At 35.5% G+C, this 72089-nt stretch overlaps 1 protein-coding gene across 7 annotated transcripts; it reads right to left on the bottom strand.

The window, feature by feature from the left end:
- Positions 1–2076: 2076 nt before the first annotated feature.
- On the bottom strand, positions 2077–42733 carry LOC136024745 (uncharacterized). 7 transcript variants are annotated; one of them, XM_065700190.1, is made up of 6 exons: positions 42456–42715; positions 32091–32392; positions 27074–27203; positions 12920–13039; positions 6644–6823; positions 2077–4235 (listed from the first exon to the last, which is right to left on the bottom strand). In XM_065700190.1, the coding sequence occupies exons 1-6, from the start codon at positions 42463–42465 to the stop codon at positions 4219–4221; spliced, it is 759 nt and encodes a 252-aa protein (XP_065556262.1). In that variant the 5' UTR covers positions 42466–42715; the 3' UTR covers positions 2077–4218. The 7 variants fall into 7 exon arrangements, with proteins under 7 accessions (XP_065556262.1, XP_065556255.1, XP_065556256.1 ...); XM_065700183.1 differs by having other exon boundaries at positions 2077–3027; positions 6640–6823; positions 42456–42704; XM_065700184.1 differs by lacking the exon at positions 42456–42715 and adding an exon at positions 42106–42163 and having other exon boundaries at positions 2077–3027; positions 6640–6823.
- Positions 42734–72089: the final 29356 nt, after the last annotated feature.

Here is a 72089-nt window from a genome sequence, read left to right on the forward strand (position 1 = left end):
TTTTAAAGCAAATACTAAGCAAATTTTAACTTAATAAACTAGTCAATCCAATGATTCGTCATCAGTCAAACGATTCTAAAGTTAAAAATGTCATCACACACTGTTTGTATTGGAACACTTATGACCACACACACAAAGTGAGTCACAGTCACAAAAGTAGGGTAGCTCTATGAAAAAGGTACCTTATTTTTTTTTCCATTTTTGCTTTACATTAAACCTAGGATAAAAAGAACCACCTTTGTCAAATAGCATGACTGGTGCTTTCGATCCATTTTTTTAAAGTCTAATACCACTCCCCGTGGTCTATATAGGCAGGGCCTTGAACCCTCTGTCACCTGGTGCACTATATCTAAAAAAATTTCTGTCATCGGGTTTCGTGAAGTCTGGATGTCAAAGCAGGCTTCAACTTTCTTCAAAGTGTATTAAGTCCATTTAAGTATGGTTTTTCTTGTAATTAAGTTTTATCCAGAGACGTACATAGGTTTCATGATCCCGGGGGTAATGTAAGTCACCTCAAACTCTCAAAAACAAAAGTTGACCTATCTTTCATGGAAGATATGATATACATATCGTCCAAATGGCACCCCAATAGAAGGTGCACCTAGAGACAAGTCTACCTCTTTGCAAACGTACACCCTAGCTACACCACTGAGTGCATTTTATTGCATCTATTAAGTCCACTAAAGTCTATTTTTCTTGGCATTAAAGAGCATCCAGAAACGTAGGTAGGACCATAGAGACACTGTTATTACAGATCAATTTCACTTCTATCAGAGCCTAACTGAAGTCTATCGTCTCATTAGAATGTATTCAGAGATACAGGCAGGTTTCTAGCTCCCAGAAGTAACTTCAGCCCCCCTCCCTCCCTCTCCGAAACATATCTTTTACAAAGTAAATAGTATACATATTATCTAATTGGCATCCCAGCAGACGATGCGCTGAAGGACAAGTTTGATTCTTGGCCAACGCACCCTTCACTCTTTAGCTACACCACTGATTGTATCTTATTGCTTCTAGCCTATGTTTTCTTTTTGTTTTTTAAGGCTCATTTTGGTTTAAGACAGTTATTTTTAAAGTCGAAAAAGTAGTCCCTAGTGAGTTGTGCTGTTAAACCATAAATCAGATCCCTTAGTATTGTTTATTGCGAACAAACTTGTTTAATCGACAAAAATAATAGCATTTTGACATTTTACCATGTTTTTAAATTACTTTATTAGCTGAAGAAACCAAACGTTCAATTTTGACATCAGGTATGATTTTAAGATTATAACTATGCTGGGTGGGCCAAGGGGGGGGGGGGGTGTTGATGCTGCAGTGGGTCGTTGGTAATATTAGAGTTGTTTAAAAAAAAAAATCCGTTTTTTTGTCATATCCAATCTGTGATACCACATCTGGTTTTGATGTCATTTCGTTTTAATATCATATAACGCAAGATAAAACCAGTTCGAAAACTATAATATATATATTTTAAGATAAAGATAGTTCGAAAACTAGGTGCCCCACGATTAGGATGATCCACAGAAAATACCCCGTTTTGAAATTTCTTCTTCTTTGCTTTTATAAAACCACCATGATTCTTTTTGAGGTGGTCATGTGTGAATAAAACTGGAGACGTGCAAAACACTGGTTGGAAATCGATGAGCCACCCAGGCACGTCCCAAAGGTGAAAACCAACAAAAAAAGAAGCGACGCATAGTCAATGGTGAAGTTAACATTAGGCTACATGTCACATGATCCACTGAGACAGCCTCTTTCAATTTTACATTAATAACCAATTGAAGCAGTAGTAGTTGCAGCACAAGTAGCAGTGGCAGTGTTGCCAAAGTCGGAATCGCATTAGTAGTCGTTTCAACAGGGTTATAGGATTAAATGTGTAGTTTAAATAGGGTCACATTTCTATGTATAGCTTACGTAGAGCTAATATACCCTAAGTGCACCCTATGTATAGTTTACGTAAGAAAAAAGGGCTTCTCAGAAAGCGCTTTCATTTATATTTAACCAAACTCATGTAGCAAGTGAATGAGCAGTAAAATGAGAATAGGAAATAGGAAAAAAACAGGCAAAAGAGAAAATCACTAATTGACAAAAATTTAATAAATAAAACAGAAAAGCATCAAAAATATGAAAAAAATAAATAAATACACCATACAATAATTGAAATTGCTCGATTAGAAACAGTTTCTACGTCTTCGTAAGAAAGGCAACTTTTTTGCGTATCACTACGAAAAATACGCGCGTCACGTGTTAACTTGAGCTGAAACAATAATGCAATGAAAAATGCTATTTAAATTTTTGTTAGAGAGGACCCACAATTAGACTTTCGTTTTAACTCTCTACGTTATGAACAGATCCACCAAGAAAGCTATCAATCTTGCATTAATGAATAATCTAAGCAGAATAAGAGGTATCTTCTTCTTTGTCACAATTCTAACTTGGCACTATTCAAAGAACTGTTTTTCCTGTGCTAATCTGGAGTATTTCCCTTGTTTCTGGGAACTCTAAAAGTCTCCACAATGAATGTTATAGAAGGCTATTTTACCCACCTGTCTCGATAATGATGTTTGACTTTCATTAATAAACATTGCTTTTGATTATGCAAACTAATGATAACGTTGCATTGTCACATGATCCACTGAGACAACATCCTTTTGTTTAGACATTATACAAACTTGGCACTATTCCAATAATGTTTTTTTCTTCCGTCTATCAAGAGGGGTTTCCCCTTCTTTTAAAAGATCTAAAAGCCGCCATACTCTTTTCCTAGTTACAGAGTGAATGCTCAAAAATGCTAATTTGCACACCTGCTGTTTGCCTGATGATGTTGGAATTTCATATATAAAAGTTGCTTCTCTTGGTTTTACAGATTCACCAGTTGAGGTTCTACTCCTCCTTCGCTTAATCCCAGCTAGAGATATAAAGGATTGTAGATAGCAATCTTGTTCGTCTTTACTTCCGAGCCCATTGAAGTGGTTAAAAATTTCCAGTCGTTCGTCTTCATTTATTATTTCAAAGCATTTTCTTTTACACCTAAGAAAATAAAGTAATCAATCCTTTTGCTTCAATGATTTGATGTGACCCGATGATGTTATATTTCTTTACTCGTTTGGAATCACAGAAAATATATAGCTTAAAAAATACATATACAACTAAAACAAATGGAAATTTTCGGATATTAAAAAAAAAACCATAAGACTATACCAGGGTCATAGCCTAACCTAGATAGAAACAAATCAATGACGAAGACCGAAATATTTATACAAAATAAACAGTGACAAAATACACGCGTATGTATTTATTAATTTATAGCATTTAAAATTTTTCAGTACGAATAGTATATACAAACAAGGCTGATATACTTTTCCTTTGAAGCGATCCATACGGTTTTATTCATCAGTATACTCGTTTAGAAATAGATCGCCGATCGCCGTAGTGCGTGGTACCCTTCCGTCCACCATTTCAGGCAATAAAGGTTCCATATAAAACTGATACAGGGTCGGGAAAGATCTCTGTTTCCAAAAATTTTTTGTTGGCGATTGATCTGTTCCACATGGATGTCTTTTCTGGAGAAAAAAAGAGTCAAGCTTACAGTGGTCTAACTGTATCTGGACCTCATAAAAATAGTTATGATTCCTCTTAAAATTACCAACGTTTTTATTATCAAAGAAAAAACTTTATTTTCCTTCATCCAATAAGATTTCTTTACCAATGAAGTCACTTTGAAAATCACTCTTCTTTCTTCAGGAAGAGCAACAATGCCGTCATGACTGGTAGCAAGAGATCCTTGAGTCTTATGAACAAAGAGTCCCGTACGAGTAACCTTGTAATTTTTTTCGGCTCAAATATAGCTGCAGAAATAGGCTCATATACATTCCCGTGCTCCAATGCTTTGGTTTGACGACCAAGGTCAAACGATAGTTGTACTAGCGGAGCTACTTCTCTTACGCGTCTTCTACAATGTTCTCTTCATACTGCAGCTATAAGGATTCTTGTCTGCTGTTGTCCAAGAAATTTCCTTGTAATCGGCTCCCTTTCTCTAAGAAATATCATTTTGCAGGAACAAACAATGAAATAAAAGAAAAAATAGCAGAACATTTATAATCACCACAAAATACTTCTTTACTGCCAAGTCAAATAAATAAATTTTATATGTAATATTCATATTACTCAACGAGGGCGCGGAAAACTTCTCATGTATTTTTCACTGTGTTTTTGTACAGTCTAGGAAATCCGAAAATCTGAAACAAATAGAAATAAACAGCATTAGCTACGGAACGGCAAAACGTTTTCATCAATCCTTATTTTTTTTTATTTGCTGCTTCAACACCTACCTCCCTAGCTATGTTCCTGGACCTTACGAACTACCCATATTCAGATTTTGCCGATATGATGCCAAGCAGAATGCAAGTGGATGGCCTGCCATTCGTGGATTCAGGATTCTGGGGAAGAGGCTTGGTCACGACACAAAAATCTCACTTCTTTCAAAAATCACACTTCACACTTAACAAAAACAAAACAATGCAAATGATTTTCTATCTGGTGAAACGATCTTCACTCTCAGGAAATCATCGCCCTCAGTCGATAATGCCATTTTCTGTTGGAATCTCGCTCCCAAGACTTAGTGATTTAATGGCCTTATTCAAGTATTTTGATAAAGCCAATCTTCCTTGGAAAATTCATTTCCCCTTCATAACATCACGGTATATATATATATATATATATATATATATATATATATATATATATATATATATATATATATATATATATATATATATATATATATATATATATATATACATATATATATATATATATACATATATATATATATATATATATATATATATATATATATATATATATATATATATATATATATATATATATATATATATATATATATATATATATATATATATATATATATATATACGAAGACAAACGAAATTTATCTGAAGATTGCTGACGAGCCTCTGTAAAACTTATTTAAAGAACAGTGAAATTTGAAATTTGAAATCTTATTTGTCGATGAGTCAATTAAAGCGCATGGCACCACAGTGAACTAACAAAGCGGCCAAATTGCTCAAATGATTATTCTTTTGAGCTAATATTTTTAGCCTTTTCCATGACTAGAACAATTTTCGGGACTGACCTTGAATGAACTTTAAATGAAAATTACGGTTCGCTGAATCGAAGAAAAAAATTCATGCTTTCTGATGATGCAGATTTCATTAGAACTGAATGTCTGTATCTCCCACAAAATTTCCGAAAAACCTCTTATCCAACCTCAACACAACCATTTCTAAGTAGTTTGGCCATATAAACTAAAAGAGTTTATAACACATGAGATAGGGTGAGATACTATAAAAGATGAGATGCGCTGCCTTTAAGGTAGCGCATCCTCTTAATTTTCTTATTTAATTTTCCCGTGTTTTTCTGACGGTTCTATTTTTCTTACTGTTAGAAAATTCTTAAGTTATATTTTTTTCCGTTAAGTTTTCGCTAGGTTAAGTTTAAGCTAAGTTTAGTTTTTACAATAAGTTACCTTGGTCAACTTTTTTTTTTACGTGAAATAAGACAGTCGACTGCCAAAATGACAAACAATTACCGCCAAATTTGGGTCTTTGGCCACAAAGTATTGCAATTGCAGAAAATTTGTAGGACTATTTATCTTTGGAGAATAATTGACAGATAGGGCCACAAAACTACTGTTTATCATCTACTGAAGTAATTAAGCAAAGGAGTAAACTATATAACTAGCAACAAGTCGGCTTCATTTCCGGATCCAGGAATTTTGGTATAACCGCGCATAGAGACGTATGCAAGATGTGGCCGACCATCTTGCATACGCCACAAGATGTGGCTGATTGTAATTAAAGTAGTATGCGTCGAAAATACCAGTATTGCCCCCAAAAATTGGCCAAACTTTTTATCCAAGTGGTTGGATACTTACATCTACAAGGTTCTGGGCCAAGGAGATAAAAAAAAATTGGTCCTAATGGATTTGTTTTTGTAACCCCGATGCCCAAACCACCAAAAAAGAAAGGAGTTAAACATTTCTTTCCAAAGGATAATGGCTTAGCTGAAGGCTTTTGGAAGATACATTTTGAAGGCAATCTGGAAGATACATTTTGAAAGACAAAAAATAGCCAGATTAGATTGAAGATCTAAGAAGTTATAGGACAAACTAAAGAGCATGGGTAGCTTATAACAGTGTAAACTGGCGGTGGTGTCGACAAAAAAGCCGTCAAAGCCACCTACCGCTTAGTGGCACTTGGCATTTTGAAGCTTTGTAATAGTTTTTCTGTCACGAGCTGAGATCAGACACTTATTACTACATAAATTTTACCAACTATACAAATTATATGAATTACAATTATTATTACACTTTAAAAATGCCAAGTGTTACCAACCGTTAGATGGTCCTGAGATTTTTTTCGTCACTAGCAACAGTTTTCACTCTTGTATTTTATCCATACTCTTTGGGACGAATCACAAAAATATTAAGATTCGGGGGAGATGGAGGGTCACGGGAATTAGGGGTCAATCCTGCGAAAATATCTGACCAAACTCTCCTCCAAAATACAATCCTGGATACATGTCTAGAACTAATTTTATGGATTCAGCTTATTGACTAACTTACAATCACCTCCAGGTTTTCTTTCGGGTATTTGTTTCCCTTTATAGCCTGTATAGGCAGTACCCATCACTCGAGCTTTCTTAATGATTTCACTTGAGTGTTTGTGTTTATTTGTAGTGCCAATTTTCTGCTTCTTTATCAGGACATCACTGCCATCAATATATTCACGCGTTGATACCATTCCTTATAAGAATTTAAATCAATTAAGATTAACTAGAAAACAAAGGTAATTTCTTTTGCTCAGGGTTTACAGTAAGGCAAGAAAAAAAAGTTGAAGCAGTTAGTTTTATTAGCAATTCGATTTTATTTCCAGTTCTGGAACCTATGTCATCATCATAATGACGCACTGAATCAATTTCTTACAGATATTCAAGTCAATTATAGCCAATTAACCTATTTACAATCATTTTACAATCAAAGCAGACACTGGCCCAAACACCCATTTTTTATAAAACAGGGTGATATAATCCCTTCATATTATTTTTGCCCTTTTAATACTTACATGCATATATTTTGTTTCGTTTAATTAAAACTTCCCTTAAACGCCCCCTAAAAGTTTCAGGTTAATTCCCTAGCGTCATTAGTTAAAGTAACCGTGGAAGTAAGTGTTCTGGCTAGTTCAAAATTCGTCACAACTTACCCTGAAAGGTCTAACTTAATAACGTAAGCTGTCTTGTGATATTGTTTTACAAACCTTTTGATAATCTACATGATCGCAGTTGGTTTTGATTTTGTTCAAAACCCACCGAAAATATTCCTTGAAAGCTTCACCTTAATACCCTTGGCTTGTGTAGTCATCAGTATTAGCATTAGCAGCAGTATGCACATAGCACCCTAGTTTTTTTTTCAACATCCCCTTCAACACACGATGAAAGTTTCAACCTAATACCATCAACCAATTCTGAAGCATCACTGATACGTCCTCTTCACAACCTCAGTGGGCTTCAAACAAAGAGACTTTCAAAACATTGGTCAAAACAATGAGAGGAAAGTTTCAATTTAGTTCAATACAACTTCAATATTGCCCAAAATTTTCGCCTTAATATTAGTTTTAGTAGCAGTACTAGTAGCACCAGCATTTACGCTAGTAGCAGTAGTAGAATTAATATTAGTAGTCTTAGCGCTAGCAACATTAGTAGTAGTAAGAGTAATAATAGTAGTAGCCGCAGTGGTAGTTGTAGAAGCAGAGGCAGTAGTATTATGATGCAAATATATTTTCTTTTGGCTAGTTCAACATCATCAACAACAAGTACTGTAAGTTTTAATTTCACACAAAAAACTTTTCCTAAATATTGCTGTTATGCCTTTACAACAACCTGTATACGGATGGCATGATGTGACAAAAATTTTCCGAAAATTTCATCTTCATACCTTTAGGTATAGTAGTGAGTAATAGAGTGAGAGCAGTAGTAATAGCAATCAACTTAATATAATTAGCCATTGCTATCATCGTCGATATGTCCTTTTGATAACCAGTATATTCAGATACTTAGACATTTTCCATCTTAATGCTCTTGGTCCTAGCGTTACAAGTAGTTGCAAGAGAAGTAGTAGTTAGAGCAATATTAATAGTATTAACAGAACTAGTAGTATTAGTAGCAGTGTGCATATATTGATTTTCGGTTAATTTGTCTTCCCCTTTCAGCATTGTATGAGAGGTCCAACTTACTATCCAAATCAATTCTTGGGATACGCTCTTTTGACAATATAAATACACATAGTGTCTGGATAGTGTCAGCATGTACATCTTGCCTTTTGGTCAGTTGAACATCGCTTTCAGGATATCCAGGAGGTTTCACCTTGACACGGTAAATCGTCACAAAAATATTGCTGATGTGTGCTTTTGACACCCTTTTCATCTGATTATTCTAAGCCTTACACGTTTTTGCAGTTGAAGTAGTAGTTGGAGTAGCTTACTAGCAGCAGTAGTATTAGTAAAAGTAGAAGGGGTAGTAAAATTTGTAGTGACATATATATATATTGCCTTATTTTTTCAATTGATCTTCCTCTTTAAGCATTCTCTGAAAGTTCAACTTAATAACCAAATCCACTCTCAACATAGGCCTTTCGAGCAATCTGCATGCACATAGTGTGCTTTGATTTATTTCAGCCCCCTCCACCCCAATATTCAGTCAAATTTCCACCTTCATGCGTTTCATTTCGTATCAGTAATTGTATATTTTTAGTAGTAGTAGCAGCAGTATTAATAGCAGTAGTAGCAGGTATATTTTGCTTTTGAAGTTTCCTCTTGATAGAAAAAGTTGTTCCAAAAACATTGCTGATACGCCCGTATCAGGAATTTATTTGCATAAAGTATGTTTTGATTTAGTTCAACTTTCCTCTCAACGTTTCGTCAGTTGTTTAATCTCAGTATTCTCAACCTTAATAGTAAACGCTACAGAAATAGTAGTTTTAGTGATAGCAATGATAGTAGGCTAGTAGTAGTTGTGGTAACAGTAGAATCAGCAGCGTGCAAATATAGCCTTTTCGGTCAATTGGTCATCTCCCTCATCATTACCTGAAAGTTACAGATTAATCCTCATCCTCAGTCATTCTCGAGTTACACCCTTTTGACAACCTAAATACACATTATATGTTTGGTTTAGTTCAACCAACCCTTCAACATCCCCTAAGACTCACCTTAATGCCCTTTGCATTTTAGAAAAGTAGAAGTCAAACACGCACATCTTTTCTCAATAAAATACAAAATATCTAAACAATGAACTAATTAACCAACTTAAGGCCATCGCTCTGAGGTCTTGTGGAGGGGGTCGACATCCCCCAACTCATAGTTGCTGAACCTTTCAACAATGCTCAAAAACAATATCTCAAAACTTCCTTTAAATATTTGTTTTGGGATATGATTGACGTATATGGGAGGAGGGAGGGGGCTGATTGCTCTCAAATAACTTTTTACTCTCAAAAAGGGCAATATAACTTCCGATTTCAAATCAAGTGAACCCATCTGAAGTTTGTACGACTACCCATTCTATAAAAACTTTATATGTCCCTAGGACATAACTTACAGCTCTTACACCAGAGCTCTAGGGGGCTTTTCAACCCTGGAGGCATTGTTATATGTTCTTTGGACTATTTTGAACGAAATAGATATTTCACAATTTCAATCAGATGCGTTTAGTGAGAACGGAGGCAGTCAGGGGGGTCAAAAATGTGGAAAAATGTGGTATTGATTTTAATACTGATTGTTTTTCCCATGGACAATTGTACGTTGCATGTTCGAGGGTCGGTAAACCTGACAATCTATTTATATGCAGCGAGAATTGGACAGCGAAGAATGTCAAAAGGCCCTGTCAGGATTGTGGCCTCTATTAGGTTTTCCATTGTTTTTTTTACGGCAAGTCGAGTGCCATTGCAAAGCTTTGGTGGGTTTATGTTACGTAACAATATTATTGGTACGCCTATTTTTAGTTGTAGCACGTGTGGTGGAAACCCTGAAAGATCTATGGAATTTAAAAATTCAGATGGATAATTAACCGCTTCATTTGGTTCCAAAACTGTGTCGACTGACTTGTAAAGGACTGCCTGGTCTTGAATCTTGGTCAAAACAATATTGTTGATTTCGTGGACGTCTATATTTTTGGGTGCGAGAATCGCTCTTTCACTTAGCCATTTATTATTTTTATAATTTTTTAGAATATTCGGAAATACTTTTTCAATCAATTCATTTTTGGACGTCACTAAATTACAGAAATCATCAGGTAGTTGTATACGTCCTGAAATTGAGTCTACTGGGAGCTTTCCGTTTCCCATTGCCAGCAATTGATCTGAAAATGTTTGACCAGAGTCATCGTTTTGCAATCGGACACGCATATTTGTAGTTAATTTTAATGTTTTTACGTGTGCCCATAAATTAGAATTTTTCAGGCAAGCATTCATTTCGTCTGCAGGAGTTGATCTAGGTATTATAGGTAATGTTTGCCTGAAATCTCCCGCAAGCAATATTAAGGTGCTGCCAAAGGGTTTCGACTTCCCTCGCAAATCTTTCAAGCATTGATCCAGAGCCTCGAGCGATTTTTTGTGTGCCATTGTGCACTCATCCCAAATAATAAGTTTGCATTTTAAAATATAATTTTCTTCATCCTGCCGAATCATTAGTCTATAGGAATAATAATGCATTGCACTGCATTTCAATTCATTTCTTTGTTAGTGGCTGGATTCATCAATTTAATATTAAAGTGATAGCCGTCGGCTCCATCCCAAAAAATGATAGGATATTGTAGGGCATCGTAGCATCGATGAGTTTCAGCAATTCTTAACAACTGAGCGTTTCGCTTATGTAGAATAATATCTCGAGGTAAAAACTGATCACCGACCATAACGATTGCCACTTCGTCGATAGTCGGAGCATTGTATCTACGCACATGTTGGCCAGGAGGCGTTTTGTCAGCGGAAATAACAATTTTATGAGTATCAGTAGGCATCAAATCGATGGCTGTTTTGAACAGACGCACTAACTTATTATTTTCGTGGAAAAGATGTTGCAATTGGGAAACGATTGTCCTTTCAACGTTGGGAGAAATTTCGCAACGTGCATTCAATTCAGAATTTCTATCACTGATGAAGTACAATTGTAAAAATTTATGATTCTCGCCTGAGAATGGTAGAAGGGACCCTGCTTTATGATAAATTTGCCCTTTTACTTTGAAAGTAGACATAAATTGATCTGGATTTTCGATTTGGGCTCCAAACGACGTCATTTGGAAACATGAGTTGTATTGTCTGATTTTTGACAAAAAACGCTTAGATTCTGACGTAGTTCCAGTAAGGAAAGTCTTCAATGGCTCTGGTGGTGCAGCCAATAGAGGAAGTTTAACTTTTCCTGAGGCGCAACACATTCCCATTGTTTCACCATTGAATTTCAAGGCCTTGCAATAGGGACAAATTTTAGACATTGTCCCGATTTGAACACATCTACTCAAGCTATAATCATCGACTGGGTTGTACCTGAATGCCAGGCGATAACTTTCAGATTGCTCTGATTCCTCGGCACGCTTTCTTTTCTTACTTTCTCTATCAGCAGCAAGCCTGTTTCCCTGCTGGTCTTTTGATTCCTCGGCACGCCTTCTTTTTTCACTTTCTCTTTTAGCAGCAAGTCTGCTTCTGCGTTGCTCTAGTAGTTCCTCGGCACGCCTTCTTTTTTCACTTTCTCTTTTAGCAGCAAGTCTGCTTCTGCGTTGCTCTGGTAGTTCCTCGGCATGCTTTCTGTTCTTTCTTTCTCTATCAGCCTCAAGCCTGTTTCCCTGCTGGTCTTTTGATTCCTCGGCACGCCTTCTTTTTTCACTTTCTCTTTTAGCAGCAAGTCTGCTTCTGCGTTGCTCTAGTAGTTCCTCGGCACGCCTTCTTTTTTCACTTTCTCTTTTAGCAGCAAGTCTGCTTTCGCGTTGCTCTGGTAGTTCCTCGGCACGCTTTCTTTTCTGACTTTCTCTATCAGCAGCAAGTTTTTTGGCATAGACTCTTTGAGCATCTTCATCAGTCATTATAAACTTAAGCATTAATAGAATTCTACGCGAACATACGTCTTATATAACTTGAATGACGTCACGCCTTCAAAGCAAAAATGATGGCAACTAATTTCATGACGTCAGCCGAAACATGACGGCGAACATATGTCTTATATAACTTGAATGACGTCACCTTCAAAGCAAAAATGATGGCAACTAATTTCATGACGTCAGCCGAAACATGACGTCACCTGATCCATCCACAGATCCACACACAGACAACTTATTTTTATATATATAGATACAGCGCTATTGGGCTGCCTATGATTATGTTCTATTATGTATTATATATTGTGTAGCGCAATGAACGAGTGCCAAAAATTCATTGGCTTTGTTTTGTATTATGCTCTATTATATATAATATGTTTCATGTATTAGTGTTATATTTTTTTTATCTTGTATTTGTATTATATGCATTTTGAATTACGTTGCATTTGCATTATATATTTTTAGTATTTTTGTATCATTGTATTCAGTTCTTATGTTCTAATGAATAGAGAATGTATAAAACAAAGCAGTGTGTGCACGAAGTAGTTTCTAAAACTATCTATAACTAGAAATGCTTATTTGTCTTATAAAATGAAGAAGACAAAACCCTTACCCCTACAACTACCCCTAGACTGAGGTTTTTGCTTTACTAGCAGGTTCTATTTTGTTTTTAAACTGAGTTTTCCTGAATCAAAACTGACTTAAATTTCCAATTTATACAAATTTGAGTATTTAAGTCTTTTAAAAGCAAAGTTCGATTATAATTTACCTGCAATTTGAAGGGGCTCATCCTCCTCAATTATTTCAGTTTTCACACACTGCAACGCATCAATATCAGAAAAACGTCCAGCTTCATCATCATCATCAGAATCCTCTAATTTATTCAAAGCTAAAAAAAAAAAAAAATGCAAATACAAAGAAACAATTAAAAGTCACCGAAAACGATTCAACACGAAACGATCTAAATTCATTCATAAAATACGTTTTGTATGATATGGAGATCGGCTTAGATTGATCGATCCATATTTGATTGCCCGTAAATTTAAGAATAAAACTGCAATAAAAATTTGGTTTGATCCTACTTTCTAGAGCCATAGCCAAAAAACGTTAAGATGGCGAGGCCGCGTTTACAGATGAAGCATGAAAGATAAAGATTGTTTGCTTTAGCCATCCATTTGGGCATAAGCAAAAACATTTGACAAAAAGGAAAAAAATATAAGAAAATATAATTTAAAAAGAAGTAAATAAAAAAAATGTAGTTTTAAAGCTCACTTTAAAAGGTTAGTATTTCCTTGCCAAAATATTTGTTTTTTTGTTTCCACTTTTTTCATTTTCTTGGTTATTTGTTTTATCGATTGTGTTTTCTTATATTTTTTTTCTTATTATCAAGCGTCATGTACAGCCAGTGTGTAAAAAATCTCTGTTAGAGTTCACTTCAAAAGGTTATTTTTTTCTTTTTTTATTTCGTTTTTTTTTAGCACTGACGACGGCTTAGGGCATGTCCTTGCCAAAATATCTACTTTGTCTTTCACTTTTTTCTGTCCACTGGCTCAAATTACTCACGTTTTCTTGGTGATTACAATTTTAGGGGGTATTTCCCCCTATTTTCCTAAATAAGGCAAATTTTCTCAGGCTCGTAACTTTTGATGGGTATGACTAAACTTGATGAAACTTATATATTTAAAATCAGCATTAAAATGCGATTCTTTTGATGTAGCTATTGATATCAAAATTCAATTTTTTAGAGTTTTGGTTACTATTGAGCCGGGTCGCTCCTTACTACAGTTCGTTACCACGAACTGTTTGATAATGGTTATTGGGAAGTGTACAGAGGTTTTCAGGGATGTTTTTAGTTTTTGGGTTGGGGTTGAGGGGAGGGGGCTATGTGGGAGGATCTTTCCTTGGAGAGATATGTCATGGGGGAACAGAAATTCAATGAAAAGGGCGCAGGATTTTTTAAAATTGCTATAAAAAATGAAAAGCAGGTCGTCACCGAATGGTATGGGAAGGGATCAACAAGAATGATTAGAAGGAAACTGCAACTTCATGGGAGAGTGTAAAGAAGGAAGCTTTGAATAGATTGGGGTGGAGAACGAGCATTAGGAGCTATGTTGGTCTCACGCAGTTTGGTGCTGCAGTGGTAATAGTCTATCGTAAAGTTGAGCCATACGTACTGCAACTTCATGGGAGTGGGTAAAGAATGAAGCTTTGAATATATTGGAGTGGAGAACGAGCATTAGGAGCTATGTTGGCCTAACACAGTTTGGTGCTACAGTGGTAATAGTCTATCGTAAAGTTGAGCCATACGTACTGCAACTTCATGGGAGAGGGTAAAGAATGAAGCTTTGAATGGATCGGAGTGGAGAACGAGCATGAGCAGCTATGTTGGCCTAACACAGTTTGGTGCTACAGTGGTAATAGTCTATCGTAAAGTTGAGCCATACGTACTGCAACTTCATGGGAGAGGGTAAAGAATGAAGCTTTGAATGGATCGGAGTGGAGAACGAGCATGAGCAGCTATGTTGGCCTCACACAGTTTGGTGCCGCAGTGGTAGTAGTCTATCTTAAAGCTGAGCCATACGTTTCACTATTTCTCGACCTACACATAAGAAATCATAGACAAAACATTTCTAATAATCAAATGTTAATTAGCAGCCTCAGATCCAAAGAGAACTGATTTTACTCATGGTCATGAATGGTAGTAGTCTATCTTAAAGCTGAGCCATACGTTTCACTATTTTCGATCTACACATAAGAAATCATAGACAAAACATTTCTAATAATTAAATGTTAATTAGCAGCCTCAGATCCAAAGAGAACTGATTTTACTCATGGTCATGAATGGATAAGAAGCTATCATTTTCAATTGAAGTCAAAACTAAAAAACACAAAAATTTACAACAGTGCATATGTAAAAAGAATTGCTTTTGATGCTGACTCCAAGTATCTAAAGCTCATGAGAGCATTTACATAATTTTAAAAAGGGGGAATCACACACAAAAGGGTTATCTAGATGAAGATTACATCATCCAATTCAACATAACCTAGAGCCCACTAGTTGATGTTTCAAGTCCCTAATAGCCTCCCGGGCAGCAAAAGGATCTCTGAATCAATTACTCTATTTAAATCAAAGGTCAAAAAGTTCCTACTTGGTCGAGGTACAGGATGAGAGCGGTTCCCCTGTGAAGGTTTAGTCCCTTTTTTTCTCGCTCTCTCTCTCTCTCTCTCTTCTTTTCCTTTTTTCTTTCTTTCTTCTCATTATTTTATTTTTTAAAGTCTAAAAATTTATATGTTATTGAGTATGTGAATTAGCTAATTAATTGAGTCACTACGCACACGTTATTTGACCTTCTGGTAGTGGTTATGTTTCTTTATTGATTTTTTTTTAAGTGATCAATAAAGCAATCAGTCATTCATTCATTCATTCCAAAAATGCATGATCTGTATTTCATCTAGATGTATGATGACAGACGCACGATTGTTTGCTTACCAACTATTGTGTCGTGGCCAGTGAACTGTTTTGAAAAATATCTAATTCAAATGGATAATCAAAGTTATAGCTCCCTTTTTAGGCGCAACAGAGATCCACATTACAGAAAAATGACGATTTATCGGTCTTATGCCACATACCAATACTTTTAGCCCGACAAATTACTCCCTAAGGCCCCTCAGTTCGAAGGAAAATATTTAGATTGCACATTCAACATAGGGTATTCGGCCTAAAGCTGTTTCTTTTTCTGCTTTTTTAAGGTGATTATTATTTTCAAAAATGCTCATACTAGAGTTCAGAATAAGCATATAGAGCGAGAAATGCGAAGGAGTTGAGAGGGATAGCATCCCCGTTATCTATATATATAAAAATAAGTTGTCTGTGTGTGGATCTGTGGATGGATCAGGTGACGTCATGTTTGTTCGCATATGACGTCTGAATTATTTCACACTAATACAAAAGAAGAAAAAAACTAAAAAAGGTAAAAACTACAAAAAAAACTAAAAAGAAAAAAAAAACTAAAAAAGCTAAAAAACTAAAAAAAACTAAAAAATGGTAAAAATCTAATAACTAAAAAAAAACTGAAAAAAATAAAAAAAGGCAAAAACTACAAAAAAAATAAAAACTAATAAAAAAACTAAAAAAGCTAAAAAACTAAAAAAACTAAAAAAAAATAAAAAAAGGTAAAAAACTAAAAAAAACTAAAAACTAAAAAAGAAAAAAACTAAAAAAAAGGAAAAAACTGAAAAATAAAAGAGAAAAAGAAAACTAAAAAAATATGAATAAATATATATAAAAATAAGTTGTTTGTGGGTTATGTCTGTCTGTCTGTCTGTCGAGTGACGTCGTGTTTGTCCGCATATGACGTCTGAATTATTTCACACTAATACAAAAGAAGAAAAAAAACTAAAAAAGGTAAAAACTACAAAAAAAATAAAAACTAATAAAAAAACTAAAAAAGCTAAAAAACTAAAAAAACTAAAAAAAACTAAAAAAAGGTAAAAAACTAAAAAAAACTAAAAACTAAAAAAGAAAAAAACTAAAAAAAAGGAAAAAACTGAAAAATAAAAGAGAAAAAGAAAACTAAAAAAATATGAATAAATATATATAAAAATAAGTTGTTTGTGGGTTATGTCTGTCTGTCTGTCTGTCGAGTGACGTCGTGTTTGTCCGCATATGACGTCTGAATTATTTCACACTAATACAAAAGAAGAAAAAAAACTAAAAAAGGTAAAAACTACAAAAAAAACTAAAAAGAAAAAAAACTAAAAAAGCTAAAAAACTAAAAAAAACTAAAAAAAGGTAAAAAACTAAAAACTAAAAAAAACTGAAAAAACTAAAAAAAGGCAAAAACTAAAAAAAAACTAAAAACTAATAAAAAAAAAACTAAGAAAGCTAAAAAACTAAAAAAACTAAAAAAACTAAAAAAAGGTAAAAAACAAAAAAAAACTAAAAACTAAAAAAGAAAAAACTAAAAAAAAGGAAAAAACTGAAAAATAAGAGAAAAAGAAAACTAAAAAAATATTAATAAATATAAAAAATATAAATATAAATATAATATAAATTAGCAATCAACAAAGCACCGAGACACAAATGACGACCGGGACACAGGGAGTATAAATGACGACCAGGACATAAGTAAAAAAAAAAACTAAAAAAACTAAAAAAATGGTAAAAACTACAAAAAAACTAAAAACTAATAAAAAAACTAAAAAATCTAAAAATCTAAATAAACTAAAAAAGAAAAAAAAGAAAAAAGGAAAAAAATAAAGGAGAAAAACAAAACTAAAAAACGAATGTATATACAGACCGGGACACCGGGATACAAATGACGACCGGGACACAGGGAATATAAATGACGACCGGGACACAGGGACACAGCTACAATGGGGACGCCGGGGGGCACAGGGGGATATAAATGACGACCGGGACACCGGGACACAAGGAATATAAATGACGCCCGGGACACTCAAAGAGAAATCACAGACTGGAACACCGGGACACAAATGACGACCGGGACACAGGGAATATAAATGACGACCGGGACACAGGGACATAACTACAAAGGGGACGCCGGGGTGCACAGGGGGATATATAAATGACGATGGCGACTCAGGGAATGGTCGATTAGCAATCACCATCAACAAAGCTCAAGGGCAATCATTAGAATCATGAGGTATAGATCTGAATACGGATTGTTTTCCCATGGACCATTATATGTTGCATGTTCAAGAGTCGGTAAACCTGACAATCTATTTATATGCACAGACAATGGGACAGCAAAGAATGTTGTATATTCGCAAGTTTTACGTAGTTAAAAACATATATATATATATATATATATATATATATATATATATATATATATATATATATATATATATATATATATATATATATATATATATATATATCTATATTCACAGGTGGGACATAGGGACACAACTACAATGGCGCGTAACTAATATGGCGCGTAACGACTTACGCGCGCGGGGGGGCTTGGGGGGGCGCGAAGCGCCCCCACCAACTAGGTGTTGGGGTGGCGCGAAGCGCCACCCCAACAGCTAGTATTTCCATAAATCTGAATGCATTAAAACACACAGAGGTCAAGGTAAAAAAAAATTAAAAGAAAAGAGTGACACCAAAACACCAAACAGCAAAAAATATACTAAATAGGGGGGAAGGCTGCTACTCCATTTACTTTTACACCAAAATTCCAAAATATTACACATATTGATCACAATCTCAATAAAATATAAAATACATTTTAGCGTAAAAAGTAGCTGACATGTGCTGGCCAATCCCATCGGAATCCACACTGTCGACGACTTAGTTGCTTATTTAAATCTAAGTACTTATATTGTTGCACTGGTTCTAGTAGGATACCCAGTTACAGAAGAAAGTCATGATAGATGACAAGTGGCCTAATTATTGGGTGGCCTTAAACAAGTGGCCTAAATATCACAAGAAAAATTTCTTGTGATATTTACCTAGATTTATCAGCAGTCAATTGAACCAATCTTATACCAAACCATCTTCTGGAAAACACTGTAGTGTTTTTTTGTGGATGGTGAAGTCCTCCCTTTGAAAGAGTGGCAGACAGTCTGGTTTTATAATATCAATTTTTCTCTTCTTCTTTTTGATTGAATTAAAGCTTATTCCAATAGGCAATGCATAGAACACCACCCAAAAAAATCCCCCCAGACCCTACCCCAAGCACCACTGAAAACATTCAACCCCTTGACTGGTCAAGTCAACTTTCTCAAAGCTCACATGAGGGGTCATTGAATAATACAATGGTGGAAGTCGGGGCGTATGTCACAATACAGGATGATACTGAAAATGAATTTCAAGAGGTCCTATCAAGAAACTCAAAAAAAGGAAAAAAATTTCCCCAATCAAAAATAATACCCCTCCTCATGATCCAACATCCCCCTCACAAAACCTTAGAATTTACTTAAAAATCACTCCAGATACCCCCTTTGAGATAAAAAAAGATAGCTCTCTTGAGGGTTGCAATCTTCAAAGTGTTAAAATCAATGTTTTCATTAAACATTAACCGTGATGGATCTCTGCTAATAGCCCTTCAAGATTCTAAATCAGCAGATATATTACAGAATTCAAAATCTCTTCTTAATATACCAATAAAATCTGTTCTCTGGACCCCAAACCAAAACCCAACTAAAATAGTAGTGTATAACGTCCCTCCAGAAATTCCTATTCAGGATCTAAAAGAAGGACTCTCTGACAGAACTGGTAACCCAATCCCAATAGCTGATGTAACCCAATTGGGTAAACCAGATGCCAATGGCCAAAAGTTAAGCAAGTCTTTCTTATTCGCACTAAGAGAAGAAAATAACAACCAGGATCAGATATTCCTCTTTGGACAAAGGAAACCCCACAAGCCCTACAAGCCAAAACCTATCTAATGCCAAAAATGTCTAAAACTAGGACACACTTAAAACACATGCAGTGAAACATTACATGAATGCAATTATTGTAAAAACTCCCACCCCACTGGAATGACAAATTGTAAAAACAATCAGCCAAAATGTATCAACTGCAATGGTCCCCACGATTCTACTCATAAAACTTTATGCCCTGTATATAAAAAACGAGCACTAACACTCCAAATAGCAACAGAAAAAAACATACCTTACTCTTTTGCAGCAATGGAAGCAAATGCAGCTCAAGCACACCTGACCAAAAACTTTATGAAACCACCCAACCCTCTCACCCACAACCAAAAGCATCAAGCACCCCCAATAAGACTCCTTCCTCAAAGCAACCAAGCTCAGATTCCTATAAGAGAGATTCACCCTGGACAAACCTTCTAGCCACTACAAGTAATGATAGAAGATCAGAATGGCCACCTCTCCCAAGTAGAAATGAATCAGAAGTATTAACGGGAATTAATCAAATTATCAACAAAAAGCCAGATGAAAATCCAAATGAATTAACACCTAACATGTGCCTATTTATACTAAATTCTAATGCAGTACAGTCAATGAACCTAAAACAACCACAAAAAGCAAAAATAATAAGCGAATTGGCAAAGTTGTACCTACCCAATCACATGCATATCCAAGCAAAAAAAGATCTTGCTCTGCTCCTAGCAAAGCTAAAGATTGATACACAGCAAAATGAAAATTAAAACAACAAAGCAGCATATTTCAATACTTCAGTGGAATGTAAGATCACTTTCAGAAAATAAGTTAAATGAACTTTTATCTTTTATGAATAATAATTCCATTGATATTGCTTGCCTTCAAGAAACCCATTTGACTAATAACCAACAAACAAAGTTTCCAGGATATACTATCCTGAGAAAGGATAGGTCTTCACAGAGAAAAGGAGGTGGCGTAGCTATAATTTTAAATAATAATATTAAATTTTGCGGTATTAATTTCCCAGATTTTTCAAATGATGTTGATGTTATTGGTATCAATGTCTGGATAAATAATACAAAAACATACATATTAAGTCTTTAAAACCCTAATGGCCAGACTACAGATGCCAAGGACTTTTTCACTTATATTACTAATTCTAATATGCTAAAAAACATAATCATCTGCGGGGATTTTAATGCCCACAGTCTTCCGTGGGGGGATAAGCCAGCAAATAAAGCGGGTAAGCTTATTGAAAGATTGATTTCAAATAATGCCGATTTAGCAATTGCTACCCCTCCTAATCTAAATACATATTTTAACCCCAAAAGTGGCAAATTCTCAACTATCGACTTACAAATTGTTTCAATAAATATACTAAATAAAATTTATATTAAGAAAATTGAAAATCTATGCACTGACCATTTTGCAATAGTATCCTCTTTAAATGAACCAGCCAATATTCCCACATATCCCTAAATATGTCAACACCAAAGCAAATTGGACCATGTTTAGAAATAAGCTTAATGAAGAAATCCTAAGTTTAACCCAGAAATTTCATACCTCAGTTGTAACTGCTGACACGTATGCTGAAGCTATGACATCAATATTAACAAATACAGCTAATCAAGCTATCCCCAGAACTTCACTTAGGAAAACCATCCCTAAACACACCCCTAAAGCATGGTGGACAAAAGATTGCCAAATTATGTGGAGAATAAAAAATGCAACTAGGAGAGCATACCTAAAAAAACCATCCCCTGCCACATATTTAAGTAAAGTAGCCTACAAGCAGAGGCTAACCTCAAGAGAACAATAACTAATGCTAAATATAATCATTGGAATAATTTTGCAAATAATCTTTCCAGAGAAACATCTGAGCCAAGAATACATAGACTTATAAGCAAAATCTGTGGGAAAAAAAACATCCCCCAACCCTCTTATGTATGAACTAATACATGAGAATTCCCACTATGATAATGACATTGATAAGACAAAATTATTTGCCTCCCTTTTCTCAAAAAAGCTAACATCAAAAAACAAAAATATCACCACTCAAATCATGACAAATCCTACTTACTAACCTCGACCAGGTTCAGAGTATATAGACCATACCTTCTCAATCCATGAATTATATAATGCAATACAGCATATCAAGGCCAATGCTACAAGTAGCTATGATAATATACACCCTATATGGATAAAGAATCTTACCCCTTTGTACAAACAGGAGCTCCTAAATTGCAATAACCATGCATGGGCAACATCCACATTCCCTAATAACTGGAAATGTTCATCTCTCATACCAATTTTAAAGAAAAACAAACCTAAACATGACCCTGAGTCATATAGACCCATAATGATTACCCCAGTGCTGGGAAAATTAATGGAGAAAATGATTTACCATCGGCTGCTATGGTCTGTTGAGAGGAATAATCTGATACCTCATACTCAAACTGGCTTCAGGAAGCACCACTCATCAACAGATGCTTTCATAGTGTTAACAAATGCAATAAATGAATCCCTATCAAAAAATAATGTCTTAACTGCTGCATTCCTAGATTTTGAAGGAGCATATGATAATGTTGACCACCAGATTCTCTTAGTTAAACTTACAAACCTTGGAATACCCCCCAAACTTGTATCCTTCATAAAATCCTTCATAGAAAACCGAAGTTTCATTATTTGTGTAGGTTAAGCCTCTTCACCCAAAACTTCAATAACCAAAGGCCTTCCACAGGGTGCAGTCCTGAGCTGCCTCCTATTTTCACTATTTCTGTGGGACATGAACCTCCCACATACCAATCTACAGTACGCTGACGATCTGGTATTATGGGCAACTGGCAATACCTTCGAGATTGCGCATTCAAAGCTGCAAAATGCACTTTTCCAATTTGAAAAGTTCTCCCAAAAGTCCATTTTACCTACTGCACCCACAAAGTCAAAAATTATCCAATTCCACCATAAGCGAAATCATTATAATGCAAGGCTAACATTAAATGGAATACTTATACCAGAGGACAATCAAATTAATTATCTAGGGCTCATACTTGACCAAAAACTAAACTTCCACCTCCACATCACAAACACAATAAAAAAGTGGTATAGAAAAATAAGAATAATTAAAAGGCTACTAGCCACACCTTGGGCTGTAATGAGAAAACACTACTCCAATTTTATAAATAATATATAAGACCCCATATTGATTATGGCCTCATAGTTTATGGTGCTTGTGCTAAGACCCACGTGCAAAAAATCGAAACGACGCAAAATGATATAATTCGTCTTATATTTGGTCTTAGGAAACCAACAAAAACTAAGTTTCTGCTTACTGAGAGTGGACTATCACCAATAAACGAAAGAAGAAGATCTCTACTAATTAATTACCTTACAAAAATTGAAGCCAATGATTCTCATACCTTGCATAACTGGTTAAGAAATCCATCTGTGTTTAGAGGCGTTGCAAATGAATATGCAAATATCCAGAAGAAGTTCCCAGTGCCAGTAAAATCTATTGCACCCACATTCCCCAAAACCCCCCCTTGGAGTTGGTCAACCCCCATAATAAAGACTGACTTCTCAAAGTGGACCAAAGAACTGACCCCCATTTCTTTTATTCAGAAAAAATTTGCCGAGCTAAATAATGTTGCTTATAAAAACTATTTCCAAATTTTTGTAGATGGGTCCAAAATGAATGAGAAAGTGGCAAGCGGAGCATTCTTCCCAACCCATAATATTGCTTTAGGAGAGAGATTACACGATAATTCATCTGTAATGTCTGCGAGCTAAATGCCATAATCATGGCATTAGATTTCCTCATGGTTAACGAATATATGAGTGTTAATATTAAAAATATTATAATATATTCTGACTCTTTGTCAAGCCTTGAGCTTCTTTCGTCAGCTTCTCAAAATAAGATGGATATTGACACATTTCTTTGTCTTAGGATTATTGATATATTTGCTTCAAAAGGTATTTTAACTCATATTCAGTATATTCCAAGCCACTCGGGTATAATAGGTAACCATAAGGCAGATGAAATAGCAAAAAATGCTTTAAATATTGACCAGCCAAGTGGGAGACCAATTCCCATTAGAGATATTTACCGCTGGAGACTTACAGAGGTACTGCTAAATAATAAGAATCCTACCCTATCACCTTTCCCAAGTAAGCACCTTTCCAAGATTTATCATAGAATTCGGTCAGGTTCAAATGGGCTAAATTTTCAGGCATTTTCATATCAGATCCATAATTCAAGTGGCGAAGTTCCCTCGTCCCCCCCTTTGCAGGTCATGTAATCTTAAGAATGAAACAATAGATCACTACCTATTTGAATGTAATTTGCTGACGTCTGCACAGTATACCCTGCGATGTAAAATGTTAGTGCTTCAAACACCACAAAATTCCACTAACAGCCAAGAGTCTTGCTGACCATACTCTCTCGCAGAGCACAGAGCTCAATATATATTCTCTTATAATTCAACTGCTGGTATCAAAAGATATACTTCAAGAAATCTGAGCAATTAAAAATCATATAAGACAAACCAGCTCCATAGCTCTGTCGATCCCACAGAGTGAGCCAAAAGGAAAAGGGCAAAATAGTATCGACTGAAAAGCCCGTCTGCTGAATAAGAAGAAGAAGAATATTGAGATTTGGAAAACTATTTGTACACAAGGGAAAAAAGAGGAACAGAAAGAAACAAACTACTTATAAAGCAGACAAAACAAATTGCTTCAGCATAGAAAAAATCGTTAAACAAAAGGAACTTCTTGCTTTGATGCTTTTCACTACCAATTCACTTAATGAGGGTATATCCTCATATGACTGCTTACCACTAAGCAAAATCAACCGAAAACCAACACAGCAATCCCTAATACCAAAACTCATGCAGTAATCCCTTTTTTCTCCTAAAAATATTTTGATGAGCCGCAATGAAGATTGGTGGCAAGAAATTATTTATGCCTCAATTGTGATTGTCAAAATGAATATATGGAAATAATGCAACGAAAATGTCTGCCCAGTAGCAAATTTTCGAGGACAGGAAAGCCTTCTTGGTTGCCCACAAACATGCTCTTTAAAGAGGGCATACCCTTACATGACTCTCCGGGGCTATGTAAAGTCAGCCAAAAACCAATAAAACAATCCTTCTTAATCCTCTACCACCAACATTTTGAAGAGGCGCATCAAGGCTTGGTGGCAAAGTTTTATGTGCGTCTCAATCGAAGTTGTCAATATGCATGGTCGGTACAGTGGCAGTCTTTCGCAAAAGGAAAGCCCTCAAACTAATAAATGACACTATGATTTATTTGTGAAAAATTTGCATTGGGGCCCCTTTAGGTACTGGTTCTGTGATCCCCCCCTCTTTGTTCATCCAGGTAGTTGGAGCAAACCATTAGAGTGAAAAAGAATAAATTCGTGTTAACTTGGGAAGTTGCAGTGATCGGCGAGTTAAACTTTAAGGGCTAGAGCTTCAAAACCATGTGGCTTTTAAATCCTTTGCCAATAATTTTTTGAGAAACTAAATTCAATTCAGGAACCCATAAATTAGAGTGAGTATGGGGTCTTATGGAGGAAAATTAGCTAGGTAAAATACCACAAGGAAATAGCCATAGCTTTTTTGACTAGGGATTCCGCTCAGGGTAAAAATACTTGATGAGTAATACGATGGAACGCAAATATTAATGTTGAGCTCGAGTCATATTAAAGTGACCAAAACGACGCACGACTCTGTGGCTAATTATACACCCTTTATAATTCGTTATTATCTAATCAGAATTAAGATTTCAAACAGAAGCAACTTAGAAACAACAGTCCTGGTTGAACTTCGATGAAGTAAAGATGCTAGGGCTGTTTGGGCTGTTTCAAAAGGTTTATTAAAAACATTTTTAATTTGATAACATTTTGATGTAAGTTCTATACATATATATATATATATATATATATATATATATATATATATATATATATATATATATATATATATATATATATATATATATATATATATATATATATATATATATATATATATCTTTTTTCTGGTGTTGTGCTGAAGACGGCCGTTGGAGATAGGGTCGAAATATCTACTGAATTGAACTCCACTGTCTTTCTTGGAAAAAAATTCCCTATTATTCTTGTTTGATATGAAAAGGCAGTGTGGCCTTCGTCATTATTCACAAGTTAAGATTTAAGGTACAATTTTGAAATCAGAAAAGATGGAAGCTAGAAACAACAGTTTTGGCAGAGTCGTCCAAAACCAAGGGCTTTAATCTAGGTATGACCATACATAAATGACCAGAACTAGCAAAAATCAGACAAAAACCAATACAATAGCCCCTTAATCATCTGCCACCAATATTTTGAAGAGGCACATTGAGTTTGATAGTAAAGATTTCTAAAAGTCTCAATGGAGATTGCAAAGTTGCAAAGTCTGCATCTTCCGGCGCTTGTAGTTACTCCATAGATCCTTGACACTTGCAGAAACGGAACTAAACTCACAAGAAGAACAGTCATTGGGTATAATCTGTGGCTACATCCTAATAGATTAAAACAAATCGTAAAATTGAATTATTATGTGCATAATTATAATTACGGTTGACCCTCTCTACTTGAAATCAACGTGACTACATTTTTTCTTCGATTTACGTATAGTTCGACATATGTATTGTTCCACTAATAGAGGTTATTCTACATAAAATTCGGCTTATAAAGGCAATGAATTATAGAGGTAAGCCAAATAAAAATTCGAGTTACAGAGGTAAAAAGTGCTAAACTTACTCCCAATTAATCCCAGTTAATCCAGTCCAAATCCAGTTAAATCCAGTCCAATTAATATCCCAGTTAAGCATAACTTTATTAGTGCATTATAGACTTGACATATGAAGACTTTATTTTCAGATATCAAGACTTGACTTCCAAATGACAATAGTAAGCTCAATTTGTTAGAAAATATACACCTGAACATTAACAAAATCTAATACAAAATTATGTTCAACTAATAATAAATTTGAAGTTTAAACGAATCAACCAGCATACCGAGGTTTCGACTAACAGAGGTCCGATGGAAAAACTACGAGACACAGAGGTAAATTTTGACTTGTAGAAGTAAAGTGAAAATTAAGTGACAACATGTTTAGAGAAATTTGATTTATAGAGGTAATTTTAAGGTCACTATAACTTACAGAGGTAAAATATAATCGTAAAATTATTTCGAGTTATGCTTGGATTTTTCTTCGACTCAAACGGTTTTTTTTTCAAGGGATTTGAAAATAATCCGAGATATCGACGATTTCAAGTTATTGAGAATCGACGGTACATAGATTGTTTTATTTTCCCCTTTTCCATCGAACTGCACTTCTTGAGAGCAAAGCTGCTCTCAAGAGCAGCTTTAGTCTCAAGAGCAGATGCTCTCAATTACTCACGCAAAGCTGACATTTCCAGAAGCAGATACGGCATTTAACATGAGGAACGGTCATTATGAATAATCTAGGGCTGCAATGGACAAAAAGTCAAATAAAAGAAAAATTGTTTAAATAAAATAATTACCTGCATTAGCATGATTGCTTATATCTTTTTGATTTTCTCCCCTTTTGACCGGACCGAAATCTTTTTGTGCTTCGTAAGAAACAGAGTCCCCTATTTTTCCAGGGGAGTGTGATAAAAGTAAAGAGTAGATCTGAAAAAAGAAATGGGTCCATTATCATCCAAAATATGATAGCTTATTGTTCTTAATGTTAGTTTTTACATATTGAAGAGACACAAAATGGTTTTCACAAATCACTGAAGTATTTTCCAATTTGTTATAGTTTTCCAAATGACTTACTATTCGGTGAAAGATTGGACTAAAAATATTTATAAACAGTTTCTATTTTTTCTGAAAAAAAGTGCAATTGAATGAAAACAAAATTACTTAATTTGTGCTGAGGGACAACTGGGTTTTCACAAATTATACAAAGCACTTCCTAGCTGAATCAATTGTTTTAAAACAACCTTCAATCTATTTTTAAACAAGTTGAAAAGCAAAATGAATTAAAGTCCAAAATGAGGCATAAAATGGTTTTCAGAAATTTTAATTTAAAAATACTAGTTTTTCAAAGGAAAGTACGAGGTAACATCAAAACTCTAAAAGTGACATAAGTTACCCTTTATATGAAGAGGGCTATTGCTTCCTCAAACCCCCAAACTTTACAGAAAAGTTAAACTAGTGCTTAACTGAAAAGATTTTGGAGTGCTAAATATAGCCAATTTAAGACCCAGTGGCACAAGTACAAAATATATAGACAGTTGATAATTGTAGGTGTTTTATTCACCTTTTGCCTATCAAAACACATAAACTAAATGTTATTTGTTTAAAGAAAATGCAAATAAATGAACCCTTCCGATCTCCACGTTCTGAAAAAAATTCCTTAAGATCACTCTTTCATTAGCGAATTAGTTCTTAAAACATTGGTGGAAAAATCAAATTACAATAAACAGCAGGGGGTTGAAGAGGCGCAAGCCTTCCTCATATACAATATAATTTCAGTTTGTTTGAATTTTAATGTTGCTCTTTATTTTCCTTTAAAACTTATATTTTTCTTTCTAATTTGTTTGTTTTTTATATCATATTGTGTATAATAACTGTGAGGTGAGCTCATCCCCAAACTTTTCCTGGACTTTATGCCAAAGTTTGACTTTGGAGCAACAATGTTTTGAAAATAAAACCACCCAAAAAAAGCTTTAACCCTTATGATTTTTCTAAAAAACAGCCTGAAATTTCAAATTATTGTCCAGGCAGTGATAATTATATTTTTCAGGAAAATTCATTAAAATTATTGCCCCTGAGAGATTACATTTCTCAGAAAGCACCATTTTTAGGGACTGCTAGCCCAGAAGCCCTATTGCGAAGGTTTCAAGTTCGTTAGTGCAAAAACACGAAATTCGGCATCCCTTCTAAGATATTTAATAATGGGTACATGCTCATTCGTTTATTTTCTTTTCTCCAGGGGTAATCATATCAAAACAACACTCATAGAATTTTGGGGGAGGGCTATTTTGGAAGGAAATTAAGGTCATAGTCCCGTTTCAAGTAAAAAAAGAGAGTGCTGATTTTTTAAAGTTTATGGTACAAATCAAAACTTTAAGTTGAACAGGGTCGAAATGATATCAGGTGGAAATTCTGAGACACTGAATTGGCTTAGAACTATAGAAAATATATAAATTAAGACCCAGTTTCAAAGTTTTTACTACCTCACGGTTTAGCGTTTGCTTCCAAACATATACCCAGTCCATACAAATTAAAGGTTGATACAAAATTATATAGAACGTATATACAGTATTACTAACTGTTTTGCAGTATTCCAGTACTGCACACTAGCTATAGGGTAGGGTTCAGGGTCAATTGATCTTTTCGGGAAGGGGGCACGGGAACTATCAAAAAGTGAATTTTTAAGGTCAAATTTCTACACTTTTCGAGAGGGGTCTTTCCAATCAGTGTGCTGAAAAAGTTAAAATAAAATTTACGCTCTAGCACCCTCTTATTGTAAATAATATATTTGGACTTGTCTTTTCATATGAATGCCTAGGGAAGGACTTCTCTGCTGTGCAGGAATATTTTTAATGTTAAGTAAAAATTACATTTACATGATACTATTATGCAGTTGGAGATTCTTCGCAAGATTACTATAGAGCGCATTAAAAACTAGACCTACGTTGCATGGGCAACGTTAGGTGTTGCGGCAATGTTTGTTCGGCTTCACTGAGTAAAGTGCTGCGAGAGCAACACTTGGTTTTGTTTCCTCGCTTCGATTAAACGCTGAAGTTGTTAATCTGTAAGGATCTTAAAATAAATACTATAGACACCTGTATCATAGTCATTCGTGACTTTGTAGAGTGAAGAAAACATAGCTGCGACTCAACTGAATTGTTTCCATCTATATTGTTTGCGTAAGTAGTTGATTTTTCCGAATAAGGATTAAAATCAACTGTAGTATTTGCTACTGGGATTTTCTGACGTCATTACTTAGAAAGGAGCAAAGGATAAACTCATCTTTAGCAACGAGAGAACTTTTAAAGTTCAAGAGGCACATCTGATACCATTCCTCTACCGCAATCCCAAGTGCGAAGAACCGAATGATAAACTCAGCTGAAATCAAGAACAGAAATGGGTAGAAACAATAGATGGTAGTACTTTCGGACCCATGGGGAAAATGCCACTTTTCTGTTTGTGTAAATTTTCTATTTATCACTCAAAGAAGATATATTGGCTATGGGGCCAGGTAACTGCCACATATATTTAATCCTTATAGATTTTAGTCCATCTTCAATTTGAAACTGGTGACTGCCTGCTTGCCTGCTACAACAAAGCTTTCCAATCGAAAGCAGAAACATGATTTGATGAAACTAAAGCTTGACTGCATAACTTCAGATAGTTCTCTCCGACATAGGGTATAAAACTCCGCTTCACTCAACACACTATTGGCTTTGGCTCAAGGACAAGCAAAAACCATCCTTTTTGGCCACAGCCAAGAGTTCTACAAAGCTTTCCAAAATGCAAAGTCATTTTCATCAATCCAGCCTAAGGTCCACACTTTCCTTAAAAACCACAGAGGTTAGACGCTTACTACATTCTAGGAATAAGCTGACATCGAGGGGCTAGGAAAAAAAAATAAAATAAAAAAAACACGACAAAACCAAACTGTTGCTCTCGCAAAACAATTAAAGGGCATTGTAAGCTCTTTATTATGTAAGTCTGTTTACGTTGATAAGATGTTGATACACTTCAAAAATTATATTCGTAATCTTCAGCAATAAGTTATCTCTTGTTGTGTAAGAGCTATCAGCAGCTGAGGTCCCATTATTTTTCAGTTCTTTAGAATCGCCTGTAACACAAAAAAAAATAAAAAATTATTGACAAATTATCCATCCCTTTATATATCATTTCCTTCGACGTTATCAGTGTTTAACAGATTCTCAAAATGTTCTACCCATCTCTCTCCAAAATTTCCTTGAACAAGCTCAATAAGCGAAAAGGCTGCTGGAGTCATGGTTATAGTAGGTTTGACTTGTTACTAGTAGGTTACATTTATAGTAGGTTTGACTTGTTACTAGTAGGTTACATTTATAGTAGGTTTGACTTGTTACTAGTAGGTTACATTTATAGTAGGTTTGACTTTTTACTAGTAGGTTACATTTATAGTAGGTTTGACTTGTTACTAGTAGGTTACATTTATAGTAGGTTTGACTTGTTACTAGTAGATTACATTTATAGTAGGTTTGACTTGTTACTAGTAGGTTACATTTATAGTAGGTTTGACTTGTTACTAGTAGGTTACATTTATAGTAGGTTTGACTTGTTACTAGTAGGTTACATTTATAGTAGGTTTGACTTGTTACTAGTAGGTTACATTTATAGTAGGTTTGACTTGTTACTAGTAGGTTACATTTATAGTAGGTTTGACTTGTTACTGCTCAAGTTCATGCCTGTTACTGCTGTGAGAATACGTTGATGCATGACATGAGCTATCTACAAAGCTTCCAGGATTTAAAGCTGGAAAATTTCAGAATCGGGTCTAAAATCCGGCAATATTTTAAGTCTTTTGATTATTGATTTTTTTTACCGCTATTTTTTCATTTCATTCTTAAGAAGAAAACTGATACCTAAACACAAATTTAAAACGTCAACTAGAAATTTTTGAAGAAATCTGTTTAGTTTAACAAAGCAACACTTTGAATTGGTAAATTAACTCATAAATTACCAATTGTTTATTTTATACATCTGAAAGGGCCATAGTTCGAAGGAAGAAATTTTTCTGCAGTTGAAAGTTTGTTACAAAACCTTACAAATTGTAATACAATTTTGGCATTCCATAACGGAACATTTTAAACCATGTTTTGTTTTCATTGAGCATAGGTGACAATCTGGCCTGTAGGAGGTTGGAGGGGGGGTGTAACTCCACTCTTATTTATAGCAATTTTCATTCATTTTGTGTTTGATTTGAAAATTCATTATTGTTTCTATTTGTTTTAGGTTACTGTTGTTGCAGTTGGGAGGGAGGGGGATCTAATTTGTATATCTAATACGAAATATTTAAATTCATTACAGCATTTCGTATTTTTAAGTGTGACATGCCTGTCTGTGAAGTATTATCTTTGAAATATTAATCTGAACATATATGTGAAGTATTAATCTGAATAAATCTTTGAAATATTAATCTGAACATATCTTGGAAATATTAATCTCTGAACATATCTGTGAATTATTAATTTGCATATTTTGGGTCCCTTCACATTGTAAAATCATTCCCTGATCATTCTGAGTACAATGCTGATGTCAAAATTTCAATCCAATTATTAGGGAGATTACAGGGACACCCAGAGGAGAAGGGGTACTGGCTCCCCTTAACTCATTTTTAACTTTTAAAAAGGGCACTAGTACTTTCAATTCCTGATCCAATCAGCCTTTCCTAAGTTTCTATAATAACCTCTGCAATACGAAGTGACTGGGGGAACTGAAATAATAGTGCATGGGAGACATATTACTCTTTACTTAGTTAATGCTACTAAATACTCTGAGAAAACTTACCTTGAATGGTATTGGACATGGATGTTCCTTAGTTGGTTCACCATCTTCAAAATGTAATGAGCATATGTACTGACGGACCTTTGGCTCCCAATTTTGATCATCAGAAATATTTTCAATCCACTGAGGGTAATACATATTCCTTTTCATAGGAAAATTGAAAAGCTTGAAGGGTCTTTGACATGTACAATCTCTTTTTATCACTCTATGAGCTTCACAAGGTTGACTTAACCAATCTTTTAGCATCCTGGCAGTATTGCTACACCTAGGATATGCACACTTTCCTCTTTCTGGATACACAGGTCCTAAAAAATATTAAATTTTAAATGTGCAGCAAAAAAAAAAGCATGCTACCCTACCTGATGCACCCAAAGAAATTTACTTGGTAAGCTCGCTGTATCATATTTCTATTTTAACCGTAGTAAATGTCAAATTCATAGCCATACCTACAATTTATGGTAGAAGCTGAAGACAAAGGAATCCTGTTTTTTGGGTCTTTGAAAAGAGCATTGGGTCAATGAGGGGTACAATGTGCTGTTGAACATAATGCAGAATGCATGATCTATTACAAACCGGAATTATGGTCTTAGTGATCAGTGAAACCATTGGGCATCTTAGGAACATTGAAATGCATGTAGCAGAGCCCCAACCTCCAATATAAAGTTTAAGGGGTGCAGCAAATAATGTATGCTAAACTAACTGATGCACCCATAAAAATTTATTTGACAAGCTCACTGTATCATATTTCAATTTTAATCTTAGTAAATGTCAAATTCATAGCCATACCTACAATTTATGGTGCAAGCTGAAGACAAAGGAATATTGCTTTTTCGGGTCTTTGAAAAGAGCATTGGGTCAATGAAGGGTGTAATGTGCTTTTGAACGTAAAACACAATGCATGATCTATTACAAACCTGAATTATGGTTGCAGTGATAGGTGAAAGCATAGACATCTTGGGAGCCTTAAAACATGTGTGGCAGAGTCCCAACCACCATGATATTTTCTTTATTGTCAAAGTACTTGGTAAATAAAACCTCCCCCATTACCTTATTTTAAAGTTCTTTCTTTTTCCTTCCTTCCTTGTATCCTTCCTTCAAGTTTTTTTTTTAAATTCTTTATGTTTGTTTAGCCTTTGACCCTAGTTTTGTTCTTTATTTTAAGTTTGTCATGTTTTTGATTTCTTCATTCAAGTGTACTGATTATCTTTCATTGCTTATGTCTCGGTTTTGTATTTTAGCAAAAAAAAGAATGTAGCAAATTTAGTATATTATTTGGATTATTCAAATTTAGCCTATATTTATTTAATAGTATTTTAAATGTTCAAGCCAAATCTCTAGAGTGCTACTAATCATCACTGGTTGACTCCAGCTAATATTAAAAAATCTAAACCTGCACATTTAAGCAGTACTAGACCAAACCAAAAAAGAAGATCTTGAAAAAAAAAACTGATCTGTGGTCAGTAGGAAGAAAAGGAGGAAAAATAAAGTGAATATTTCACTTGTCTTTGCAGAATAGGGCATCCTCGGCATCAAAATAGGAAAAGGATCTAAACTATAACAACACAAAAAAGGAAGGAACCTGAAATCCAAAGAGAACGAAAAAAAAAGTAATCAAGTCAATACTGTATACATAATAGTTACTCCATAAAAAAAGATGGAGTTAAAATATTCTTATGGATCCCCCCAAAAAACACAGCAAAAAAACTTTGTTTCTGGGGGCAACATAATCTGAACATCTCCAGGAGGAATTGGCACCAAATCATGGCTAACAGCCTATTTCTAACAGAGGCTTTCTTGATGCATAGTAGAACATGGACGAGTTTTTAAATTGGGGCCCATAGGTTTTAGCTGCTTCTTTCCCTGCTAGTGTGTTCCTATAGACATGTTTTACTTCTCCAAATTAATGATCACTAAGGGAAGGGCGGTTAAGATTCCAATGTCACTGCTTCAATTAAAAATACAACATCTAGGTTATGTCTTTTATAAAGAGCATTTTTATTTCTGAAAAAAGAAATATTTATGGGTTGTAATGTATGAGGTTAACCCCACATATGAGGTTAAACTGTAATTTGGGTAACTTAAAACAAGGTACTATGTGTAGCCAACATGCTCCACAAATGATTTCTTTTTTCCCCACTGTCTCCATCAAAAATCTTCCAAGCTTCCCATTTCAAATTAATACACAGTACATAATATTTGACAAATGGTGTTTGATTTTTACCAAGTTGGTATAGTGCTTAAGGGTTTCTAGAGTAGTAAATTACAAGCATGACAATGTCCAATAAACGTTGTTAATTTTTATATTGTTCACAAATAACAACCCATTCCCACCATTCTCTGTTACAACTGTTTCTGAACCTGCTTATTTCAAGGGTCATATTACCTTAAATTACCTTAAATCGCAGCTTGGAGCGATATAAGGATTATCCATCCTTGTGATGCTCCATGAGAAAAAAAAAAAAAAAAAAAAAAAAAAAAAAAAAAAAAAAAAAAGAATTCAAAAAAAAAAAAAAAAAAAAAAAAAAAAAAGAATTATTACAAAATGGAAGTTCAAAATCCATACATTGCAAGGACATTATTCCTTGCAATGTATTGCAAGGAATATAATAATTTCAAAAATAATTTTGAAATTATTTTTATCAAAGCCAAAGTAAGAAAAAACATTTATTACAAAAGACTGCTCCTCATAAAATCTTGGTCTGACAAAACTTAATCTTTAACTGATGTTCTCTGGATATTTCAAAAAAGGTATTCAATTTCCGCCAAAGATGGTATGCATTGGTTCTAGATGTAACTAGGGCTATTACAAGGTTAGTATAGGGCTATACTTTAAAGCCCTTTAAGCACTATAAACGATTATACTTCATTTCTGAGCTTGTCAATAACAAAGTGATGATTTCAAAGTGAAAGTAAAAAATCAAAAAAAGGTGAGTACCTATTTCACAATTGATGTTTGATGTACATCAAAGTTGGTTTTCAAGGGCATTTGAAGCAATTCCTTACAAAAATGAGGCCATACTTGCAATTTCAACATCTTACATAAAACAAAATATCCAACATAGATGGATATTTTGGTTTTACAGCTGCTGCCCAATATTTACATTATATTATACCACTAGACATCTGAGCTTAACAATAATAAACCTGAGACTTACATTTTCATATTAGGCTCTATAAGTAAAGCACAGTCAATAAGCCTAAATATTTCACAAATGGTGCTTGGTTTTAAAAAGTAGTGACAATGTTCTGCTGTCCATGTGTTTGAATGATTGGTATATCATTCTCATTAATCGATTTGCTTGGAAAATAACTTTTGATTGATGGACACAAAATTTAAGGTTGATATTCCAAGATCTCTCTTGTACCCTGTTTTTTTTTTCAAGTTCCACTTATGTGTCATCAACTTTAATGATAATTCAATCATTGATATTCTCAGAGGAGTTACCAGTCCATATTACTTTACGCTTATTCACATTGACATTCAATCATATACATGATTGATTTTGGACGAGTAGCAACTGTAAAAAATTTAGTTTTACTTTGGACATCATTATTGGTATTATCAATGTAGAGTTAAAATAACAGTGGACAAAGCATATTGCCTTGGACAGCTCTTCTTAGCACCAACTTAATTGATGACTGAGGGCCCTGTAAACTTTTACTTCTACTTTTAAGGAAAGATAGTAACTAGGTAAACATTATTTTAGTGCCATAGGTGCCTGAATTGTGGGCTACGTCTCTGACAGATAAAGCAAAATTCTAACTGCTGAAGCACAGTAGGTTTGTAGGTCTACTTTTGTGAGGGAGCTGATCAAGGGTGTGTGGAATATACCAAAGACAGCATTGGGCTGCTACAGCTTATATCTCTGCATTGTGATTGCCATTTGAGCTGACAGTTAAACCACAGAAGATGAACTGCTTGACTATCTTAAAATTCAGTCTACACTCTTCTATAGATGAGCTGGATGGTGTCTTGTCCAGACATGATTTTGGTCTTTAAAGGTCCGTTATTGGACCTTTATGCATATTATAGAGTAAGGACTTCATTCTTAGTGGGTTTATTTTTGCAGTTTTCTACACAGCCTACGGCTATATCTGGCACCATTAGGGAGGGAGGGGCTTTTGTCATGGAAGCAACGATTATATTTGGAAAGTGTTGATTGGGGAATCAAAAGATACTACTCTTCTGTTATCATAGCATTTCTTTTAGAAGAGCCCATAGACTGCAATATAATAAGCTGAGGAGAATGTACTACTTTACTAACAAGTCACTGGAGCACCAAACTGCCAGAGGCCAACACCGCTAACACAATAGAATATGGCAAAAAATAAAAAACAAAGGAACACTTCACAAAAATACCTACCAAACACTTCAAGTCTCCAATCACTCAGCTCCTCACATTCACACATCAAATTCATTTTTATTCAAATCCACCTTAAAAAATAAAACCACACCAAATCTCCTTTGACCAACTTACTTAACACTTACTGAAGACAATTCTAAAAAAGCCATTAAAACTACTTTATAACAATTAAAAATAGTCATTTACCTTATTCCTAGATACATATTGGTTAACTTCACTCATACTACCTACAATAAATATACAGCCTACTTTATATCTGGCCATTATAATTTACAAGAGCAAATAATAAGATTTAATAATAGCAAATGCTACCCAAGGAGCAAAAAAAAGGGTAGTGCTATTTATTTACTATCAATAATCTATTATTGATGAATTAATATAATTTATTATATAATATAATTTAATAATTTATTATTGATAAATGACAAGCTGTCACTTATCATGCAATTATAAAACACAAAAGTAATATTAGACTCAGCTATATTTATCCATTAGAAAATGGGGGGGGGGGGCAATGTGCCTTTAACAATTTAATTTTTTTTTTGGGGGGGGGGGGGGGCTCTATCAAATGATTTCCATGGCCTTAGGTATTACTCATCCCAACTATTTACAGGTCTTAAACATAATTTTCCAACTTTGTTAGACCTTGTGAATCAGGATTTAGGAAAGTTATGATGCTCAAACACTTTTTTTTGTTCCCTACTTGTGCTGTAGACCTATTTCTGAAAGTTTTACTTTAATAGCAAAAGGTTATGTGAATTTATCAGTGTGAGTGTCCTTTACCTTAAAATTACCTTAAATTGCAGCTTGGAGCAATCTTTGGAGGGGTAAAGAAAGATACATTATAAGACCCTTCCAACGGAATAATTTATACTCTTAACCCATTTTACAAAGTTTGATTCACCCAACTCAACTACTTTTCAAGAATATATAGGGGGAGGGGCAAAAGGGTCCAAGGGCCACCCCAGAGTGGAGGTAAAATAAACTAAAAAGCAAAAGAAAACTCATGAAAGAAGATATAATTTAATATTTGAAATTATCTAAACTGCAATACCCAAGTGTTTTGTCAAGCATAGCTACATGTTTTAGTTGTCTCTGACTTTTTCCTCTTGCTTTGTTTTACAGGCTCATTTGTGCACTGGGATGATAGAGTTATGAAATGGGAATGATTTTAATAGTTGTCTACTGTCCAGCTAGGTAGGTATACTAGGTTGGTTTCCTGGTTAATAGTTTCAAGAGTTTCAGAGGGTATCAATTCACAAAAATGAAGGGATATGATACTTTTACTGTTTTTTAATGAAGTTTCCAAAAAGGAAATTTTTTTAAGTCCATAGAATATATTTCCAGTTCATTTAATTAGTCGCAAAGGAAGTCATACTTACATCATTACACCTTGCTGAAATATTTTTGAATTAAAAGTAGTAAGCTATAAGCTACAGTAGAGAAACCAGTATTAATTGTTTCCAAACAAACTTAGCAAAATCATAGATTTGCCTATATTTTTGTTTAACACTCAAATGATTCAGTTCCAATGAAAGAGGTGAGTACAAATTTTTCTAAGAGATAAAAGCCCATTATGCTTGGTATTGTGGCTAGTCTTAATTGATAGATAACAACTGTCTTGCAAGGAAAGGGGAATGTACTTGTACTTGTGTCAGGAATTAGGCATTTCCACCTTGCCCAGTATCAAGGATCTTTGAGACCTGTTTGAACCATATACTGTGGTCTTCTACCAGCTGCTTTGCAAATGGGGATCATTGAATTCCATCTGTGACCAAACTTTCTGAACCCCTCAATATGTTTAAAGTCTGGCTTAACCAAGTCCCAACAGCTTTTCTGCTGTCCTCCTTGACATCTCTTCCATGAGCTAAGTGGCTCAGCTAGAAGGATTTTGCAAGGCAAGTATGCTGTTGGACTCCATAAGACATGACCCAACCATTTCATTATACACTCTTTGATCATGATGGTAATTTAATTTAATATATTTTTCACCCACACAATACATAAAGTAAATATGGTGGAGTAAGAATAAATATAAAAAAACACAAAGAGAAAAACAAATTCAAAGAAAAAAATGGATAAAACAGTGGTGAGAGGACAGGCACGCAAAAGCCGTACTGGAGAGTTTTCTGTGAGGAATCTCCAGCTTTAAAGTTATATCAGGAACTTAAAATTTTCTAACAAGAGTCCAGTTTTTGGTCCAAGGTGGAAGATACAGAAGAAATTTGCAAAATTTGAAATGATTTGTCCAAATTCTTTTTGAATTACCATTATTAAAAAGGGGGAAATGACCTGAAGCATAAAAGACAGAATGATCACAGAAAGTAGAATAAAGTTTGGTCAGTGCATGTCTATTATACTTCCCTCGTTTGCAACACTCTTTGCATAGGCAATCTGAATCTTTTTACTGCATCTCTTGATGCCACAGATTTGTAGTATATCCATGTTTGATATACAATCATTCAGATTTAACCTGAGCTATACAGACAGGTATGCTTAAACACCTTCAGTGCATTTTTGTGTAGTTGCTTTACTGAAAACGTTATGCATCCATAGAGTAGGATTGTTTGAACCAAAGCCAAGCAGACTCAGACTTTAGTTCTTACAATAGCTTTATGCCAGTTCCACAACAGTTTTCTAAGGGATACAAAGACCATCTGTGCTATCTGCAATCACTGTTGAATATTAGCATCAGAAGATCCATCAAACTTTTTTTACTACTACTACTCCTACTAACAACTCACTGCAGCACCAAGCCGCCTGAGGCCAACACAGCTACGCACGCTCCTCCTCCAACCCAATCTATTTAAAACCTCCCTATTTACACCCTCCTAGGAAGTTCCCATTTCCTTTAAATCTTTATTTATGACATCCTCCCAACCCAGACAAGAACAACCAACCTGCTTTCCGTGTAGCCCCAGACGGTTGGCCAAAAAGGACAATCTTTGGTAATCTGCAGAGGCGCCATTTGGGCCAAATCTTGGGGTGAGCATGGGGCATTTGACAGAACTTGAGACCTTTATTATGAATCTAGCCTACTTTCAAAGTTTACAATGATTAATAGCAAATAGCATAATTACCCCAAGGGTTGTCAGGTAAATACGCTCTTTGGCTAAAAGGCATGCAGTTAGTTCAAATCATTTGAACAGAATGGAATATGTTGGACATAATGGATAATTACGGCCAGAAAAGGGCCCTTTGTGGTGGAAGCTTGGGCCTCCTGGAGAATCTGGGGTGAGCATCTGCCCACCCCTGACCCTCCCAAATGGCGCCTCTGGTAATCTGTCATCCTTCATCCATAGAATGTGGTCAACTTGATTTACAGTTAATAAAATAGGATCAGTGTGATTTATTGCCATAGATTTTGTCTTCCCTGTACCAACTATCAAAACAATGCAATTTGCCCAAGTAGCTACTTTATCAAGCATAGTTTGAGCTTTATCTGGGTCCAAGAGGATTGCAACATCATCAACATATTCAAGGTCTCCAAATGAAGGGTTCTGTCTAATCTGAATTCCAGGATGAGCAAGGAGAGAAAATAGGAAAATAAACAATAAAGGAAAGGATAATAACAAAAAAAGAGGCAATAAGAATGCTATGAAGAGACAGATATGACTATGGACTGTTCCAACCATCTTATACATGAATTTATACAGAAATGCAGTTTCTTGTAAAAAATTTATTTTGAAAGTTGTTTTTTAAAATTACAAAAGTCACTAGATGTAGCAACTTCCTTTGAAATGAGCTCTAAACAGCTTTAAAAAAGAATCAATAACTAATAAAGAATAAAGAGAATAAATAATTATTAATAAAGAATTAATAAATAAAAAAGATACTTTTGATGCACAATATTCCAGTTGCAGCCACTTTCCTTGTTTTTCAAGCAGACAGATTTTCTTTATTGTTCAAGCCAAGACACTGCAAGTTTCCTGAACAGGGCTTTTGGGCAAGGCTGTTCTAATAGTATACTTCTTGTTTTGACAGTATTTTTAGAAGTTTTGGGCAATTGTTTTTTATACTATGAGACATGTTTGTCTCTAACTAGTTCCAGCTACTGCTGCAACCACAATAAGGTTATTCTAATGGTGTACTTTATGTTTCAATCTGACACCAATTTTAGCAGCTTTCGACTATTGTTTTTCTTGCTATAGGATGTGGTCATCCCTTACTATTACTACTGCACCAACCATGATTAAAACAAGGTAGGATCTGTTCTCTATAATTTGTATATAAGCATCATAAGATATAGATACCTTATGACTCTTGTTGCACTATTCATAGTGGGTTGACTCTTAAGTTTGTGCATTGAAATTTAATCAAAGGTTTAAGACAAATTAATGAACTTGTAACATTGGCAGCATAAAATGCAGCACTATTTAGAATAGCCTGCATAGAAGCCTGTACTTGTTTGATAACCATCAGGGAGGCATGTGCTTACTAAATTTTTATTGTACTGTGGAAATGGAGGTGCTCAAGTCTTTTTTTCAACAATATTTCAATAAAGATTTGTATCCATATTCACTCCTGAAAGGAGTGAATGAAGAAAACAGTAACAAAGAATGAGTGAAGGATAAGCACTGAATTTGTAAATAAAAAAAAATAATTTTGATATTTCTGATGAAACAATGGGTACAATGTTCTGTTCTAAATTATCATTTTGATATTTTTGATTATACAATAGGTACAATTTTCTGTTCTATATTATCATAGGCAGCACAATAATGCTGCCTGTAGAAAGAGCAATGTGGGCACAATATATTTTGTTTTCTTTTAGACCATGGCACTTCATAAAGTAAGCTGTTGTAGAAATTAAAAAGGGACTTATTCAACTGGAAATCATAAATAATAGTGCCCTTTTTAATATTCAAAAGTGACTAGACTAGACAACTAGCCTCAAGCCCATGATGTGCAAATATATACCCTAATTCAGATATATTCAGGAGACAGAGAGTAAAGTTCATTTGTGATGCAAATGAAATGTATATTTAGATTCAGAATGGAATTTTAGATATATATTTGTGCATATGTATCACAGTTCATACATTTGACTTACCAACAAAATGGATACCACTTGATGCCCCTTTTTATGCTCTTTACAAATATAATAATTGCTTGTATTTCAAATTTAAATTTAAGCACTTTTTGACCTAACCTAGCCTGACTATAAATAATTTTGGCACTGAGAAAATGTAGTAGCCTATTGTTTTATTGAAAAAGACCAAGAAAACTGCAATGAGAAAATGTAGCATTATTTTGTCAAAAACAACCAATAACTCATATTTTAACTGAAAACTTGAAATTTTTAAGAGCTCAAAAAGTGCTTAAATTTGAATTTGTGATAGGAGCATTATTATATTTGTAATGAGCACAAAAAAAGGCATGAAACTGTATGTTCACTTTATTGGTAAGTCAATTATACAAACTGTGATACATTTACCTACATTTGAAAATTAGTGGGGTGGGGATGTATACTCTGTTAACATATAGGTTTTAAGAAACTCATGAATTTCTTGGAAAAACAAGGAAAGAAGGGAAGATAAAGTTCTCCTGCTGAAAAATATATTAACTTAGATTATTGTACACAGCTTATTATGAAGTAAGAATTGTTTTCTTAATATATCTCCTTATGTGGTGGACAACTTGTACATATATACTATTTTCTTAACATACTGCCTTATGTATGGCTGGGATACCAGGCCTGTATATAATCCAGTATATCAATCCATATCTAAACCAGTAGCCTATATATTACATATCTAAAATAAGAGAAAGGTATTGTCTTTGAGGAGGGCTTAAAATTGAATTTCTGGCAGAAGCAAATGTTATATCTGGATACAGGATGAAATTCTAATTCTGGAGAGAAGTTTGTTTTTTATCTATCTGAGTAGTGAGCTAATATAGATATTTGCCAAACAAAATAATATGCCAACTAGGCTAGTCTTTTGTTAATAGGCTATGTTTCTTTTAGAAGAATCATTAATAGCCTATAGGATATTATCCTTACCTCTATGCATTTGCCATAGAAGACATTTGGGGCATTAGTTCAGCAAATAAGTCATAGATACGTTCACTGATTGAATCTGATTTAAACTAAACAGACCATGTGTTCTTTCTTTAAAATGATATTTATTGCTTTCGGCAACTTCAAACAGAAACGCTATACTTGTAGAAAAAAAAATACCAAAATAGTCTAGGCGAAAAATCATGAAATCCTCAAAGAGTTTAGTTTTCAATTACTTAGACCCTTAGAAGGTCTCAGATATGTCTCAGATATAGTACTTATTAGTCTACCATGTTTCTTAAAGTAATGACAAATTCGAAATGTAAAAGCAATTAAGCCCTAGCTAGGAAATAATATCAGGTATACTAGAAATATGGTGACTATAAAATACAAGTGTATACAAAAAATTGTGCGTATATATACGCATAATTTGTATATATATATATATATATATATATATATATATATATATATATATATATATATATATATATATATATATATATATATATATATATATATATATATATATATATATATATATATATATATATATATATATATATATATATCACATGTAAGATTGAGTTGGCAAGGAGAAAGTATGACAAACAAAAAGAGTTTCGTATAAAAATTCTAGCAAATTTCCTCAGTGTAAAATTTCATCTGGAAAATTCATTCTTCGGAGATATCCCTCCTCTCGAATCATTCCACCCTGTGGATAATCCCCCCAGCAGAGAACATCCCCTCCCCAAACAAACAATGTCCGTATGCTTCCCAATGACAAATACTATACATATGGCTATAAACAACGGGAAATTTTTATAACTTACATAGCCATCCCCAGGGGCTGTGGGGAGTCATGTTATCCCTAGAGGAATATACTGTACTTTCCACTATCCTAAATAGAAGTCCTATCTCGAAATTTTGATTGGACAATTTCGAGGGAAAAAGGGGGATGGAAGAGGGGCTAGTGGGCATCCATTTTTTTTGTCACTTAAAAAGGCCACTAGAACTTTTAATTTCTGTTCCAATGAGCCCTTTCCCTATGTTTATGGACTCGATGCGGTCATCCCTGGAAAGAAACAAACAAATAATCACGCAACCTTGATTTTTCTTTTGGCAAAAAATGTGAAATTCTTCATTTTTGCTGATGGAAGTTTGAAACTTCAAATGTATAGTTCTCGGATTTGCTGAATCTGATCCATTTTTTGAAAATCAGGCAAATTTTCTCAGGCTTGTAGCTTGTGATTGGTAACATTGAACTACAGTACTGATACCTACACAGTACGATCATCTCCTATTTCAACCATTAGACAAAGTCAGACCGCAATACAGCTCCTCTGGAAAGCATCTAAACCACTGCTACTGAAACTAACACAACTCAACCCAGCACCAAGCCGCCTGAGGCCAACACAACTACGCACGCTACTCATCCATCCCAATCCATTCAAAGCCTCCCTATTTACACCCTCCGAGTAAGTTCCCCTTTGAATCTTTCTTTATGACATCCTCCCACCCCAGACGAGGACGACCTGCTTTCTGTTTAGTCCTAGATGGTTGGCCGAAAAGGAAAATCTTTGGCAATCTGTCATCCTTCATCTGCAGCACGTGTCCTAGAAATCTTAAACTTTCTTTCATTATAGCCCTAGAAAGTGGGTTGAACCACATTTTCCGTACAACCTACTGTTTGAAATACGATCAGTCAGCCGGGTACCCAGAACAATCCATTGGCAATTTCTATGGAAAACACCTAGTAAACCTTCATCTGCTTTTCGGAGCGCCCATGCTTCAGAGCCATATTTGACCACTGTCGTCACTGTACCCTCCGATTCTCTAATCTTGGTTTGCAGACCTATCTTCCAAACTTTTTTCTAACCGTGAAAAAACACCCTGACTTGGATATTCTGATTTTAGCATCTTCACTGCTTTCACCATCTTTACTAACGATACTACCAAGGTAAGTGAAGATACCTACCTGATAGATCTTTTTGTTACCCAACGCAGCCTGTTCATCTTCACTTATTCCAGGCCTTAGTAATAATTACGGCCCTCACTCTTATCACCTTTCTTATACAGTGGCTAAATAAGGTTTTCCTAAAAGCATTAGGAACTCCCCCTTTTTCAAAAATCATATTTGTAATCTTCAGTAACTTATTTCTAACCTCAAAGTCACCATATTTAAGAAACTCATTTACCACACTATCACCACCTAGATTTTTTCATGGGTAGGATTGCTTGTGGCATCGTATCCACTGTCTGAAGAATAGGATAAGAAGTAAGACGAATCGAGCGTCTAGGGGATAAGGAAGAATACAGTACCTTTAAGAGATAAAAGAGAAAAAGGAAAATGATTGTTATGGCGGTAACAATACAAAAGGTAAAGATAACATAGGATTGAGAATAGAAACGAAAACAGAATGCATTTATAAGGAAAATCAAGGTACTTTGTGTTTTTGTCTCTCTCCCACAGTGCCTGTGTGACTGAGTGTCTGTTTTTATGTCTCTGTGCTTGTCTTTTTGTGTTTGTTTGTCTGATCTTTTGATTTTTGTTTTTTTTTGTCTATCTCCCAACGTGTTTGTGTGACTGAGTGTCTTGTTGTATGTCTCTGTGCCTGCGTGGGTGCGTTCCTGTGTCTGACTTTGTGCTTTTGTGTGTGTTTTTGTCCCTTTCACACCGTGGCTGTAAGACTGAGCGTTTGTTTGTATGTCTCTTAGTCTGTCTTTGTGTTTTTTGTCTCTCTCCCACCGTGTTTATGTGACTTAGAGTCCGTTTGCATCTCTCTATGCCTGTCTTTTTGTGTTTGTGTGTCGGACTTTGTGTATCCGTATTCAGATCTATACCTCATTATTCTAATGATTGCCCTTGAGCTTTGTTGATGGGGATTGCTAATCAAACATTCCCTGTGTCTCCATCGTCAGTTATATATCCCCCCTGTTTTTAGTTTTTTATTAGTTTTTAGTTTTTTTTTGTTTTTTTTGTAGTTTTTACCTTTTTTTAGTTTTTACTTTTTTTGTTTTTAGTTTTTTACCTTTTTTTAGTTTTTTAGCTTTTTTAGTTTTTTTAGTATTTTCTTTTCAGTTTTTTTTTTATTTTTTTTTTGTAGAACCTGGAACCTCTCGGACCTAGATCCTGGAACATAACACTTTACCAACTCAGCTACTTCGGCTTGAATACTTTTACCTTTTTAATTTTTTTTAGTTTTCTTTTTCTCCTTTATTTTTCAGTTTTTTTCCTTGTTTTAGTTTTCTTTTCTTTTTCAGTTTTTAGTTTTTTCAGTTTTTTTATTAGTTTTTTTTCTTTTTAGTTTTTTTTTGTAGTTTTCACCCTTTTTTTAGTTTTTTTTCTTTTTTAGTTTTTACCTTTTTTTTAGTTTTTTTAGTATTGTCTTTAGTTTTTTTTGTAGTTTTTACCTTTTTTAGTTTTTTTTTCCTCTTTTGTATTAATGCTAAAGCGAAGGTTCGAACCTGGAACCTCTCGGACCTAGAACCTGGAACATAACGCTTTACCAACTCAGCTACTTCGGCTTGAATACATTCGTTTTTGAATTGGTATATGATGAAATAATTCAGATGTCATATGCGGACAGACAGACAGACACACAAACAAACAACTATGTAGTTTATCAGTGATTTCAACTTTTACCGGAAGACATGGGACGTAATGTTATGTCTATGAACCGCCGATTGTCCTTGACATAAAAGCCGCTGTATCTCGTCCCAAGATTGATTACATGTAAATGTAATAAATAAATCTGGACGACCATAGAGACGAACATACGCAATAGCATCTTGAGCATATTCATGCATATGACGGGGACTGCCAGCATATGACGAAGGTAAAATCGTTAATCTTCCAACGTTTGTGGTATTACCGTCATTTGCAACTGCGTCTCGCAAATGAATGTATTGTTCAGAGCGGAGCTTGGTCTGATTCAGACGGATAAATAGCAAACATTCTGATTCAATTTTTGCATACATATCAACGATGTATTGGTGAAACAATTGACGGCATTTTGAAATATAATTGTTTTCATCCTGTCGAATCATTAGTCTACAGGAATAATAATACATTGCGCTGCATTTCTTATTCATTTCTTTGTTAGTGGCTGGATTTATCAATTTAATATTAAAGTGATAGCCGTCGGCTCCATCCCAAAAAATGATAGGATATTGTAGGGTATCGTAGCATCGATGAGTTTCAGCAATTCTTACCAACTGAGCGTTTCACTTATGAAGAATAATATCTCGAGGTAAAAACTGATCACCGACCATAACGATTGCCACTTCGTCGATAGTTGGAGCATTGTATCTACGCACATGTTGGCCAGGAGGCGTTTTGTCAGCGGAAATAACAATTTTACGCGTATCAGTAGGCATCAAATCGATGGCTGTTTTGAACAGACGCACTAAATTATTATTTTCGTGGAAAAGATGTTGCAATTGGGAAACGATTGTCATTTAACGTCGGGAGAAATTTCGCAACGTGCATTCAATTCAGAATTTCTATCACTGATGAAGTACAGTTGTAAAAATTTATGATTCTTGCCTGAGAATGGTAGAACGGACCCTGCTCTATGATAAATTTACCCTTTTACTTTGAAAGTAGGCATAAATTGATCTGGATTTTCGATTTGGGCACCAAACGACGTAATTTGGAAACATGAGTTATATTTTCTGATCTGTGATGAAAAACGCTTAGATTCTAACGTAGTTCCAGTAAGCAAAGTCTTCAATGGCTCTGGTGGTGCAGCCAGTAGAGGAAGTTTAACTTTTCCTGAGGCGCAACACATTCCCATTGTTTCACCATTGAATTTCAAGACCTTGCAATAGGGACAAATTTTAGACATAGTCCCGATTTGAACACATCTACTCAAGCTATAATCATCGACTGTGCTGTACCTGAATACCAGGCGAAAATATTCAGGTTGCTCTTGTGATTTCTCGGTACGCTTTCTTTTGGTGATTTCTCTTTGAGACGCAAGCCTAATTTCACGCAGTTGTTGTGATTCCTCGGCACGCTTTCTTTTCTTACTTTCTCTATCAGCCGCAAGCCTGTTTTCTTGCTGTTCTTGTGATTCCTCGGCACGCTTTCTTTTCTTACTTTCTCTATCAGCTGCAAGCCTGTTTTCATGCTGTTCTTGTGATTCCTCGGCACGCTTTCTTTTCTTACTTTCTCTATCAGCCGCAAGTCTTTTGGCATAGACTCTTTGAGCAGCTTCCTCGGCTGTTGCCATTGTAGGTTCTTCAGTCATTTTACAATTAAAAATTTCTCGTTCAACGATCTTCTTACAATTAAAAATTTGCCTTTGAACGATTTTCTTAAATACTTATAATGACGTCATATACTAAGCATCGTCATAACAAACATGACGACAACTAACTTCATGACGACATACAGCTCAATCCTTAGAATGACGTCAGTCGATAGGACAAACAACTTATTTTTATATATATAGATAGATAGATATATACTTAAAAGATAGTGTTATTTTTAATAAGTAACTATAAAGTAACAACCAGTGTTTTTCTATCTAAACTTTAAGACTTCTGGTTAATGTATAAATCTTTTAATTAACCTTTGGCTAACAAAAATCAAACAGTTCGTGGTAACGAACTGTAGTAAGGAGCGACCCGGCTCAATAGTAACCAAAACTCTAAAAATGAAATTTTGATACCAATAGCTACATCAAAAGAATTAAATTTTAATGCTGATTTTAAATATATAAATTTCGTCAAGTTTAGTCTTACCCATCAAAAGTTACGAGCCTGAGAAAATTTGCGTTAGTTTAGAAAATATGGGAAAACACCCCCTAAAAGTCATAGAATCTTAACCAAAATCACATCATCAGATTCAGCGTATCAGAGAACCCTACTATAAAAGTTCCTAAAAGTTTCAAGGTCCTACCTACAAAAATGTGGAATTTTGTATTTTTGCCAGAAGGCAGATCACGGATCGGTGTTTATTTGTTTGTTTTTTTCCCCAGGGGTAATCGTATCGACCCAGTTGTCCTAGAATGTTGCAAGAGGGCTCATTATAACGGAAATGAAAAGTTCTAGTGCCCTTTTTAAGTGATCAAAAAAATTGGAGGGCACCTAGGCCCCCTCCCACGCTAATTATTTTCCCAAAGTCAACGGATCAAAATTCTGAGATAGCTATTTTATTCAGCGTGGTCGAAAAACCTTATAACTATGTCTTTGGGGACGACCTACTCCCCCACAGTCCCCGTGGGAGGGGCTACAAGTTATAAACTTTGACCAGGCCTTAGATATAGTAATGGTTATTTGAAAGTGTACAGGCGTTTTCAGGAGCATTTTTTGGTTGGGGGAGGGGTTGAGAAGAGGGGGATATGCTGGGGGAGCTTTCCATCGAGGAATTTGTCATGGGGGAAGAAAATTTCCATGAAGGGAGCGCAGGATTTACTAGCATTATTTAAGAAAAAAAAACAATGAAAAAATAAACATGAAAAAGTTTTATTCAGCTGGAAGTAAGGAGCAGCATTAAAACTTAAAACGAACAGAAATTATTACCCATATGAGGGATTCACATCCTCCTAATACCTCACTCTTTACGCTAATGTAGTTTTAGTAATTTTAACTATTTATTCTACGGCTTTTGTGATTCAGGGGTCATTCTTAATGAATTAAGACACAATTTAAGCTTTAGAGAAAAGAGCGAAGTACTGACGAGAGGGCGAACCCCCTCATATATGTAATGAAAACATGAGAATACAAAAGTTCTTTACGTAAGCTAATTTATAAGTTACGTATATCTTTTACTAATAAAAAGATTCGTAAAAAATTAAAAGTTCTAGTTCCTTTTTTAATTAATCAAAAAATCGGAGAGTAACTAGGCTTCCTCCCCCGCTTTTTTTCTCAAAATCATTCGTTCAAAATTATGAGAAAGCCATTAAGCCAAAAAAAAAAAAATTAAATATGCAAATTTCGTTTTAATTATTCCTCTGCGGAGAGCCAAAATAAAAATATGTATTGACTCAAAAACGTTCAGAAATTAAATATATAAAAAAAAGTTTTTTTAACTGAAAGCAAGGAGCGACATTAAAACTTGAAACGAACAGAAACTAGACCTACGTTGCCTGGGCAACGTGAAGTGTTGCGGCAACCTTTGTCCGGCTTTGCCGATTAAAGTGTTGCGAGAGCAACACTTTGGTTTTGTTTCTTCGCTATCGGTTAAATGCTGAAGTTGTCAAAACTATCAAAGCTTTCAAAACGGCATATTCAAAGAAGAACACAATCAGTAATCACATGATCAAATTCTTCAGCGTTGAAAAAACAACAGCAAAAGAATATCGGAAAAAGAGACTAAATTGAGTTTGCAGCCAGTTGAACTTTATCCTTTTCAATCGTAGACATTGTGACGGATGGAAACTTGGAACATTATCTTATATAATCTAGTTGGTATTATAAAGCTATCCGTAACTTTTCAGGATCAAATACCATAGATGTGCACCAATTTGCACAAATTTGTAGCCCCTCATGAACCTCCTCTAGCAACCCATTCTTGCTTACAAGTCCCTCTTCCGTGAGTGACAAAGAATAACACAATCAGTAATCAGATGGTCAAAGGCTATTCCTCAGGGTTGAAAAAAAAAATATTGGAAGAAGGGACTAAATTGACTTTGCAGCCAGTTGAACTTTATCCTTTGCACACCATAGGCTCTGGCTCGAGGACAAGCAAAAACCATCCTTTTTGGCCCCAGGCAAGAGTCGTACGGAGCTTTCCAAAATATAATGTCATATTCATCAATCCAGCCCGAGGTCCACACTAACAGCCGATTATTACTTACTAGGCCCCTAAATGTCACTTTGCAGCCGGTTGAACTTTATCCTTTTCAATCGTAGACATCGTGACGGATGGAAACTTGGAACATTATCTTATGTAATCTAGTTGGTATTATAAAACTATCTGTAACTTTTCAGGATCAAAATACCATCAGGGACCCATAAATTTCCTGTAATGACTCGCCATCCAGGATCGCTTATTATTGGATGGCGAGTCATTACAGGAAATTTATGGGTCCCTGATTCCATAGATGTGTACCAATTTGCACAAATTTGCAGCCCCTCGTGAGCCTCCTCTAGCAACCGATTCTTACTTACAAGTCCCTCTCCCGGGATATACATCCAAGTTCACCGGAAACAAATAATGGGTACACCAACTAGCAAAAGTTCCAAACCCCTTGTCGCTGAAGTCATTGTAGCCTAACAGCCGATTATTACTTACAACTCCCCTACATGTCTTACAATCGGGAACCAAGTTGTTCTTACCATCAATTACACCAGAAACAGATAATAGGTACACCAATCAGCAAAAGTTGCAAACCCCTCATTGCCAAAGATGATTATAAGCTAATAATCGACTGTTGCTTGGAAGTCCCCTACATATCTCACAATTGGTATCGGCCTATTTTTGGTTCAAGTGTGTACCTTACTACTGAAGTTGTCAACCCCTTGAAACTTTCAAACTGGTGTTTGTCATGAAGGAATTTTTGTAACAAAAAATGGATGACATATACTTTGATCAGCTCATCAAGGTCTATCGATTGTCATTGAAAAAAAAATTCTATCTGTCTTAGTTCAAAAGTTGACTTTTTTTGCCGGAGGCCAACTTTCTAACACCACCACTTAGAAAGGAGCAAAGGATAAGCTCTAATTTTTTTAGCAATGAGAGAACTTTTAAAGTTTAAGAGGTATATCTGATACCATTTCTCTATTGCAATCCCAAGTAGAAAAAAAAGAATGGTAAAGTCAGCTGAAATCACGAACAGAAATGGCTAGAAACAATAGATGGCAGTACTCTCGGACCCGTGGGAAAATCGCACTTTTTTGTTTCTGTAAATTTTTCTATTTATCACTCAAAGAAGATATATTGGCTGTGGGGCCGGGGAACTACCGCATATATTTAACACTTATAGATTTTAGTCCATCTTCAATTTGAAACTGGTGCCTGCCTGCTTGCCTGCTAGAACGGAGCTTTCCACTCGAAAGCAGAAACATGGTTTGATGAAACGAAAGCTTGGCTGCACAACTTCAGATACTCCTCTCTGACATAGGCTATATAACTCCACTTCACTTCGCACACCATAGGCTCTGGCTCGAGGACAAGCAAAAACCATCCTTTTTGGCCCCAGGCAAGAGTTCTACGGAGCTTTCCAAAATGTAATATCATATTCATCAATCCGGCCTGAGGTCCACACTTTCCGTAAAAACTGCACAGGTTAGACCCTTACCAGTTTCCAGGAATAAGCTGAGATCGGCGGCATAGGAAAAAAAAAAAAAAAAAAAAAAAAAACAAAAAAAAACCGGGACAAAACCAAAGTGTTGCTCTCGCAACACAATTACTTCGTATATGAAAGGGGCTGCTTCCTCATCAACGCCTCGCTCTTTAGGCTAAAGTTTTTTACTGTTTTAAAAAGAAGAGTTGAGAGAAAGAGTCAAACTTTAGCGTAAAGAGCGGGGCGTTGATGAGGAAAAGTCCCTTTCATATACGAAGTAATTTCTGTTCGTTTTAAGTTTTAATGTCGCTCCTTACTTTCAGTTAAAAAAAACTTGTTTTTTTTTATTTAATCACGATATAAGCCGGAATAATCTTATGGAGTTGTAGATATAAAATTGCGTTTTTTTATTTCTTTAGGTATGTAACAATTTATCCCTTAATTGTATATTTATATCTAAAATTTATTTAGAACCAACCTTGTCTTTTTTTTACAACCAATTTTTTTTTTCAATTTTGGAACGAAATTTTTTATATATTTTTCAATTATTTTAAAGCATTTTTAAGCACTTGCTTGTTACCAAATTACAAGACCAATTCGATTGTACCAAGGACCCAAAGGCTTACGTTATTGGAAATCAAACCCCACTTTTCCACAACTCAATCGAAAGTACGCAGTATTAGTGAGAATTTTACTACAAATTCAGAGACTGAATGAAGTGAGACCAAATGAATCAAACAGTTCGTGGTGACGAACTGTAGTAAGGAGCAACCCGGCTCAATAGTAATCAAAACTCTAAAATATGAAATTTTCATACCAATAGTTACATCAAAAGAATCGCATTTTTATGCTGGTTTTAAATATATAAGTTTCGCCAAGTTAGTATTACCCATCAAAAGTTACGAGCCTGAGAAAATTTGACTTATTTTGGAAAACAGGAGAAAACACCCCTTAAACGTCATAATATATTAAATAAATTATGCCATCACATTCATTTTTTCAGAGAACCCTACTGTATAAGTTTCAAACGCCTATCTACAAAAATGTGGAATTTCGCATTTTTTGCCAGAAGACCGATCACGGGTGCGTGTTTATTTGTTAGTTTTTTTTTCCAGGGGTGATCGTATCGATCCAGTGGTCCTGGAATGTCACGAGAGGGCTCATTCTATTGGAAATTAAAAGTTCTAGAGGCCTTTTTAAGTTACCAAAAAATTGGAGGGGACCTAGGCCCCCTCCCACGCTCATTTTTCCCCCAAAGTCATCGGATCAAATTTGAGATAGTCATTTTGTTCAGCATAGTCGGAAAACCTAATAATTATGTCTTTCGGGACGACAAAACCCCTATAGTCCCTGGGGAAGTGGCTGCAAGTTACAAACTCTGACCATTGTTTACATATAGTAATGGTTATTGGGAAGCGTACAGACATTTTCCGGGGTACTGTTTCGCGTTGACAGGGGAGAGGAGGGGGTTATGTGGGAGGATCTTTTTTGGAAGAGATTTCCATGAAGGGGCTGTAGGATTTTCTAGCATTATTAAAAAAAACAATGAGAAAATAAATAAAAAAAATTTTCATCTGGAAGTAAGGAGTAGCATTGAAACCTAAAACGAACAGAAATTATTAGGTATATAAGGTGGTTCATCTCCTCCACAGAACACCACAATACTGATGACAACTAGGCCTCCTCCGCCCCTTTTTTTTATCAAAATCATCCGATCAAAACTATGAGAAGACCATTTAGCAAAAAAAAATAAAATAATATGCCAATTCCGTTTTAATTATTCATGTGCGCAAGGTCAAAATCAAAACATGCATTAATTCAAAAAAGTTCAGAAATTAACTAAAAAAAACAAGTTTTTTCAACTTCAAGTAAGGAGGGACATTAAAACTTAAAACGAACAGAAATTATTCCGTATATGAAAGGGGTTGTCCCCTCCTCAACGCCTCGCTCTTTGCGCTAAAGTTTGACTCTTTCTCAATCCTGGAGTCCAGGATATAGGTGGACTTGGAGGAAATTGGAAAATAACTCGTAGCTTAGGTGTGACCTAAATGCACCTGATAAAGCCTGTCTTATAAAAGTGATTATTTAAAATATAAGAAGATATAAAATATAAGAAATATAATATATAAAATATAAGATATAAATATAAAAATATATAAGATATAATATATATAAGATATATAAATATAGATTACCATATAGATTACCATAAAGATATATATAAAGATATAAATATATATCTATATATATAAAAATAAGTTGTCTGTGGATCTGTGGATCGTGGATCAGGTGACGTCACCTGAAAAAACTGGATCAGGTGACGTCAAAACTGAAAAAACTAAAAAAAGGCAAAAACTACAAAAAAACTAAAAACTAATAAAAAAATAAAAAAGCTAAAAAACTAAAAAAACTAAAAAAAGGCAAAAACTACAAAAAAAAAACTAAAAACTAATAAAAAAGCTAAAAAACTAAAAAAACTAAAAAAAGGCAAAAACTACAAAAAAAACTAAAAACTAATAAAAAAAATAAAAAAGCTAAAAAACTAAAAAAACTAAAAAAACTAAAAAAAGGTAAAAAACTAAAAAAACTAACTACAAAAAAAACTAAAAACTAATAAAAAAAATAAAAAAGCTAAAAAACTAAAAAAACTAAAAAAAGGCAAAAACTACAAAAAAACTAAAAACTAATAAAAAAGCTAAAAAACTAAAAAAACTAAAAAAAGGCAAAAACTAAAAAAAAACTAAAAACTAAAAAAAAAAATAAAAAAGCTAAAAAACTAAAAAAACTAAAAAAACTAAAAAAAGGTAAAAAACTAAAAAAACTAAAAACTAAAAAAAAAACTAAAAAAAGGAAAAAACTGAAAAATAAGCTAAAATAAAGGTAAAAACCAATAAAAAACTAAAAAAAAAAACTGAAAAAACTAAAAAAAGGCAAAAACTACAAAAAAAACTAAAAACTAATAAAAAAACTAAAAAAACTAAAAAAAGGTAAAAAACTAAAAAAATAAAAAATAAAAAAAACTAAAAAAAAAGGAAAAAACTGAAAAATAAGCTAAAATAAAGGTAAAAACCAATAAAAAACTAAAAAGAAAAAAAGGAAAAAACTAAAAAAAATTTTCATCTAAAAAACTAAAAAAAACTAAAAAAGGTAAAAACTAAAAGAACTAAAAAAGAAAAAAATAAATGACGACACTCAAAGAGAAAGCGACCAGAACAAAAGGAATGTTCGATTAGCAATCAACAAAGCACCGGGACACAGGGAGTATAAATGACGACCAGGACATAAGTAAAAAAAAAAACTAACAAAACTAAAAAGAAGGTAAAAACTACAAAAAAACTAAAAAGAAAAAAAACTAAAAACTAATAAAAAAACTAAAAAATCTAAAAATCTAAATAAACTAAAAAAGAAAAAAAAAAGGAAAAAAATAAAGGAGAAAAACAAAACTAAAAAACGAATGTATATACAGACCGGGACACCGGGATACAAATGACGACCGGGACACAGGGAATATAAATGACGACCGGGACACAGGGACACAACTACAACGGGGACACCGGGGGAAACAGGGGGATATAAATGACGACCGGGACACCGGGACAGGGAATGGTCGATTAGCAATCACCATCAACAAAGCTCAAGGGCAATCATTAGAATCATGAGGTATAGATCTGAATACAGATTGTTTTCCCATGGACCATTATATGTTGCATGTTCAAGAGTCGGTAAACCTGACAATCTATTTGGATCAGGTGACGTCACCTGAAAAAACTGGATCAGGTGACGTCAAAACTGAAAAAACTAAAAAAAGGCAAAAACTACAAAAAAACTAAAAACTAACGCCCCCACCAACTGGGTGTTGGGGTGGCGCGAAGCGCCACCCCAACAGCTAGTAAGATATAAAAAATATAAGATATAAATATATAAATATAAAATATGAGAAAATATAAAGATTATAAGAAAGAAAAGCACTCTTATGCTTTTGTGTAATAGATACACATTAAATGTGTGTAATAGATGTGTAATAAATGTGTAAAGATACACATTTGACCTGTAGTCTTTGATGAATCTTACGATTCGTTTAGAGTATTACAGGTTGCCGTAATTTTTATACTTTACAGTTATATCTCTGTGTCATTTTATAGTTATGCCTGTGTGTACATCGCTTTTATAAGCCTATCTTATAAAAGCTATTATTTATTGGAAGAAAACGCTTATTTGTTGATACACGTTTGACCTCTGGTCTTTGATGAATCTTATGATTGGTATAAAGTATTGTAAGTTTCCGGGACCTACGTTGCATGGGCAACGTCAGGTGTTGCGGCAATGTTTATTCGGCTTTACTGAGTAAAGTGCTGCGAGAGCAACACTTGGTTTTATTTCTTCACTTCGATTAAACGCTGAAGTTGTTAATATGTAAGGATCTTAAAATAAATACTATAGACACCTGTATCATAAAGTCATTCGTGACTTTGTAAAGTGAAGAAAACATAAGAGAAGATTTTTTCGATTTCAATATTTTGCACAAAAAAAAGTATACGCGGAACTACGGGTGTGAATGAATAGTAGAATTACTTCTCGAAGAAGATATAGCAATTTTTAAGTTTATTTTGTTTTGTTTATGTTGGTTATTTTAAGAAATAAAAGCATCATCTCCAAGCGATTCTGTGCCCTGTGGCAACTGATATTTCAAACCAAAACGGAAATCCCCTCTATTAAAATATGCACTCGTTATTTTCTGAGTTACCCAGTGCTACCACGATGAGGAAAAAAAAAACCCTCACAAAGTATCACCGGAATTACAGCATCTATAGCATAAAAAAAAAAAATATACTGAAGTAAATTTTTATATTTACATTGAGGCTAAGTTACAGGATAAAACGCCAACAAAAGACAGGCAGAATCATGATACCAAGAATCGTAAATTGTATGCATAATACCTATACGACCACAGACGAATTATGCCCTATATAATTAAATAACATAAAAATAAAAGTTCATCTACCATGAGACGGAGCGAGGAAGGAGAAGAGAGAAAGAGAGTGAGAGAGAGAAAGGGAAAGAGACGGGGGAGGAAGAGAGACAGCAGGAGAGAGAGTAAAAAAACTATTCAAAACAATAATGAAATACCAGCTTAAACTAATTCCAAATAGCATAAACGAAAACATAAGAGAAAACATAAGTGAAGAAAACATAAAACATAATTCCTCATCAACGCCCCGCTCTTTACGCTAAAGTTTTTTACTGTTTTAAAAAGAAGAATTGAGAGAAAGAGTCAAACTTTAGCGTAAAGAGCGGGGTGTTGATGAGGAAGCAGCCTCTTTCATATACGAAGTAATTTCTGTGCGTTTTAAGTTTTAATGTCGCTCCTTACTTTCAGTTAAAAAACTCGTTTTTTTATTTAATTTTTATACGAATCATCTCTGTATCAATATATATATACTGCTATATGCCCAGTAGGAACGTCTCACATCATTAGGTAGGCCTACCATAAGACGCTACCGTACTAGTCACCCTATAGACTTATTCCTTACTCCCTCTAGGGGCCATACGGTACCCACTTTACCACATCTGGAAGTAGATGGAAAACTGGGTCAAAAGAATAAACAAAAGTATAGAGCAAAATAAAAATAAAACAAGAATAATAGAGCAAAATGACTTCCCTAACAATTATAAAAGAAATAACAAAAATTATACCAGATTTCGCAGGAGTTTCCGATGCAAATGAATTCATCAAAGAATTATCATTTTTCGACGAGTTAACGGAAATATTTGAGAATAAATTTAAGGAGCAATGTGTAGCAGAAGAAGAGAAGAAGTTTATTATTATTCAATGCAATACAAAATACAGTTCAAAATGGAATTACAATACACTTATTCCCCCTCGAAAGGCTCCATGGCCAGGGATACAAGGGGGGAGCAGTCAAATTAAAAGGAAATACATTATAATATTTCAAGCCAATAAGGGAAAGAGAGGCGAAAGACATCGACACTCTAATTGAATCCTTCGAAACTAAGTTTATTGAGAAGCAAAAGCGATTATTTATTGAAAGAAAAGCGCTCTTATCTGTTGATACACGTTTGACCTCTGGTCTTCGATGAATCTTATGATTGGTTTAAAGTATTGTAAGTGTGCATAATTTCTTGTAGTTTATAGTTATATTTCGGTGTTCTTTTAAATCTGTAGGACAATAGCCTCAGTACCAAGTTCGTACATACTTAAACCTTGTACCGTTGTTGAGTTCATTAAAAGTAATAAATATTTCTACTGAATTAAAAGTCCAACAGTTCAAAATAAGGATGATACCTTTTTATTGACAGTGAATAGATATAAAAGCAATCATAAATAATAGTGAATAGATATATAAGAGTTTTACTGCTGATGATGAACACTGTATATGTGTTCGAAATATCCAGTTAAATAATTTTATATCTATTCACTGTCAATAAAAAGGTATCATCCCTATTTTGAACTGTTTTACTTTCGTCATGGAAAGGCAGTGTGGTCTTCGAAATTATCTTCTACGGAATTTCTCTATATTAATATTTATATTTCTACCTACCCAGTAGGAACGTCTTGCATCATTTAGTAGGGCTACCAAAGTTAAGACGCTACCATTGTGTTAGTCACTCTTAAGACTTACCCCTTCTAGGGGCAATACGGTACCCATTTTACCACAGTTTAAACTTTATCACTAACACAACGGAGCCGAAGAATCGACTCTCTAATTTTGTGGAACTTACTCAAATAAGTATCTATTTATTTCATAAACACATTTTTTTTCTTCCCGTTTTTGAGTGCCGAGGATGCGCTAGTGGAAGTCATGTGAGCCTTGTACTTTACGTGGGTTTTGAGCAGCAAACTATTCAAATTTCTGAAGCATTTCATATTTCGGAGAAAAAGTCTTGAAGAAATAAGGAGCTTGGGGTGTGAGTATAGTTTAATGAGGCATAAGGGCTATATGCAGATACTATAGCAACTGATATATGGTCTAAAGTCCAACCAAATAACAAAAGTAGTGTTCAACTCACCTGTAAACTGATGACCAAACTAATGGCACATAACAGTACTGATCTCTTTGAATATGTTTGCAATGCAGATCCTGTCATGTGTTTTCCTTGAGAAGACTGGTATATAACAAGCTTTTTTCGGACTAGAGAAATCAGCATATCTTCAGTTTCCTGATTCCACATTTCCAAATCTGTTTAAAAGTTTTGCTCTGGAACTCTTTCCCTATTGGTCAACTTTATGAACTTTATAAAAAAAGTTAATAGAAGTTCAACTTTAATGCTTGCTCACGTAAAGGTTTACGGAAGGTTAACGAAACAACTTTACGAACTTAGCGAACGACTTTACGAACGCCATCTCTAAGACATTTAGTTTCTTATTTATACTTTTTCTTCGTTTTTGTTGAACGAAGATGCTTCTTTATTAGATCTCATTGTTTTTATTTTTATTCTAGGAATAATGGTGCCTACATCATTTGAGTTTTCCATTCGAAAAAAAAAACATGGCTCGAAGAAGAAAACCTTCCCAGAGAAACTTCAGAAAGTTCTTTCTAAGATAGACTTAAAAATTTATTCAGTTTATACTCTGTGGGATATGCCAGGAAGACGAGCAAAAATGATCCTTTTTGACTAGACACAAGAAGTATGCGTTACTATCCAAAATTTAATTTCATATTCATCATTCTGGCCTAAGCTTAAAACTTCATTAAAAAATGAAGAGCTTAGACCCATCTAATGTCTTGTAATAAACTGAAGTCGAAGGCACAAGAAGAAAATTACAGAAATAACAATTTATTTTTCTTTAAAAATCAAGTCTGGTAAGGATATGCTAGCTTTTGGAGTAGAAACAACCCGTTCCATGAGGCTTTCTGCTAGTTGCCCTTGTATTGACACTTTCCAACACATTTTAGAAAATTCTTTAAAACCTTGTTCATTAAAGGCCAGTGGCCGGGGAGAAGAAGGGGTAGAGATGGTTATTTTGAAAGACGTTTAGGTCATAGTTTAAAAGAAAGGTCAGTTTATAAAAAATTAATTCTCGTAGTTCAAATTTTGCGGAAATTTCAATCGAGACAAATGTCCGGCATGAGCCTCTACAATGATTATCGCGCTAGTAAATGATTTCCGAGTCCGTTTTTTTTCGATTTCAATATTTTGCACAAAAAAAAGTACACGCGGAACTACGGGTGTGAATGAATAGTAGAATTACTTCTCGAAGAAGATATAGCAATTTTTAAGTTTATTTTGTTTTGTTTATGTTGGTTATTTTAAGAAATAAAAGCATCATCTCCAAGCGATTCTGTGCCCTGTGGCAACTGATATTTCAAACCAAAACGGAAATCCCCTCTATTAAAATATGCACTCGTTATTTTCTGAGTTACCCAGTGCTACCACGATGAGGAAAAAAAAACCCTCACAAAGTATCACCGGAATTACAGCATCTATAGCATAAAAAAAAAATATACTGAAGTAAATTTTTATATTTACATTGAGGCTAAGTTACAGGATAAAACGCCAACAAAAGACAGGCAGAATCATGATACCAAGAATCGTAAATTGTATGCATAATACCTATACGACCACAAACGAATTATGCCCTATATAATTAAATAACATAAAAATAAAAGTTCATCTACCATGAGACGGAGCGAGGAAGGAGAAGAGAGAAAGAGAGTGAGAGAGAGAAAGGGAAAGAGAAGGGGGAGGAAGAGAGACAGCAGGAGAGAGAGTAAAAAAACTATTCAAAACAATAATGAAATACCAGCTTAAACTAATTCCAAATAGCATAAACGAAAACATACCTGAATTCATTGAAAAATTGCATCAATGCACCCTTTTCCGTTATGACATCTCGTGTTTGAGCAAATACCTGGTATTAGAACGATCAAAATATCGATATTAATCAGTCTGGTGTATCGCATACTAACCACATGTTTCTATCGTAGAGTCAGGAGCAAAATACTCTTAGATTTCGCTTTATAGGCAGTGCTTCCACTTTTCGATTTCAATTTTCCCTATTTTCATACCAATTTTCCCTAGAAGTCCTCGTGTTTAGGTCTGTTTTTTCCCTATTTCTCTCCCTAGAAAAAGGGATATTTTGGCTTAGATTTCTACAGAATTTATATGGGATCTTTTTACTTCAGATAATGATAATATCTTTACACTAACGAGAATACATACAAAAGTTCAAACTGAGATCTTTTTACTTCAGATAATAATAACATCTTTACACTAACGAGAATACATAAAAAAGTTCAAACAAGTGTCATCTCCAGCACTTCATGGCGCATAGCGTTTGCCTTCGTCTTGAAGCCAGCGACAGCTTTCCGTATACTGACAGTTGATAAAGTTTTATCTTTGTTTTTCAACCAGTAATTGACTCAGATCAGTGAATCTAGGGTGACATTTTCGAGACTATTTCTCATGTCTGTTTTGATCAATTTCAGGAGGCTGAACAAACGTTCAGCTGGAACATTTCTAAAAGGTAACGAGAATATCAGTGAAATGCACTTCCGCCGTTCCGGGTACTTGATTTCACCACTGCGAGTCTTCAGACCAAGTATTTTCTTCCAGTATTGTTCAACTGACAGGTCTTCAACTTGGGAATCTCCCAAATGAAGCTCAATGACATCAGTCATTGCCTGTGACCTCCATTCTACGTCCGTTTTCTGGAGGGAACACTTTTCTGTTAGAACAGGAAATCTCACAAATAGTGGCCTTAGAGATTGGGTCTTGGGTTCAAATTTCTTGCATTTCTTGGTTCAACTAAAGCCAAAATGTCATAAATTTCGTCTTCAAACTTGAACCGGTCTTTGATCTGCTTGATCAGGACTATATAGTAGTTTCGACACGACTGGTAAAAGAGATCAATGTTATCACTTGGCTCTTGAGCATCCTCGAGTTCTTGCATGGAATCGATTGCAGCTATTCCAACATATGTCTGGTTTAAAGCCAGGTACTCACTTGAAAGGTAAGGATCCAGTTCAGTAAACGAACCAGCACTGCGAATATAGTCCAGTTGCATGAAGCTAGACGCAACATCATTCACAAGTTTGCTTACACTGAGCTTCAGAGAGTGAAGAAGTGGGAGTTCGGATTGAAAAACTGTATTGAATTCTTTGGAGAGGCCAACAAAGCAGTCCATGAATTCAAGGTATGGCTTTGTCAACTTGCTTTGTAATGTCGACAAGATAAGGTCATTTGTTGCAGTTGGGTCTTCAAAAGTTGTTTCTACGAAATACTGAATAAGAGCAACCCGTTGCTCAATAAGCCTCTTCACACAGGCCTGAAGGGATAACCAACGGATCTGTCCCGGAGCAAGAATTCGGTGTGCTTTGTATCGGAAGAACTCCTGAAATTCGGTGAACTTCTCTCGCCTGGAAGCGCTTCTGAAAAAGTGGGCATAGATATTTCGCGCCAAGTCTTCGAATGTCTTGAGAAGTGACAAGCATGCATATGACGAGCATAAGTGAATAAGATGGCATGATCATTTTACATTCAAGATGTGTGGCACCATGGCTTTCATAAGGGTTGAAGTGGATCTGTTGGCTCCAAACATGACGTTAGTTGTATCTGCACAAAATCCAACAATATTTTGCCAGGGAATCGAGTTTTCCTCAATGACTTGCTTGACGCGGTTAGTCAGGCCCTCAGCAGATCCATCACTGCACTTAACCATATCCAATGCTTCGACATGAAGTTTTAGATCTTTCTCGCTAAAAAATAAAACCATGATAACTAGCTGTTTATCAATAGTACTATCAGTGGTTTCGTCAATTATCACAGAAAAAAAAGTGGTTTTGAGCAACTCGACTAACTGCTTCTGTAGCACCAACGGAAAATTCTGTCGCAAAATATTTGTAGCTTTCTGTTTACCCAATGTGACCCCTACCAGGGCGTGGTCTTTGGGAAATAATTTTCTGAGGAGAGGAATCAAGCTGTCTGCAAGACGTAATGGCAGATTATATTCTGCCAAAAATATGCAGATCCGCTGTTCAATTTCTTTGGAATGACTGCCTACAGTCAGAAGTTTTTCAATGCTGCCAGACTTCGTCTCGATTTCACTGCTTGCTTTTATATGCTACTTGGTCAGGGCATGCTTCGTCAACTCTGATTTCCCACAATACACATACTTCAAACAGAACTTGCAGTATGGTACAGAAGTCTTTTTCTTTGACTTGTTTGACACTCTTTTCTCTATCCAATTTTTCTCTATCCGCTTTGTCAACAAAATTTTGCTCGTATATTTTCTTTTGGGAATTCTGCCCTGAACCCTGCTTTTTTTTGGAGTCACCAGGAAGTGAACTCCAGGAACATCATCATCTTCGTCATCCAGTCGTCTTTCGGGACTAGATCCAATTCTAAGACTATCTTCCTCTGAGTCAGTACACTGGCTTTCAGACGAACTTTGCATGTCAATGATCTCTAGAAAAAGTGTTTTATTAGCGATCAAAACTAGTCTATTTCTATAATTACTTGTACAAGGGTACACAATAATTAGATCTGCTAAACTATGCTCATGGGCATTAAGGTGCATATCCTCAATTAACTTAAATTACCTCATGTATAATTTAAGTTTGCAGTATGGAGTACGGATGGACCAAAAATTTGCAATGGTTGTATTGCACATTTTCGCAAAAATCAAAACGAAGTATGCCTAGCTTGATAAATGATAATTAATTGTTTATTATGTTGTTTGTTGGTTGGTTTAGAAAATGGTTAACCTTTACTACTGCACGCCGGCAAAAACGTAGGTTTTTTCATTACTGTAGTAGATTTAAATAGTAAAGAGTTAAATCGTCTTTATTAATAAAGTAAGTATCAAAGTAAAGTATCTTCAGATTTGGAACACTACTTTAAATGGAAAAAGAAATTTGTGACCCACTTCTTCACTAGAAGATCTTTGCTTTGAAGTCTTCTAACCTAGGAGGGACCAACCCAAGCAAAAACAACAAAAAAGAAGTTTCTCTGTAAACCTAACTTAACAAAAAACTTTAATTTGCTACTTTCATATTGCTGCAGTCCAAGGCAAAACAGTATATTTTACATTATTCCTAATGGCAAGTGGCAGGCAAGTGGACATGAACAAAAGACTAGACTAAATATTGTTGTGTGAATCATCAGATTAAAAATGAGGGTACTCACAGCTAGTTTTAACAGAATGCAGGGTCCTTTATAGACAGTATGGATTGCAAATGTTCTGCAAAAAAGCCACAGTTTGCACCAACACCAGCATCTGTCCCTAAATTTTGACACAGAAGCCACAGTCTGCACATGTTGTATAGGAGGATGACCTTAGGTCACTGTCTTTCAGGACCGTACTTGGTAGAAATAAGCCTTTCAACTTCCGTAAATGTCTTGTATACTTTCTTCTATGCTCAGATTGTAGCTGGGGCCTTGTTTTTTTTTTAGCTAAGCAATGGAGAGTGCCATTTTGTGTCAGGATGAAACATCAACGCCTGCCAATTATCAAGTCAAAAACTGTTCTTTCATGGTTTAAATCATATTTTCTTACTTCATAATTAAATTTAAGCCCTTCTGACCTGTTTAAAATTGATGTAGTTACAAAATCAGTTAAAATATTCATTTTTTAAGTAGCAGAATTGCTTTTTCTTTTTTACTCCTAAAGAGGTCAGATGTCATGGACTGTACAATCATAGAAGGGAATGTATAAGACTGAAAGAAAATTTTAGAATTGAAAAATTATAGTTTCTGACTTTTCACCCATCGACCTAAGGTCACCTCCAAGGGCAGCTGGTGCTGCCCAGGCTCCCGGCTAAGGCAGCTGGTGCTTTATTTGGATAGTCCCCTGTGGATTTGCAGATAGATGACCACGGAAAAAAGAGGTCACCAGCAGATTGAAAGAATCCCTAATGCTAAGTGCATAGGCCGCATGCTCCTATTCTACAATTGCTGCCTAACCAATACTCTTTATGTTGGGCAGTTTACACCCAATCAAAGGCATTGCTTAAAAATAAACTAAATACTAGGCTACCTAAACTAAATTACTAAATACCTAATGAATGAAAATCCAAGGGATTAAAGTCGTCCCTTCCTAATGAATGTCATTCCACGCTTTAGCTTTTTTTTTTTAAATTTCGCGCTGATCTTTGTAATATAAGCCAGTGTTGCGACATAAGTATTTTCAAGAAGACTAACCATAATCTCCAATCTATAAGAATTTGTCAGCCTTCGTTTGAAAAATTCAAATTCTCCCTGAAGATCCCTAAAAACCCTTACTTTACCCCAGATTTCCCTAAATCCCTAGATTCAAAATAAGCATCCCTAAAAGAAGTGATTTTCCCCTAAAATAGGGTAATCTCCCTAGAAGTGGAAGCCCTGTTTATAGGGCATCTTTGTCTCAATAATAGTCAAGCTGGAAACGGAATATGTTTGAAAAGACATATATGGCGTCTTGAGTATATTACACGAGAAAAACAAAACTTTTCAACTTTTCGTGACAATCCCCTTTCTTCGAGGTCAATAAAGTTTATGGTGCAACACTGATTAATTTGTCTCCTTTTGGGTATGTATAGCTGAATATTACATTAGGTCATTTCTAGCACAAAACTCATAAAAATAAGACGTTCCAATACCCTCCTATCTTCCCTCAAAAGAGGTCTTTCCTACCTCCAATGAAAAAAATCACCTCTGCAAGGTGCGAGAGAGGAAGTTTAGTTTTTGATTACAGTCAAGTATACATTGACAATAATAAAAGTTTGTTTTAACAACTTTAACAGCATTATGATCTATTACACAGTCCGCTTCATAGCCATTTCAAGGTCAATTAATTCATTCGTTTAAAATACCAAGGACAGTGAAATTAAGATTTGATTGTTTGAACTGGTTGAGTGGATGACTAACACAACCATACATATATTAAAAAATTAGGAAAAATCAGAAATTCCAACTAAAAAAAAATTTCATGTGGAGTTTCGCAGCATTTAGTAGTGGCGAACACGAAATTTAAAACAGAGAAGCATGGGTAAATATTAATGAGACAAGCCAAGAAAATATACTAATAAAAATCATAGGCTCCATCTTCCAATCAAATCTTCCAGGTTCCATCCACCCATTAACAATCGCATTCCCCTCCTGGATCTATGATCCTGTGGTACCACAATACCAACGTTGTATAGCGTGGCTAATCTGTTCCATCGTACCTGTTGCCACTCTTCCGCAGTGAATGTTTCTGCCGCCACTACGGGTGCTAGCACCTGGTCCGCTAGCCAGTCGTAAGACTTAATGAAACCTGGGGTGTAAACATTCAAGGCTGCGTTGTAGTCGTTTGCGCCTACTGCTGGCCCTCCTGCTATGGGCAGGGATGTGGCAAAGCCAGATCGACTCCACCCCAATGGTCGATATTGTATTGGCCATGCGATATTTTTTTTCCAATATTGTGATAAGGCGTTGAGTACCCGAGCTCCATAGGAGATAAACATACAACGGGTTTCCCACCCTGCTGAAGATATACCGCAATACGTCATATCACCTTGATCTGCGTACCTGCCTGCTTCGCGACCGTTGAGAATCACCTCCTGTTTCAGGTCTACCTTGACGCTCCCGTCAAAGAAAGCCCATTGGTTTGGCCATAACTTCATCATCCATGACATCACAAGAGGGATTAGTCAGGTAAGGTATGCGGTGTCCCCATACTGCCGCCCATTGTGTGTTGTTGTTGACGGGCCCAATATTCTCAAAATGCGCCCCCCAATTGCCTTGGACAAACATATTGGCATCAATAACTACTTCAGTTATCATCATAAGTTCGTGGGAGGCTATCTGGTATAGTGGCGGTGGGTCCTTTCTCGTACCACGGAATAATTGGGCACAATAGTTTCGTAACGTGTGTGCCTCAGCAGATGCCATTCCTGCTACGAAATTAAGCTCGTTTCCTCCTATATTTTGGCCATGAAGGGCCAAGCTAATCGATAAGGACATTGCCTGTGAGAAACCTGCTGCTACTATGAGGAGCTGAGACATTTCTTGCTCAACCAGCGTGTCATACTCTTCTGTATTATAGGAGACATTAATGGCTCTAGTATTCATTCGAGTTTCTGTGCTCAGTTCATCTCCTGGTTGCGCCTTTCTCAATTCTGTGGCCTGAAGCCACCTCCATATTGGGCTGAAGTCCCTCGGAACCCGCCAATGGAACAGCACTGCCCTCTCTAATGTAGCTGCGAACCAACAAACTACGGCGGGAACCCCCTGCAATGACCGCCGCTGAAGTATCAGCGTGCATGCCTTCATGAAACCGTTAACTAGAGCGTACATTTCACCTCTAGTTGCGGCCAATCGGACCAAGGTGCTCCTCATATCGTTAGCACTGAAGTCGGCTATGGCAGGCACAGGAGGGGCTTGCCCCGCATAGTAGACGGCAATCGGGACAGGGAACCCGTTTATTTGGTTTATTCTGGGCCTCTCTTCTACTGGATCTTGCTGCATAGGAGCATTTTCTCGGGACAGATGCTGTAGGCACATTAGTTGCCCCGGGTGGAAGTCTGTAGCTAGGCAAACGAACCTGCGCTCCTCAATATCTTGACGCAGATTGTCTATTACGTCGGTGTCAGCCCAACCCCGGTGGAAAAAGTTCGCTCCCACGACATTCCAAGCGATCGGGTACGCCGGATTGACACTCACTCTTAGCTGCACTATAGCTCTGAGGAATGCTAGAATCCAGCCTTTGGCATAGAGTGCAGAATTTTCGCCGATGTGTCTATTTGTTTCAACAAATGATGCTATGCTCCGACATAGATGGTAATTTTCGTTAATTGCGATTGAGAGCGCTGATCCTATGGCTCCGACGTCAAAATGGATTGCGCTAATCATTTAGTCCCTTATGAATGCGGTATCCAAGAACCCCACTATTTCACCGAAAAAGACTCTGACGGCCACAAAGGGGTCCCCATTATCTGCAAACATTGGAAGAACCGCCATCGGTTCAACTGATTGACATTGGTCATCAGTTGACCAATCATGACTTTTGTACTTTTCCAGCATGGAACTGAACTCCCACTGTGTGATATTAACATCGTACTTTATACAGTCACGAGACTGTGGGTTGTTCGCGAGATTGCTAAACATCCACGTGATAGCATTCGACGTGACGCCACCAAGCTGCTTGGTTTTGTTAGGAGCTGCAGAACCTTTTCCATGGATTGAATGGTCTCCAAAGGCAGATTGCTGGCATTGGACCTTTATCCAATTTGGGGCAGTTGGCTTCCCCTCCTTGGCAGATGCTGTCTTCAGCCTCCTTATTTTCCTACTCTTGGAACAGACCACAGGGACGAGCCCCTGCTGTGTGTGATTTGGTGCACGAGCCGCAGCATACAGGTGTGCTGGGGTAAGCCCATCATTCTCTGCCGTTATCCTAACTGGTGTGTTGTCAAGCACAATAATTTCAGTATTTATGTCATGTCCTCTCCGAGGCCTCGCTTTCTTCTCTATCTGGGTTTGCAAAGCCCATAGCCCCCATTTCTTTAGCTTGGTGTAAGTCCATTCGCAGCTCATCGGTTCATATATAGAACTCCAGTTTTGTATGAAAACTACGTATTGAAGGCGGTACCCATGCACAACTGCCCACCCTAAAAGGTGGATAGACCCCCTGGTTGGGTCAGCCTGTTGATTGATTCTGGCACACTTGCAACTACGCTGCGTGTGAAAGTTTACTGCGGCTATGTCTAAATAGTAGCCGTCCACATTCTGACTAAATGACGGCATGGCCACGCCTAATTTGCGCCATGCACCCATAAAGTACGCGCAGCTTGTATTATGCACCTCCCATTGGATCTTAGTTTGTTTATAAGGCGTAACATCTTCTATAGTACCTGTTGGAGGTCTGCCATATGGAGACAGCTGGTTGCTAAAACCGGCTGTGTACGTTACATCCTGGACGTCCAGTTCTTTCCGGTCCAATTCTGGGTAGAGCTTACTTTCCCTGAACGGGATGTGAGGATTCTTTTCTTCCCCCGGCACCTCAAAGCCGGACCTAAGTTGGTGAGGATTCCTTTCTTCCCCCAGCACCTCACAGCCAGGCCTGATAGTGGTCTTGAAATCCGACATTACCACTGGGCACCCGTCGGCGGGTGGACTGTGCCGATACGTGAGTTAAGCCGTTGCAGTCTCTCGGCATTTAGGTTTCCCATTTAGCACGCCCTAACCTGACCAAAGTTTGACGTTTTGGCACGCATTAAGCGCTCACGCACGAGTGGATTTTTTGGAGGACAAGATATCCTCAAGGAATCCCACTGCCATGTCAACGACACATAGGCAAGGAGAGGCTCCCCTTCAAAGCACAGGGCTGGGAACGCCCTGCTTTACTGGAAAATACACTTGTCTTGAACATTTTTGGAAAATACAAATAAAGTAAACTGAATATTTGAAATATAATGATATTAATTGTTGAAAGGTTCTCAATTCAAGATTTTATTTCACTGTGATTTTTACTTTCATTTTCAATACTGAAATAATTGGAAAAGAAAATATTTGTAATATTATTCGTTTTCAGTGAAACACCAATGACGTAGCAGGCTTTAGACTTTTACAGTTAAGGAAGGGGGGGGGGAGTATTCAAACTTTCGTTTGTAGTGAAACCATATTTGTCTTAACAAGAACTAATAAAATTAAACTAAATATTTTATATACAATAATATTAGTTGCTGAAAGCTCACCAGTTCAAAATTTAATTTCACTGTAATTTTTTTATTTATTTTCAATGTTGTAATAAGCACACAAGAGAATCTTTGTAATAGAATTCGTTTTCAGTAAAGCGCCATTGACGCAGTAGGTACTAAACAACAAAGAGAGATAAAACTCTACAAAAAGAAAACTTCAAACGAGACGACGGCCAGTAACTGGCCGTCTTCAAGTAACTTCAAACTGGCCGTCGTCCCGTTTGAAGTTTTCTTTTTGTAGAATGTTATCTCTCTTTGTTGTTTATTGTCATGTCTGGCCAGTTCGGCTTAAGAACTTTCATACGCAGTAGGTACAAAACTTTTACAATGAAAGAAGGAGGCAATACCCCAAATCTCGTTTGAAATGATATTTGTCCGTTTCAAGCTTGATTTGTATATTCAATTTAAGTTTCACTCGTTTTAAGATTTATTTATTCATTTATGCTAGTTCATGTTGTATGTTTGTTTTTTTGCTAATTGTTTATTTAGTTTCTGTTCGTTTGGGTTTCATTTATTCTGAATAGTAATTTCTGGTCGTTTCGAGTTTGAGTTATAGTAAGTTTCAATTTCTTCTGATCTCAAGTTTAATATGGCCTTTACTTTTCTTTGAAAAACTTCTTTTTTTGAGTTTTTTTTTTAAAAATTTTGTTCGTTTTCGACTACTAAAGTTTCAAGTTCTTGAAAATTCCCTATTTCAAAATAACTTTTAATTCCAAATAAAACTATATGTGTCAGGAAACAGTCTTGGCTAGAGCTAATAAAATTGAACGAAGTATTTTATATATAACGATATCAATCCGGTAAAGATCTTATTTCACTGCAATTTTATTTCATTTTCAATGTTGTCACAAGTAAAAAAGAAATATTATATAGTTCGTCTTAGAAAAGCGACAAATACGCAGAGGACTTATGCTTTTACAGCTAGGAAAACGGGCGGTAGCCAAACTCTTGTTTGTAGTGAAAACTATAGGTGCCTTAAGCAATCTTGGAAAGAGCTAATAAAATCAAACCAAATTCCCATGATTTTTTGAATAAAATATTATTATTTAATTTTTTTGTAGGGGGGGGGCTGGAAGCAGGACCAGGGGTCAGCTCCCATGATTTTTTAAATAAAATATCGTTAATGTATTTTTTTTTGGGCGGGAGGGGCGGGCCATGAAGAGAGGGTTTGACCCTTTGATTTTTGAAATAAATAGCATTAAACATTTTTTGGAGGGAAGATGAGAGGGGTCGAGCCATGGAGGAAGGGCCAGGGGTCAGCTGCCCTGAATTTGAGAATAAAATTTTTTGGGGATGAGGCGTGGGGGCATTAAAGGAGGGCAATTGGTCAGATCCCATGATTTTTGGAATGAAATGTCGTTAATAACTTTTTCTTTGGGGGGGGGGGTTGGCTGGGGAGGCGTTCAGCCCATGGAGGGAAGCCAGGAGTCAGCTTCCATGATTTTTTGAACAAAATATAATTGAAAAATTCTTTTTTGAAGGGGCTTGGGCCACGGAAGGAGGACCAGGGGTAGGCTCCCATGGTTTTGTGAATTAAGAATCGTCAATAATTTTTTGTTGTTGGAGGGGGGTGGGAGTTTGGAACTTGGAGGGAGGGCTAGGGGTCAGCTCCCTTAATTTTGGAATAAAATTCCGTTAATAAGTGCTTGTTTGTTTCTTGTTGTTGTTTTTTCTTGGGGGGGGTCAGCCCATGGAGGGGCTATTGGGAGTTATCTCCCGTCATTTACCATTGATGTTTTAGGGGGAATATCGGGCCATGGCAAGACAGGGGTCAGCTTTCTTAAGTTTTGGAATAAAATATCGGTACTTAATTACTGTTTTTATGGCACTTGGTATTAACCAAGTGACATATAGCGATCGCCAGTTCTGTCAGTCTGTCTGTCCCGGTTTTGCTACTTTAGGCACTTCCAGGTAAGCTAGGACGATGAAATTTGGCCAGCGTATCAGCGACCAGACCAGGATAAATTAGAAATAGTCGTTTTCCCAATTTGACCATCTAGGGGGAGTGGGGCGCTGGTTAATTCGGAAAAAATAGAAAAAATGAAGTATTTTTAACTTAGGATCGGATGATCGAATCTTAATCAAATTTGATGTTTGGAATGATATCGTGTCTCAGAGCTCTTATTTTAAATCCCGACCAGATCCGATGACACTGGGGGGGGGGAGTTGGAGGGAGGGAACCTAAAATCTTGGAAAACACTTAGATGGAGGGACAGGGATGAAACTTGATAGGAAAAATAAACAGAAGTCCTAGATACGTGATTGACATAACCGGAACAAATTCGCTCTGTTTGGGGGGTTGGAGGGGGAGGGTTAATTCTGAAAAATTAGAAAAAATGAGGTATTTTTAACTTACGAAGGAGTCATCGGATCTTAACGGAATTTAAAGTTTGGAAGGATACCGTGTCTCAGAGCTCTTATTTTAATTCCCGACCAGATCAGGTGACATTTGGGGGAGTTGGGGGGGGCTCACATCATGGAAAACGCTTAGAGTAGAGGGATAGGGATGAAACTTGGCGGGAAAAATAAGCACAAGTCCTAGATATGTGATTGACATAACCGGAACGGATTCACTCTCTTTGGGGAGTTGAGGGGGGGGGGTTAGGATTAATTCCGAAAAAAATAGAAAAAATAAGGTATTTTTAACTTACGAAGGAGTGCTTATATTTTGATGAAATTTTATATTTAGAAGGACCTCGTAGCTTATATATCTTATTTTAAATCCC

This window comes from Artemia franciscana, chromosome 3 (assembly GCF_032884065.1).
Source record: "Artemia franciscana chromosome 3, ASM3288406v1, whole genome shotgun sequence".
NCBI classification, from domain to species: domain Eukaryota; kingdom Metazoa; phylum Arthropoda; class Branchiopoda; order Anostraca; family Artemiidae; genus Artemia; species Artemia franciscana.

What these genes read in the sequence shown, in the direction of transcription:
- LOC136024745 (XM_065700183.1), bottom strand. An exon ending in CATGTCCAATACCATTCAAG is followed by an intron (nt 27,204 to 32,090) that starts GTAAGTTTTCTC and finishes TTCTTTTTTCAG; the next exon opens with ATCTACTCTTTACTTTTATC. An exon ending in AAGCAATCATGCTAATGCAG is followed by an intron (nt 13,040 to 27,073) that starts GTAATTATTTTA and finishes TTTTTTTTTTAG; the next exon opens with CTTTGAATAAATTAGAGGAT.